General features: G+C 40.3%; 4 protein-coding genes across 4 annotated transcripts; 1 reads left to right on the forward strand and 3 right to left on the reverse strand.

Annotated features, from left to right (window-relative positions):
• Positions 1 to 742: 742 nt before the first annotated feature.
• Positions 743 to 14,201, reverse strand: LOC124265098 (glyoxalase domain-containing protein 5-like). Its single transcript, XM_046699923.1, has 4 exons — positions 14,054 to 14,201; positions 6,111 to 6,257; positions 5,725 to 5,877; positions 743 to 1,854 (listed from the first exon to the last, which is right to left on the reverse strand). Exons 1-4 carry the CDS (start codon positions 14,096 to 14,098, stop codon positions 1,720 to 1,722), a joined length of 480 nt encoding a protein of 159 aa, XP_046555879.1. The 5' UTR covers positions 14,099 to 14,201; the 3' UTR covers positions 743 to 1,719.
• A 4,607-nt stretch (positions 14,202 to 18,808) lies between these two features.
• Positions 18,809 to 30,892, forward strand: LOC124265397 (elongin-C). Its single transcript, XM_046700211.1, has 4 exons — positions 18,809 to 18,913; positions 23,040 to 23,256; positions 26,446 to 26,494; positions 29,747 to 30,892. Exons 2-4 carry the CDS (start codon positions 23,088 to 23,090, stop codon positions 29,886 to 29,888), a joined length of 360 nt encoding a protein of 119 aa, XP_046556167.1. The 5' UTR covers positions 18,809 to 18,913; positions 23,040 to 23,087; the 3' UTR covers positions 29,889 to 30,892.
• Positions 30,893 to 31,539: 647 nt separating this feature from the next.
• LOC124265295 (ethylmalonyl-CoA decarboxylase-like) lies at positions 31,540 to 40,381 on the reverse strand. Its single transcript, XM_046700113.1, has 4 exons — positions 40,249 to 40,381; positions 39,186 to 39,252; positions 35,776 to 35,946; positions 31,540 to 32,396 (listed from the first exon to the last, which is right to left on the reverse strand). Exons 2-4 carry the CDS (start codon positions 39,223 to 39,225, stop codon positions 31,717 to 31,719), a joined length of 891 nt encoding a protein of 296 aa, XP_046556069.1. The 5' UTR covers positions 39,226 to 39,252; positions 40,249 to 40,381; the 3' UTR covers positions 31,540 to 31,716.
• A 1,119-nt stretch (positions 40,382 to 41,500) lies between these two features.
• On the reverse strand, positions 41,501 to 44,151 carry LOC124266284. The gene is made up of 5 exons (XM_046701105.1): positions 44,028 to 44,151; positions 43,797 to 43,890; positions 42,847 to 43,002; positions 42,470 to 42,566; positions 41,501 to 42,095 (listed from the first exon to the last, which is right to left on the reverse strand). Exons 1-5 carry the CDS (start codon positions 44,031 to 44,033, stop codon positions 41,516 to 41,518), a joined length of 933 nt encoding a protein of 310 aa, XP_046557061.1. The 5' UTR covers positions 44,034 to 44,151; the 3' UTR covers positions 41,501 to 41,515.
• Between the last annotated feature and the right edge of the window lie 27,938 nt (positions 44,152 to 72,089).

The following is a 72,089-nucleotide window of genomic DNA, read 5'->3' on the forward strand; positions in this document are numbered from 1 at the left end:
AGGGGATGGGTTTCAGCGGAATATGTCTTTGAGGGCACTGCATGATAAGGTTCTCCTTCGAGGCGGAATAGACCCTCAGTATCCAATGTTTGTCGTAAGAGCTGGTTAACTTGGATCGGGTGGTTACCATGGTAACCTGGCTAATCGCGTGATACCATGTCCCGATGGCAGGTTGTTCATGCCGTCAGCCACTTGTTTGAATGCGGAATGTAGAGAATGAAGGACTCACAGACAAACAACATGACACGAGGGGTCATTGTAGTGACTTCGTGGTACTCTACATATCACAGTTGAAATGTGTTAGAATTGGGTTTTTGGTTGGTAAGTTCTTTGGAGATATCACGTGTTGAAGTAGTATCACACCTCGTCGTTTTAGCCACCGAGATCACAATAAACATCACTACCCAAAAACATATATGTGTCTGTTGAACAATCTCATTCAAATAAGATATATTGCTCCAATACATGTTAAATGTCGAGAGGTATCACATCGGAGTTAAAAATCAGCTTACTTAGTTCATCCCTAAGGAGGGCGGTGAGATAGCCTAGTGGTTACAGCGTTCGCTTGTCACGCCGAAGACCAGGGTTCGATTCCCCACATGGGTACAATGTGAGAAGTCCCTGTCTGGTGTCTCCCGCCGTGATATTGCTGGAATATTGCTAAAAGGGGCATAAAACCATACTCACAGACTTATCCCTAAGGATGCTTCCCAAACTGAAAAAGAAGAGTCCACAAGTCACGTTTGATATGGGGATACATTTATTCTCTTGATCTCTTCTCTCAGAAATATTACCTACATCCATGTGAGCATCTTCAAGTCTACATGTTGGCCTCTTGGTTCCTCGTTGAATGTACGTTAAACCTCTGCATACATGGTATACACAATAACAACTGACAAGGGTAGAAAATGGCACATACACTAATGATAAACAATTTCCTGCCAATCAAAAGCTTTGCACGGGCAGTGAAAATGCTACCGTTATAAGGCAAGAAGTAGCACGCAGTCAGTGGCGCGTTATGATGAAATCATTAACGTGCAAACTGTGAAACTGGGTGTAGGCATCCCTATGTCAAGAATGGACTGTTCTATGCGTAAAGAATGGACTGTTCTATGCGTAAAGAATGGACTGTTCTATGCATCTCATTACACAACCATGATACAGAAACTATGTTTTCCTTACGATACAGTGTTGATCTACAAGTTCTCCCTACGTGCCTGTACAACGACATACTGCCGGTCCACAATAAGACTAAAGGTAAATATCTACCACCCATGTTAAATTGTTGCATATCACATACCGATGCTTACATGAATATACTACATTTAGCATAATAGTAGTATGCATGTTTCAGTGAAGTCAATACGTATCAACTGTAGACTGTTAGCATTGAGTGGTTTAAGTGACCGCTGTTAGATTTAACTAATAACACTGAAATGTATGAAAACCGTTTTAATAAACTTTCAGAGACTACGATTCCTTTGAGACGCTGAAAAACATATACGTACACAATTCTGTTTATAAGAACACATTCACAGTCAAACTACAAACATTTGTAGATCTAACAAACCGATAACAAATGAAGATCTGTTTCATTCAATACTGCATATTTCTTTGGTTCAACACGATTAAAATCAATCGGAAAGGCACCTTGTATATATCTTAAGCACGTCACCATGGTAACAGCAACAACAGCATCCCATGTTACTGACACCTGCTTTATGATTTGATATTGTCGGGATAGTTGCACACTTCGATCAGGTTGTCATCCGGGTCTCGGAAGTAGACCGAGGTGATTGGTCCAATGGCGCCAGTCCTCTCTACCGGCCCCTCCATGATAGTGACGTTGCAGTTCTAAAATTCAAGTGACTGATTGAGATGCCATGTAAGACTGCTGGACCGTTTGAAGCCGAGGGATACAACTCTAAACAGCCACCCTCTTAAGCACTAAATCTTAAAACTTTAAATGACTAATATACCAAACACTGATGTTTGTAGTGTGGTTGAATGGTTCCTATTCGAGGTCAAGTGGACAAATTCAAACACTCACTGAGTACTTCACAAGGATAACCAGCCGATATTTTGGAACCCCTTTGCAATAAACACTTATCCTTTTGTTACACTCAATGACAAGTCACGCCGAAGGCCCGGATTCAATTCCTCACATGGGTACAATTTGTGAAGCCCATTTCTGGTGTCCATGCCGTGATATTGCTGGAATATTGCTAAACTCGGAGTAAAACCACACTCACTCACTCACTCACCCAATGACATGATAATACCCCAAACTCATAATTTCAATTCCATGCATTGACAGAAATATATTGCAAAAACTGCATACAAAGAAAAGGTACCAAACAACGAAGTTGGGGCACCTGTGTGCCATTAAGAGCCACACATATTTTAACCAATCAGCTCAACCAAACTGATTACTTCTGTTCTATATTTCATTTGGTGATCATCTGTTGCATTTGGTGATTATCGTAGGACACTATATAGACGAACACGAATACACAATTCAATTGAGAAAGTGACCAAAGTAAGAATAGTTTTATTTAGGATCACACTTACTGAGATTGGCTAAGTTGGTTCATGTACTGACTTTGTGTGCAGTTGCTTTGGTGCCTGACGCTAACAGGGTGATCCTATCCAAACTTCAGGAGCATGGGATGGGTGATGCAAATGGAGAGTATGTCATCGGACAAATAGTCTGTGTTATCTACGGTAAAACAGATTGTGTCGGTTGGAAGTTCTACAGCTGCAGGTCACGAAAACAGACCAAAATATGTAAACCATACGTATCGTTTTGTGGGTAGGACTTGTGTACGCTTCAATAGCCTAATCATACATGCATACGTAAGAAGCACACATCAACAAGCAAGGCTGCTCCTTATCAATCATAATTGTATGAAAATGCAGACAGGTCACTTTCGACCAGCAAAATGGGAAAATAGTTCTATTCTGTTATTTTTTGCCTTAGTATTAAGTCCTTTCGCGTACTGTTTTATTGTCATAATCAGTGTCCAAGTCCTTTCGTATACTGTTTTATTGTCATAATCAGTGTCCAAGTCCTTTCGCGTACTGTTTCATTGTCATAATCGGTGTCCAAGTCCTTTCGCGTACTGTTTCACTGTCATAATGGGTGTCCAAGTCCCTTCATGAACTGTTGTATTGTCATAATCGGTGTCCAAGTCCTTTCGTGTACTGGTTTATAGTCATTATCAATGTTCAAGTCCTTTCGTGAACTGGTTTATAGTCATTATCAATGTTCAAGTCCTTTCGTGAACTGGTTTATAGTCATTATCAATGTTCAAGTCCTTTCATGAACTGATATATTGTCATAATCGGTGTCCAAGTCCTTTTGTTAACTGGTTTATAGTCATTATCAATGTTCAAGTCCTTTCGTGAACTGATGTATTGTCATAATAAATGTTCAAGTGATTTCGCATACCTTTCGTGAACTGATTTATTGTCATAATAAATGTCAAAGTCCTTTTGCGCTCTACTTATTGTCATAGTCGATGTCCAAGTCCTTTCGTGTACTGGTTTATTGTCATAATCGGTGTCCAAGTCCTTTCGTGTCCTGTTGTATTGTCATAATCAGAGTCCAACTCCCTTTGTGAACTCTTTTATTGTCATTAGCAGTGTCCAAGTCCTTTCGTGTACCGTTTTCTTGCCATAATCAATGTCAAAGTCCTTTCGCGTACTGTTTTGTTGTCATAATCAATGTTCACGTCCCTTCACGTACTGTTTTATTGTCATAATCAGTGTCAAAGTCCTTTCGTGTACTGTTTTGTTGTCATAATCAGTGTCAAAGTCCTTTCGTGTACTGTTTTCTTGTCATAATCAGTGTCAAAGTCCATTCGCGTACTGTTTTATTGTCATAATGGGTGTCCAAGTCCTTTCGTGTACTGTTTTATTGTCATAATCAGTGTCCAAGTCCTTTCGTGTACTGTTTTCTTGTCATAATCAGTGTCCAAGACCATTCGCGTACTGTTTTATAGTCATAATGGGTGTCCAAGTCCTTTCCTGTACTGTTTTATTGTCATAATCACTGTCAAAGTCCTTTCATGTACTGTTTTATTGTCATAATGGGTGTCCAAGTCCTTTCTCGTACTGTTTCATTGTCATTATCAAAGTCCAAGCCCTTTCGTGTACTGTTGTATTGTCATAATCAGTGTCCAAGTCCTTTTGTACACTGTTTTGTTATCATTATCAATGTCCAAATCCTTTCGCGTACTGTTTTGTTGTCATAATCAATGTTCAAGTCCTTTCACGTACTGTTTTATTGTCATAATCAGTGTCCAAGTCCTTTCGTGTACTGTTTTGTTGTGATGATCAGTGTCCAAGTCCTTTCGCGTACTGTTTTATTGTCATAATGGGTGTCCAAGTCCTTTCGTGTACTGTTTTATTGTCATAATCAGTGTCCAAGTCCTTTCGTGTACTGTTTTCTTGTCATAATCAGTGTCCAAGACCATTCGCGTACTGTTTTATTGTCATAATGGGTGTCCAAGTCCTTTCCTGTACTGTTTTATCACATAATCACTGTCAAAGTCCTTTCGTGTACTGTTTTATTGTCATAATCAGCGTCCAAGTCCTTTCTCGTACTGTTTCATTGTCATAATGGGTGTCCAAGTCCTTTCTCGTACTGTTTTATTGTCATAATCAAAGTCCTAGTCCATTCGTGTACTATTGTATTGTCATTAGCAGTGTCCAAGTCCTTTCTTGTACTATTTTACTGTCATAATCAAAGTCCAAGTCCATTCGTGTACTATTTTATTGTCATAATCAGTGTCAAAGTCCTTTCGCGTACTGTGTTATTGTCATAATCAGTGTCCAAGCCCTTTCGTATACTGTTTTATTGTCATAATCAGCGTCCAAGTCCTTTCGCGTACTGTTTCATTGTCATAATGGGTGTCCAAGTCCTTTCGCGTACTGTTTCATTGTCATAATGGGTGTCCAAGTCCCTTCATGAACTGTTGTATTGTCATAATCGGTGTCCAAGTCCTTTCGTGAACTGGTTTATAGTCATTATCAATGTTCAAGTCCTTTCGTGAACTGGTTTATAGTCATTATCAATGTTCAAGTCCTTTTGTGAACTGGTTTATAGTCATTATCAATGTTCAAGTCCTTTCGTGAACTGGTTTATAGTCATTATCAATGTTCAAGTCCTTTCGTGAACTGATGTATTGTCATAATCGGTGTCCAAGTCCTTTCGTGAACTGGTTTATAGTCATTATCAATGTTCAAGTCCTTTCGTGAACTGGTTTATAGTCATTATCAATGTTCAAGTCCTTTCGTGAACTGGTTTATAGTCATTATCAATGTTCAAGTCCTTTCGTGTACTGGTTTATTGTCATTATCAATGTTCAAGTCCTTTCGTGAACTGGTTTATAGTCATTATCAATGTTCAAGTCCTTTCGTGTACTGGTTTATTGTCATTATCAATGTTCAAGTCCTTTCGTGAACTGATGTATTGTCATAATAAATGTTCAAGTGATTTCGGATACTGGTTTATAGTCATTATCAATGCCCAAATCCTTTCGTGTTCTGCTTATTGTCATAGTCGGTGTCAAAGTCCATTCATGTACCGGTTTATTGTCATAATCGATGCCCAAGTCCGTCCGAGTACTGTTTATTCTCATAATCGTTGTGCAAGTAATTTTGCGTACTGTTTTATTTATGGCCAATGTTTGAGGTGTGTCAAGACCGCTATAGTAGTACCTTCAGATGTTCCATGACCTGGTTTAGCTTCGTGTGGGTGATGAAACAGACATCAGCTGACCCCGGAGTCGGGGAACTGGCCTTGGGCTCAAACTCCTTACCACGCTCGTGGAGATTTATCTTAGAAAGGCCGAAGTTGAGCGCTTTACGACCCTGTAACAAAACGTTCATTTATCTTAGAGGACATTTTCCTTTGTTGATCTTACGTGTACTTAGTTCGGTATTCTGTTTTCACATTTAGTCTTAAGTTACGTTCTTTAATCTAAAGGAAAAACACAACTATCTTTAAAAGTACTTTACAACCTTAATCACTATCCTACAAATGTTTAGACCCTAAATGCGTTAATACTACCGAACACAGGTTGTCCAGTGTATAGAGCTCTTACTTTGAATGTAGCGACCTCCATGCCCAGTACCCGCGTGTAGAAGTCCACGGACTTGTTAATGTCGGCAACGGTGATGACGAAGTGGTCAAGACGTTCAATCTTGAAACCGCTGACTGACCGCCTGGCAAATGTCGCAACTGACCCATCCTGCAAGATGAATATATTGACATGATTATCAAAATTTACTTTGACTATCTATATAGAGCACAAATACACATAACGGCGGACACAACAAAGAGCGCCGTGAATGGGGATGAAAGGAGTGACCGAGGGAATCCGCTTTCCGGGAACCTGCTGTACCCCCTCGAGCACGGGAGCGGTGGGGTAGCCAGGTGGTTAAGGCGTTCGCTCGTCACGCCGAAGACCAGGATTCGATTCCCCCATGGGTGCAATGAGTGAAGCCTATTCCTGATGTCCCCTCTATGTTATTACAGGAATATTGCTAAAAGCGGAGTAAACCCAAGACACTCACTAGATCACGGTGTTATGGGTATCGTTGAGAGAAATCGTACCAAGGTCTTTGGCGTTGAAAGCGAAGGCCTTAACCACTAGGCTACCCCACCGCTCCCGTGCTCAAGTGGGTAGAGCAGGCTGTATATTACCTAATACTTCGTGGCATTCGTATGCTTATATTTTGGATCACAATTCCTTACATAGGTTGAGTGGGTTATATCGGATGGGATTCAACCCCAAAAGTACTGCAATTTGTACTACAGGTGCCCTGTAGACAAGATCTATGGTAAGCCAATGTTAAAGAAAGGGAGTTACGTCCTCATTGGACCCGTGAAGGTCCGGCTTAGAATGAACCTTGAGTAACCCATGCTTGTCGTAAGAGGCGACTAACGGGATCGGGTGGTCAGGCTCGCTGGCTTGGTTGACACATGTCATCGGTTCCCAATTTCGCAGATCGATGCTCATGCTGTTGATCACTGGATTGTCTGGTCCAGACTCGATTATTTACAGACCGACGCCATATAGCTGGAATATTGCTGAGTGCGGCGTAAAACTAAACTCACTCACTCCGTCTTCATTGTATGTTATCATCCCTGTGACCTTACGAAATGTATCAAGCCCCCAACACTCGAAAATAAATTTGTTGTTCAGGCTCTGACATTTGGTGTATCGTGTCATGGGTGATTGTATGCAACGTGTAATCGAAGCCCGATGATCACAGCTCATGATTTGCCTGCAGTGACCAGATTTGCGGATCCAGAGTGAAGCGTTACATGACACTGGGGGTTATTGCTGATTGCGGTGATAAAATTGACTCTCTCACTTCCTGGCAGGAAGGCGGGCAATTTACAAACCACCAAGACTGCGGCATAAAACAGCACATTGGTTGACACATGTCGTCGCATCCCAAATGCGTAGATCGATGCTCATACTGTTTTCATGGATTGTCTGGTCCAGACTCGATTATTTACAGACCGCCGCCATACAGCTGGAATATTCCTGAGTGCGGTGTAAAACTAAACTCACTCGCTCACATCGGTAAATCGACTGGTGCATATTTTGTCATAATCCGATGAGCCTTATATATTTTGTCATATTCAGATGAGCCTTATATATTTTGTCATATTCTGATGAGCCATATATATTTTGTCATATTCCGATGAGCCATATATATTTTGTCATATTCCGATGAGCTATATGTATCATCTTATTATTACACACATTCAAGCGTTATACATACAATTGCAATAACTGAAGGTACGTATTTAGTCAACCGCATCACGGTCGTATTCATATCACGAACAATACATTTTTTTGACCTACTTAGTTTTGATAAAATATCAGTCGCGTCGTTACAGCTGACTCATCCCATGTATTAAGCTATATGTACATTGTTCCCAGGACTGCGAGCATTAACTGACAAGTTTGAAGCACAGCTTGTCACAACGAAAATAGGTAAGATGCATACATACAGTGCCAGGTGGTCACTATCACACACCATGCGACCAATGGTAGTGTTACATATTACAATTAACTATAGCATAAAACCTGAGACAACGTTTCCATGGGTATTTCATAAGAATATGACCTCCAGTAGTCTGACAAAACTGAACGGACTGAACATACCTGTACGCTTGTTGTCATTATGATGCCGAGATCTATGTACTTCCACCTGCACTATTCACTTCCACCCGAGAGACTCCGAGCGACATGACCTAGATCGAATCGGTATTTTGATTCGTTCTACAGTACCGGGCAGAAACAGGCTATCCCTGAATACCGGTTGTTTGGTCATGACGTATATGTCCAAATATCGGAATACATAGAGGCGTAACAAAGATTTCAAAAGACCTTTCAAAAACATAGAAATGTGTATGCTACATGCAATCCAGCTAAGGCTTCATCAGTTCTCCGTAGACTCGTGATCAACCCAGCGAACAGTGTTAATGTACAAAAATCTATATATGTTTCCACTAGGTAATATTTTAGTGTGACAAATAGACATACATCATACACATTTCTTTTTTTGAGCACGTTAGTTTTTGCTTCTTTGGCAGACTTAAATATGTGACCTTGTCGATTGTCGTATCAGTTAATGTTTCGCTCTCAATCATTTTTATTTACCCCGAATCGACTATTTAGAGGCCTCTAGAATATTGCTGAATATGTCTTGTTAACCCGTCAGTGATAGACCTTGATGCTATTTGTTGCGTCACCAGCCCCTGTTGTGTAGCGCCACTAAGACTCCAGTGCCAATAATCAGGGTTACATATCTCATAAAAAGCAATAATTGCGCTTGTGCCGAGAGGGAACTCTCGTTGTTGCCAATGTTGGTCGTCAATGTCGACTCACGTACCTGCACAATTAATCTGAAACAATTCGTTTTGTATTATTACCTTAAGAAAATGTAAGTTATAGATATGTCTGATATCTGGATGGGTGAATGTATCTCGGAAATGATGCAGTGTTTGATAATGGCGATGGCGATCTAACACGATCGCAGTGGCCATGTACAACTTGCTCCTATGGCCAGTACTGATTGTTAGTGAAGCACGACCGTCAAACATTTTACCGTTATGATTACGGTATATTTTCTAACAGTACAACTTAACATTTACGGTCGCATAACTGGTGGCGTGGCTGCCAACAATTTACCGTTATGATTACGTTATATTTTCTAACAGTACAACTTAACATTTACGGTCGCATAACTGGTGGCGTGGCTGCCAACATTTTACCGTTATGATTACGGTATATTTTCTAACAGTACATCTTATGATTTACGGCTGCATAACTGATGGCACGACTGCCAACATTTTACCGTAATATTAATGCCATAGCGTAATATTAATGCCAGTAGGCCATAACATTCACGGTGTGAACTTGAGACATGGCATCCAACCTTGTACCGTAAAGGTTACGGTAAGGGTTTACAGTATATAGACGGTTCATTCTCAATATGCCGCTGAGTTGTCAAGTTTGGTCTTCATGTTTAGAATGAGAAAGTAAACTAATCTTTGCGTCGTACTGTAACGACATATCGGAAGTCTAGAGTGTGCAAGAAGCTTTGCCTCCTCCTCTCGTTGTTTGTCTTCAAACAGAGACGGCTTTCAACGAGAATTTGAACAGGATGAAAAACGAAATTTCTGATGGGGGCTGAAACGTATGCAGATAACCGAATAGAGCAATGCACCTGGTATTAAGACTCCGTAAACACAAACACAACGTCAGGCAAAGTCTCGGTGCTTTTGGTCAGGAACCGACTGAACTCAACAAGCTACGAGAGAAGCCAAACATTTATTGATTACCAAATCTTGTCGAAAATGAAAAGACATTCTCAGCATATGTAGTGTTTTATTGATGTGGGGACAGACACAGGGGCCTACAACGCACGCACGCACACGCACGCACGCACACACACACACACAAAAACAACAACAACAAACACAAAAACCCAACGGAATCAAGGTATTTATTGTCACTTACTGGGTCTCAGCACTATGTAAAAGCCACTGTCGTGATAGTATGTACTTTGATACCAGTTTTTGTTTGTTTTTGTTTTGCTTTATTATTTTATTCATTTACTTAATTTATTGTATAGGTGGGGTGGGTGGGTGGGATCGGGGTACTTTACAAGCCCCTGTGGGGATAGATGGGTACATACAGGGCATAATCTATAACTAGACACTAGGGAAGTATACATCAGCTAAGGGTTACCTATAACGCTTTGCTGACACTGCTACTGAGCCGTGCCCTCGTCTCCATAGTGGTCAGAGATGCCCAGTGGGCACTATTCTTTACCGCCACGCCTAAGTGGCGATAACGGAAGTGTACAAAGGCCAAAGTGATCAGGTCACAGGTGTGTATTACTATTGTGAACCCAGCACGGCTGCTGAAGGTAGAAATATCAATTTTTATACCATCCCTACCCTAGATGCGTCTATTATGAATTATATCTGAGTGAGTGGGGATAATTTTACGCCGCTCTTGGAAATATTCCCGCAATATCACCGCTTGGGACACCAGAAATGGGCTTCAAACATGCCCATGTGGGGAATCAAACCTGGGTCTTCCGCGTGACGAGCAGCGGACGATTTAACCATCAGACAACCCCACCGCCCCGAATATATCTGAAGCTAGATATAAAAAACATTAATATGGATACGAAATAATGTATCCACTTATGGCTTGTTACACGATTCAGTAATATGCAATATAAGTGAAAGTAACGATATATGTTTATCTGCAGTGCAGTAAATAACTACCATATTCAATGTATGGTGCAGTGTGTATACGCATAAATTAGTCTACCTGTTTAGGTGGGGGCTTACTAAAGACTACCTTATTTAAAGGAACGATTAAAGCACGTTGTAAACAGGTCCCCGAAACTCACCATCTCATCCACTTAATTAGTCATGTAATATATACCCATCTCAATACATCAGACCGCAGTACACATTACCGACACACTAAAGCCACAGCGAGCTCTAATATATGGTTTTAATGAAAGTAACAAAATACATGAATCGTTGACCAGTACCCTAAAAACAATAGTCAGAGTAATATATGTTTCAATCAATACCAGGGCGGTGGGGTAGCCCAGTGGTTACAGCCTTCGGTCGTCACGCCCAAGGCCCGGGTTCGATTCCCCACATTATGTAAATTCACTTTACAAAGTAACGGTGTTCTCTTCATTTGAACATTGCCGCGGAGTTGCGTCCCTTAGGCAAACACTCCTTAGTGGTTTCTAACTGTCGGTTCGCAATGATCGCGTTACTAGGTATGTCACCAGCATATCCGTGGCAGTGAGTTTCAACAAGGCCCCGAAAGGATGAGAATAGACTAACGCTTAGTCTCTAAATATATAATGTTGATAGTAACAAACAAACCCATTTAAATTGAAAAGGAGCCCCTGAGAGACCAGAAGAAATCTAGACTTGTTTCATTTAGGACATTAAGCATTACAGAGAGGGCTAGGCAGTCGGGAATATAATGTGGTTCAGGGACGGTGAAACAGACTAGGATGAGAACTGCATCGCTTCGGGCTTTTCTCACACGCCATCACATACCTAGAATACAGTTCACAGCAAAACCCAAGGAGAAACTATTTGTTTAAACCAGAATCGTTGATAAAAGTTCTGGCAAAAATGTAAATGCAAAGTCACAACTGATGTGATTGAAGAAAGTCATCATTACTTATGACATAATCAAGAAGACATTAGAAATTCTTTTGATATCGGGTCTGTTAGTTCTCAACATTCTCGATATGTTAGACGTTCAACATATTTATATTTACATCCTGAATTGCATAACCTTGTTACAAGGTTTACAGCAATGAGATTGAGACAGTTTCTATGTGCAAGATTATCACGAGAGGAATGTGGTTTGACCTACTTTATAAATAAATAGGCTTCTGGGCCAGATTTACTGCGCGGAAAAACATTGTTTATTAAATCCAGTATTTACAGGAGTTAATAAAGAAGAAACTTTGAATGATATTTAAAACAAAATTTAATTAAAACCAAAGTTCTTAATATCGCATGTGCTGATTAAATACTTTGAAAATAAAATATTGTAACTATATAAATTGTTAAATTCAACAAACAAAGATTGATGACTCGTTACAAAGTCTTCTTGTAATTGCAGCTCTCGTGTACTGTGAGTTTGGTTTACGCAGGTTTCAGCTGTATTCCAGTTATGTCACGTGGGAGGAAAGTCCGAAGTGATGCAGGTCGTGGACATTGACCACGTGCACGTTGTTGAAATCCATGAGCACGGACGGGTGCTGTGAAACCTTGAAATATAATTCGGACGAATCTGAGATTTGGACCCACGATCTTCAGTTCCTGGCGTGCCAAAGGGACGCAACCGTGGACAGCGACTTGCTGTCTTGAAACAGCCTTGTCTTAAATACAGACATTGTCTCTGGTAAAAGTAAGTTTAAATGACTTTGTATGACAGTGTCTTTGGTTTGTTTAGAATAGTCTTTTACGGTCAGATTCATCTACATCATTTAATCTGAGTTCACATTATCATTTGAATATTTTGAATCTAACTCGCTTGCACTGCTATTTCTGCAAAGAGATCAGAGTCTACTTTTGTATCTTTGAAACCGGATCCTAGATATGTAAATATAATTTTTAATTTATTTAATGAAATTTTAACATGTTTGCGATTTGATGTTGCTTTCAAAAGATGTGAAATCCTGAAAATGTGGCCTAGTTGACATGAAAATAGGTCAAGGTAACACGTGACAGGTGCGTGGCACAACAAGTCACGTCCCAATGTTTGAACAACTGAAGGTGTCCGCTCTGTCACACCGCCGGCTTTAACGCGGGGGTCGAATTGCGTTTACTATTTTACATATACAGTATAGCACAAAGTCTATACCGTCCCCGACTGCATACGTATATCAGAGATACAGGTGTTATCTGGCCCAACATACATCGAACATACGATTAAATCCGAATGACAGTGATTCGGACTGAGTCAGCATTTCCAATCCTCGGTTGAATGTAGTGGTTTAGCAAATTTCTGTTATTGATCCGCTGATTTATGGTTTTACAGGTATCTATATGTCCCCAAAGTCGGAGCGCTCATTATCCACTTAAAATATATCAATTGCTGAGATTAAAATTTCACCTTATTTGGCTTTCTTTGGTTTCTTATACCATGGACAATAACTGAATAACATGAGATCTCATGTAAATAAATAACAAATAAATAACCCTGTCTTTTTATATATTCACATACACTGTATTGCATATATATTGTGTAGTCATTAAAAGCGACGATGAAAAGGTAGTTTGGACATTTAAACGATAAATTACAATATTCATACCGTACGCAGTAAATCAGCAGTGCTTTTTAATGAAGGAAGCCGAGGTACTGAATGTCAGAGCTTAATTAACCTTACTACTTTTAAATACATTAAACTGCAACAGCACACAGCGCACAAATGATGTCTGAAAACCTTCACATACCCGTACACATCTCACGCGGCCATGTCGTGATTGACGTGTATCGACAGTGTGGATATGTTGTCAACGGGAGTTTTACGATATATCCAACCCCGCAAATATTCACCATCTAATATTCCTCTGAACTCGGTTTCTCTGAACACTTCAGGTAAATTAGCTGTATGGGTTAAATAAGAAACCAGAGACCATATCAGCAATTAGTCAATGAAGAAACACAAAAATATGGTCATTCGTTCTTGTAGGACTGAGTGATGTGGATACAATGAGCAGAAATATATTTTACAGGGCGTTTTACCATTTCTAAATCAAACGCCCAACTTCAAAGACACAGAAAAAGCCATACCCACTAGTACATCGACATACGTCACACTGTACTCAACGCGTAACCCGGAAGTATAAAACGTGTAAGATGAGATTCGATCTGATTTACAATCACACAACGAAAATGCGATACCGGGCCCATCGTTGGTGTAATAAAACATCACAAACCTACTAAATGCACCGATTTACCTGTAACAGTTTCCTAAACTGCTGGCTGACTAGTCTCTGCCACATGGCTCGGAAGGAGATGCCTGTTTGCCGACTTGAGAATCCACGCTGTCGCTGTTCTCTCCCTATCAAAGGCGCAGTGTGAGCTCCGCGGTGGAATTTCTTGTTCTATATTTAGAACAAGTGCCAGCCGAGGGGAAACCCCTCTTCTGAACTAATCACATGGGGAGTTTTCATGACTGCATAAGACTGTAAAACAATTTTACTAATCACGAGGACAATAAAATACGTTCACTATCTCCTTCTTCAACATTACCATTAACATGCAAGTGCTGTGTGTATAATACTGTTATCAAAATTGTTGATATTGATAATGTGAAAGCGAAAGACCTATTTCCATGTCTAAAAATGTATACATACATGCGCAGTTTGAATTCACTTCCGAAGCACTTGCTGACTATGCAACGTCCAACGCTACGCTATGTGCAAAGGAAGACATGTACACGTTTCCCAACTAGCTGGTCAGAACGCGTGTAAACTCGCTGACCAGCAAGGGTCAACACACCCATTCAGTGTATACTGTCACATATAGAAACTCAACAATGTCGATATGCTTGTTATCGAGCCGGAGGTTTTACATAGAGTACTGATATAGACCAGCCTGTATTCTTCCCTATAAATAGTTAACTCAATAGACGTACGAGCGGGTACCTGTATGCGACTGTGTCTGGATAAGCATTGTGTTTAACGTTCTCTGCCATCAATACTACTCCAAACAGGCTAAGGACGTGGTTCTTACTTAATAGCCGGATGCACATACCAGGGGGGTAAAAAGAAGTTATTTTTCATTTTTCAATCGCCATCGCGGTCATATAAAGGTTTTATTATGTACAGAAGTGTAGTCGGGTGTCAACATTAAAAAAACACGAAAATGTACATTTCAAACTGCCTTTTACACTGACACTTTCCATTTGTATGAAACGTGATTGACGCGAAATGTATGTCAACTTGTAACCACACACATACCTGTGTAGGCACGATGAGTGCGAACACATGTTCAGTCCTTATTCATTTTGCTTAGTCAGTTAACTGTGTTCAACTAAAATCCAGGTAAAATCACAGGTGAAATGAATATTCATATTTACTATCTATGGGCTTCAGTTTCGGTAATGAAATGTTTACAAAAACACATGGGGAAAGAACATTTTAAAAACATAACAGAAAAAAATATTTCCTTTCTATTCTAATAAAAACAAGTATCAAATAGTCTTATTCCGATTTCCAAGACATTGATATGCAATGATTAAAAGAGTACAAAAAAACAAACGTTTATTCGTTCTTTAACAAATGTAAGCTAAACTGTGTATGTTAATAGCTATATTTATTAGGTAGTTGGGTTACATACACAATACATAAACGTATATGAGATTTTCAAAAATTTGAATTAAAATAAAAACTAATCAGGGGAGGGGATTAGTTAGAGAAGGCAGAGAATGGGAAATTGGATAAATACGTTTTGGATTAGGTTAATCAGTTATTCCCATCCCCAATGGAAATCCTATTCATCATGGTTTTATCTTGCCTCGGCTTGTCCTATGTATAATTATGCTTGTTTTCATTGTTAATCATCTTGTTTACCCTCACTCATTGTTATCCCTCATGTACCCTAAATATATGCCGCTGTACCCATCCTCCACCTCATGCTTGAAAACGGTATAAGTATCTGTACCGAAACGTCGCTATTATACAATAAAGAAGTTGTTCATCTATAAAGACTTGTCTTTCCTGTCGTACACACCCTCCATAAGTGAAATAGACATCGTCAGTCGGCTGTATTCAGAGAAACATATATGAATAAATTGTTTATTAACGTGTCACGCATAAAATTACAAGGTATACACACAATAAATATACAAAGATAAAATAGATTATGCAGGGCCTCAATAGGCCGAAGAGACACGGTATAAAACTGTAAAATATAACTTATTTCAATAAGATAAAATAACCGTACAGTACAATGTATATATAAGGTACATAAAATTGTAAAAATATTTAATAAAATAATGACTAGATAGAATTAGTTGAAATATTATACATGCAGTCTGTGGAGACCCCGCCCTACATTGTGGTGATATTATAATGTATATATATCACACTGCCTGCAGAGGCAACGTGACCTCATGTTTCATGAGGCTGCATCGAGGTGAACCGAGGCAAGGACGAGATGCCCTGTGTGCTTTTTACCCAGCAGTTAATGGGTACCCGGTAGGACGAGATGGTAGTGTGACCGCTAACTTTCTACCACCTTAAGTCAGCCCGTGTTACGCTCTTCGGAGTGAGCTGTGAATGAGAAGAGACGAGTGCACCCAGATCCACTGGTTGGGCTGATACTAACGTGAGTGAGTGAGTGAGTTAAAAGTTTACGTCTCGTCGGCATTATTTCAGCCATATAGCGACGATTACGTAGTGCTTTGAGCATAGGCCTGTTTGATGCGGAGGTATAGTGCAATATAAATGACATGGCTAGTTTTGTGGTGATAATAAAAATAAATTTGTGGATGTTCAAAGAGTGTGGTTGTACTGTTGTTGATTTTATCATTATTATTGTCATAAGTAGTAGTAGTAGTAGTAGTAGTAGTAGTAGTAGTAGTAGTAGTAGTAGTCACTCCTGCGAGCATAAACGGACAGTCTCTATAGTGCCTCCTGACACACAGAAAGTAACGGGCTTTCATGTTATTGAAATCAGAGTGGTACACCGGTATTATTTAACCGGTGCCATCCACATACTGCTGGGTGGATTAACAACGTCTGAGATGGTTTTAATCGAAGATGAAATATGTAAGTAGTATATCATATAGTATTAGTAAGGTTTAGGGTTCGAATCTGAGATTATAGGTTGTCACAATGGACCACACACACACACAAATGAAACAAAACACAACTAAACAAAACAAAAAACAACAATAGCAAACACAACAAAACGAGTTAAAGAATACCCTCAATTGGAAGGATATGTGTTGTCATAACAACGAACAATACTCACAGTCCAATTAAATGAATCAGATGTTCTTAACTTCTTTTGTTAAGAATAGCTGTGACACTTCTTGCTAATTAACTGTGTGTAGACTTAATACAGTGTGGTAGATTACGCACGCATGCATGTAAGATCCGTAAAATGAGAGATCACTATGTACACATTTATTTTACTGACTTTCACTGCTTTATTTAAACTATTTTGTTTATTGAATTTAACCAGAATTAACCATTTTTATAGCAGTTTTAAGTTGTCAGAATGTGTTTCACTGATTTCAAAAATCCAGTCGAGAGACAGACACCATTTTGTTTACATGTCATGTAGTCGCTAGCGATCTTCAAAATAAAATAAAATGACATTTCTTACATTTAACATGGCGGTAAGATAAATACGTTGCATGCTTCTCCCTCGGGTAATACGGTCTGATGTACGCCTTTTTGTAGCAGTGTCATCCCTCGCCTACCGGCTCGGGTGACACTGCTACAAAGAGGCGTACATCAGGCCGTATTACCCTCGAGAGAAGCATACAACTTATAATATTGCAATGTTAATTAGGTGACGGTACACACTGCTCAAAGTATTGACAAGAGCATACAATACACGATCATTAAGGACATAATTACATGCAAGTGCGATAGTCATACATCCGTAACAAAACACTGAACGCATAGAGTCAGGAAGTACAAAAGTAATGAATGAAAAAACAAGTGATGCCTAATGATAAACTGATTCACTGATTACGATCACCAACAAAAGTGCTATTTTTCTAGCTTATTTCACAGTAGTTTATCTTGCGTTTTATCTTAATGTACATGTTCAGTACGGTACGTGTATATGCTCAAATATTTGAAAAACTATTATCATACAAAATAATGCAAAATATATAGGCTTCCCTTTAGTACCAATCAGTAGCGATTTGCCAAGACCACACCGTCATGTAAGTACGGTGAAATCATGTTTGTTTTGTGTCCTGCTCGCCCACAGTGTGTTTTAATGTTTCAGTAACATACAGCGAAATTACCACCCAAAAAAATAAAATAAAATAAATAAATACAACTAAATAAATAAATAATATTTTTTTTAAACATTTGAAACATCCTTTCAGCATGTTTGATCTGATATGATGAACAGCGTGGTCAGATTATGTTTCAGCCATACCTGTCCTTCACGCAAAGCTTGAGTATATCACACGTGTCACGGCTTGTATGTTTTGACCATGGTAACGGGGTTTGTTAACCCACGTAACACTGTAGGGCTTTGTTGGTTAATTTTGGAGATTGCGTAACGTACTTTATTTGAAAAAGAAAGACCTATGCATGAGAAACATAATTAATATTTACTTTGTATTCAAGTAAAATACCTTTGCCTAGTTGTTGTTTTCGTTATGATCTATACCGACTCATATGCGGCTGAAATGGAAACGTTGATTTAAACGTATAGCTTTTTTTCGAGGGTCCGCGTATAACTAGATCTATGCGATTTGTAAACCCTTTATATAACAGTAACATACGAGATCAATAATTTTGAATTTTTATCCAAGTTAGGCTGTTTGTGTTATGTTGTTCAAACCATTTAACTCTTTTGCAGTATGGAACAGATGGATTTAAGTTATAAATGTATTCGGATTTGATTATAAAATCTTATTTGAATCCAATGACTTAATCCAGTTTCTATTAAAAATAATCCTTGAACATTCGCGCGCCTATCGAAAACGGATGTGACGTAGTGACCCGTTGGTCATGTGATCTACATCCGGGTCACTTGTTGGTAAGGACAGTCGAGTTGTGAATACTTGTTTTGCTTTGTCAATATCAGGGGTTAACCCTGAGACTTTTACCTTTATTTCGGTGAGTATGAATTATGAGCTTTCATGAACAATAATACGCTGAAGTGACTACTTTAGAAACAATATACAACCAGTTGTTCTGTTCGATTACGCACCAGGTCTTGGCAAATTGCGTGTAATTTTGAACAAGGAAACGTGTTTTCAGCCATTTTTATGACGAAAATAGGTGACCGCTTCGAATTTAAAACAATGCTTTTACCGTAATTGAGGTGCCCAAAAGTAGCATGAGATCATGTGTCGTTAGTTATTTCACATTCCAGTTTGGATTCGATCGTTTAAGAAGCTTGTTTTCATGTATGATGGCATGTTTATACGAAACCGTACAGTCGATCGAATCCAGACCAACCCACGCGTGTATAGGCAGTTCTATTTAGTAAAACAGTCAATGAATCGGGATTGACTCCTATAGTTAGTACACAAATATGCCGGTGACGATCTTGGAAATTAAAGCTCCCGATTGTTACTATTATGTAAAACTAGAATTTAAACTGTTTAAAAGGCCTTATAATTGAGAGACACAGAAAGCAAATCTTCCACGTTGGGGCTGCGTTTTATCAACAATGTCATGTGTTGCACAATCCACCCAGACACCCCTTATCCTTTCCACCATAACTTTATGCAAGGTGGATAGTCTTTTTTTTAAGAATCCATTTTGAAAGACCTAGTGTCTGTCTGTCACTATTACTATGAACAACCGATGAAGGCTTAAACAACTCATCCCATTTCAGACTTTCCCCAGACTTGCTGGAATTATCACTTAATATTCCTCAGCACATTGGAATTTGAGACACTTTGTAAAAATGTTTCTGAGTTTATCTGTGCCAGATTGACTATGTTGACTTGCAGAAATCTCTACTGTTTATCATAGTAATATGGAATGAGTCATGCTGTTCTCTTTGTAAATCATGGAAAAATGTAAATACCATTCCCCTACATAGTAATATCCCAACAAACAAAAACATCACATCAATTGAAATTGTCTCTTACCCATTGTCTTCATCAGGGGTCTGCCACTATTATGTTAATTTTATTATTAATTCTGTATATTCATAAAATGAAAAACAATGTATTTCCCCTCAGCAAACAGACTTGGTATATTGTGAACCTGTAGGATAGCATGTACATTTGTGTTCTTAGTAGGAAACATGACAGTTTTTCCCAGTAAACTAAGATGACAAAAAGACCTTTAGTACATCATGTTACGTTGTGTTTTTGTTGAAGAAATCATACTATTTTCCTTTATCATTGGGGGCGGTGGGGTAGCTTAGTGGTTAAAACGTTCGCTCGTCATGCCGAAGGCCTGGGTTCTATTCCCCACATGGGTACAAAGTGTGAAGCCCATTTCTAATGTCCCCTGTCATGATATTGATATAATTTTGCTGAGAGTGGCATACAATACTAGGGGTGACTTTTGAGGGGGAAACAACTATGGCGATAGCGATAGTCTTTTGCAACATACTCATAGCGATAGCGATAGTCTATTTCGACCAACTTTTGCAATACTATTGCAATATTTTTTTCTCCTTGAATTGTTTCATTTGAAGTCATTTCCTAAATGAATATATTGTTTATATGAGATCAAAACAAGCTGAAGTAGTTTCAGTCTCTTTTCATAACTGACAAAGAACTTGAAACCCAGATAAGTTTAAGAGGTAACAGGGGCGGATAACTCTAAATCAAAGTGAACGAATTTTGTTTTTGGCGCTGCATATTTATCAACGGATGTCAATCACTAAACTATCGATGGTCACACATACTATTGATGCATCAATAGTTTTTCGTTTCTACCATCGACTAATTGCTATCAGAGACTCAACAATTGCAATCCATCGATAGTTTTTTGCTTTGTTACAGCCCTATAAAATACTACCCACTCACTTTATCATTGTAAACAAATGATATTACTTGGAATTCATACAGATTAAAAGTATTGTATATAAACCGCTAGGTACAAGTTGGAAATATCAGCCAGTAGACTCTGGTCTGGAAACACTTGTTTCATTCTGGTACGGTGAGGTACATCCATATATGTCATTCGAGTTCTAACTTTGGGTCAGTAGATGCTATATATCACAGGCTTCAAGTATGCAGCAAAGATATAAGAAAATAACCAAAGCAATGGTTTTGTATTTATGAACAGGGATCATGCAAGACATGTGCAAACAATATTTATTCTAAATGTGATGTCCTTTTTGTTTAACATTTGTTCAGTACAGTGTATAGATTAGAGAAAGATGTTTATCATTTGATAGTGAAACAAGAAGGCAAACTGCATCTGATTCAAGTCATTAAAGCTAATATATTTTATTCTACATGCTAAGTAATAAGTGGATGGAAATATTCTGTAAGAACAGTGTAACTGTGAGCACTGCATGATGAGAAGTAGCATATCAAACTGTAATAAGTTCATGGATTTAAGTTTCAGGCATGTACATGTCATTAAATCTTGGATATAAGAATCAAGACTTTCAATGGTAACCATGTCACCCTGTTTTCGTTTGTAGGAAATTCTAGAATTGTAATGAGTGACTCATAACTCAGATATGTTTAATCAGTGGAAAGATACATCTTGTACACCCAGCCTTATCCCCTAAAAGACAAGTTTCCAAATTTATTGATACGGGTCAAATGTATACATAGGCTAATACATTTGCTGTTGATGATTATGATATATTGACAACTATTCATTCATTTATTCATCATAATCACTCAAACATTGTTTTTGTCTCATCTATTCTGAAACTGGCATTGTTGAAATACAACTGATGGCACTGATCTATAGTAAAGTGATAATTTGTATATATCATCTTGAAATTTCCAGTTTGTGTACATTGCGTTGTTGATACCTAATTTGGAGACTGATTTTATGTTTTGGTGAATCATGTTCAATAACTATTCATGCAATGGTGATCCAGCCCTGCTCTTGTCTTGAATGACAAGTCTCACTGGACGTGGAAATATGTCATGATAGTCACAACTAAATTGATATACAAAACCTGAACATTCCCATGTGTAATAATGTATCTTGCAAAGTAGCATTGGTTTTACCATATTTTTTGTTTCACCCTTTTGTCATGTTCTGGGGCCATTTAAACATAACATCTTGGTTCTTTGAGACAAGAACTGCTCAACAGCAGCCTGTGCTGGTCCTTAGAGATGATTTAATGGTGGTGAGATTCTGTGACTTCATTGATGACTAATCAGACCCCAGTGGGTAGAACTGTTGCTCACTATATCAATCACTTGATTGTGTTTGTCCAGACTCAAGATTATCATGATTATGCACAGGTGATCAGTAAATTGCTGGAATACTGCTGGGTTAAATAGACAAAACCCAGGGCTCGATTTAAGAGATGTTAACCTACGTGCACCAGGTGCAACCTAAGAAGATAAAAACCTAGTTGCACCAGCCAAATTCCAGTTTCACTGCTTTTATTGCATTATACATGTAATGAAAGACATTTGTGAACTTATTTAGATTTCTATTCAGAAGTTTACACACTCAAAAATTGACTTGCATCTGGTGCAAGTCAGACTAATAACTAGGTTGCACCAGTGCAAGTAACAAGGCACTAAATCCAGCCCTGAAACCCTTTCCACATCCAAAATAAATCTCTGCTAAAAGCAGAGTCGATTGTACAATTGTGGTGACTATATCATGAGCAGAGGTACAGATAAGCTGCGTATCTGCGTAAATTACACAAATATTTATGTGAAAACTCAATTCCTATTAAACCTATTGCGTACAAGTATGCTTGAAGTTTTGTAAATGCTCAATAAATCTGATCTTGCATGCGTAGAGACAAAAATGTCACATTTTAGCTTCCGTACCGATGAATTATCGTTTCTCATATTACAGATCAAATATAAATAGCAAACACTTAAATCAACATTTAAACTAAATTATATTTTTACAATTAATGCAAAATGGCAAAATACCCAATTGAGTTTGAGTGCGGTGGGTACAATTTATTTAGTTCCTCAAAGGAAAGTTAACATACCCAATTGAGATGAACAAAAGTGAGTACATAACTCAATGTCCCAAAAAGTTAACTGTAGCTCTGCAAGAATATATATTTGTTTCAGCGGTATGTCTTGATCATATGTTTTCATCCAATCTGTTCTAGGATTCTGTAGGTGGGCGTCGTCGTCCCCTCCCCCAGTAGCTGACAGCCATGTCTGACACAAAGGAAGACAAGGGGGATGATGAGAAGGTGTATGGGGGATGCGAGGGACCCGATGCCATGTATGTCAAGTTAATCTCATCGGACGGACACGAGTTCATTGTCAAGCGAGATCACGCCCTCACATCCGGAACGATCAAGGCTATGTTAAGCGGACCTGGTAGGTTGCACATGATACCATTGTGTTACCATGGTTTGTGTGTCTTCACTTGCTCATGGCAGGGATTTCCTTGATATAAATTTAGCAGAATTCATAATTGTAAAATATGTTGAAACATGTCAGTTAAGAGGATTTGAAACCCCAAACATGGTAAGGCCTAAAAAAAAAATGTTGTGGTTCTGATTACCCGACCGACCCTTGAATTCTGGTGCCGACCCTAGTTTTTTAAGAGGTATGAATAAAATAAGCTTTCAGATACCATTGTTTTTGCCTGGCACAAATGGACATCGGTCATTCTGATGGAGAAAGTCGACCTGATGGCTGCAAGCTTGATTAAATAAACAATTATACATTGATAAATGTGTTATTAGTTCATACTTTACTTCTAAAAAAAATGTAAAAAAAAAAGAATTCCTACCTACCTACCCTAAATTGTAAAGAGGTGTAATCGGAACCACAACATTATTTTTATTTGGCCTAATGGAAATTTCTTTATATATCATGCCTCTGGTATTTCATTGTTGGAAAAATATAGGGTGTTCTGTGGGCATCAACATTTGACGCTGAAGTGTTTAAATTTGTAGGCCTAATAGATATGTTAAATTTTATTAAAACATCTTTGACACAGATGCAACATCTGTTGAGTGCTCATTTCTAACAAATTAGTAACATGTCTAAGAGAGTCATTGATGGTAATCTTTCACGATAATTTCACAGCTTTGCTTAAAGATAGAAAGAAACCTCCATAGAATGTTTCAGCAGGTGAACTTTCTAATCATTAAGAGGATCTCTACACTCTTGGTACAAAACTGAGTCTATCACTGTAACTTCTGATTACTTTGTCTCAAAAACATATTAAACATAGGCTTAGGGAAGTAGCAAGTACAGCCAAACAGGGTTTTACACAGACTTTAAAAAAATGGAAGTCATGGTGTCTCACAATATTTATTCATTTTCAATATTTGGGAGTCATGAAAATTGAATTTTTCTTTGTGTTAATCATTCTTAGTATGTAACTGTGTATGTCACACCACCAAATGAAACTACAGCATTGTTCAATTCAAACAGCCAGGATTACTGTCTCCTCTGAGTTCTCTGGAACAATCTGACAGCTCTGTGAAAGTCAAACTATCATCGAACAATATCATTTTTTATCAAATCGATTTTATTGAACTGAATTGTGAGGGCCACCTATAAAATTTGCGTCAAGCTTGACTCGCATGATAATATTTTGAGAGTCGTTAACAAAATTGTTGCGTCAAGTACGCAGGAATCACACGTCATGTAAAACCCTGCAGCCACATCACTATGTTGTTGTGGAAATGCCACATATCCTTTTCTGCCATGGTATTGCTGGGATAACGCTAAATGTGTCATAGAGCTCTACTCATTCACGGATCCTGTCAATTTTTAGTGCCATGGTATCGAAACCTAAACAGGACTAGCACTATAGCCAACTATAGGAATATTTTGGTTCTCTGTGGGTTTTCGTTCGTACAGATAAAAAAATGTGATTCAAGTTGTCACAAAAATTAAGTCAAATAGTTGTGGAAAGCAGACAACTGATTTGTTGAAGAGCTTCCTCTCAGATGAATATGATTAGGCAAGAGAGTTCACTGCTGGTTTACCTTACAAGCAGGGCTCCAGATAAGGACTGTGCGGCGTATGTATGGATAAAAAATATGCTCAATACAGTAGGAAATAAGTTAGGAATCGTAGCGGATACACACCACAACAATGGTGTATGGTCTTAGAATCATTTACAGACGTATTTATCTGAAACATATCAATCTGATTTCAAGCAGTGTCCCATCTTTGAATGGGTTACCCTTGTCGTGTTCTGGGAGTCCTGGTTGGTAGGAAACTGCTTATCGCAGCGAATTATCTTGGTTAAATTTGATAGGTCCAAAATGCGCACATGTATGTAAACATGGCGGCAGAGAAACAAATTTCATATTTCTTTCAGAAACAAGACTGTGCCTCGACAACTTGTAAACAGTCAAGTAATCATATTGCTGTACGAATATAAATGAACAAACTACTTACTAATATCACTCACTTGTCTTGTCGTAGTCACACTCCATTAAATTCCATTCAGTACTCCAAATGTACTCTTAACTTTTTCCAGTACACCTATATTGAAAAATATATCCTGATGTTGAATAATTATCTGGAGCCCTGTTACACGACCTGCTGTTAAGGTATCCTCAGATCTTTATGGAACATGGATAGAGGTATTACCAACTGCTCATATCAGAGCTTGTCATGGACAAATGGTTTTCCAAGTCACATGGGAAGATGTTATGCAGCGTTATTATATGAATACTATACTCAATGTATATAACATTGTTTATGGAGTGTTTAGTTTTATAGTCCTAAATGATATTTCAGAGCTTCATATAGTTCATGTCAACAATGTTACCTCATCTGTAGATTCTTAATCTAATGATTAAGAAATAAAATTTATGTGTCTGTGACCTGAAAATTAGGAAACATAAGAGGGATGGGAATGACCACTTGAGGAACTTGTTGTTTTCTCCCTAAATCTTGCCAAAATGACCTGCTGACTAGGGCTGCGCAATATAACCAGTTTACTGGTATTTACCGGTTCAGACATGAAAACGATATGTATTGCGATACGCTGATCGAAAACCGGTATTTTAACATGCATTCGGAAAACTTCGTAACACTCGGAAATCCTCGGATATTTCTGTTTTTTTAAATTGTTGGTTTCCTTGTTTCATTTGTGCCAAATATTACTCACATTTTTATTTTGTCATGATTGAAAGTTTTTATTAAAGCTTAATCAAGCATAGTGATTTTGTTGTGTTTTTGCTTTATAAATCAAGCATTAACTCGATTATAAGTACTTTTTTGTTTAAAAAAACTTCTTGCAATATATTGCAATACATATCGCAATATATGCTTTTGCATCGCAATATATTGCAATATGAAAATTCTCTGCAATACCCACCCCTACTGCTGACTATCTGGGTAAGACCAAAGATGTCAACACTGTTGGTGTCAAGTGAGCTTCTTGCAAGACTGTGTTCATGTTTTTCTTCTGTCTTCATTATTAAAACCACTTTCTGTGAAATAATTTCCCTTGTTGTAGGTCAAGAATATTTAATGTGTCCATATCATCCTTCTGGGTATAACCTTGTTCATATTGATTTCATTTTATTTCAGGTCAGTTTTCAGAAAATGAGACGAATGAGATTAATTTTAGAGAAATACCGTAAGTATTGACTTTGGCGATGTTTGTCAACACTCTGTGTGTATCTTAGTGGCTGTAGCATCACAAAATGGTCATGTTGAATATGAATGACCGGAATTACAAGTGAAGAAACTGTATGTCAGCTCTTTGCACTAACTGTAGAAGGTCATTTACATTTCAAATGTTTGTCACATAATACAATAATTCATTTGGAATGCCCTGTGTTAGCCTTTTGTAGGTTGTATGTATGATTAGAAATCACATGCAGGCTTTCACTTTTGAAATACATTGGGATGTGGTAGTTTTTATTTATGAACAATCTTAGTAATAATTGATCTGAGGAGTACTTTCAGACAGTTTTACAATAGCTAAACCTAAGTCTTATCCCACTTGCACAACTCTTGGGATTGTGAAGGGGTTTGTATTTAAGATCGCAATCATAAATTTGACTTTTGTCTACAAAAGCTTAAAGCTTGGTGTGCATATGGACAATGAAACTGGTAACAAAATACTACATATACCTTTTTCTGTTGCATCTTACACAGTTTTAAGAAGGTCCGACTCGTGATGATCCAGGCTAGAATATTGATCTTCAGTAACCCATGCTTGTCGTAAGAGGCGACTAACAGGATCGGGTGGTCAGGCTCGCTGACTTGGTTGACACGTGTCATTGGTTGCATTGCGCAGATCGATGCTCATGCTATTGATCACTGGATTGTCTGGTCCAGACTCCATTATTTACAGACCGCTGCCATATAGCTGGAATATTGCTGAGTGTGGCGTAAAACTAAACTCACTCACTTTAAGCAGGTCCAAATTATTTGAAGGAAGCAGCGACTTTTCATAATAATAATAATAATAATGTGTCCATTTATATAGCGCCAAACTCCACACTAGGTATGCTCATAACGCTAACAATCAAGGCCATTATTACCCCGGATAACCCAAGCTGCCTATTAGGCGCTAGAAGGTTATAGTCATATGACTTTTTTCCACCGGGTACCCATTTTCCTGCTGGGTGAACAGAGGCAATTTTGAACAAACTCACTTGCCTAAGGTGAGACCACATGTATCACATGTGCTTCGTTGTGGGGCAGGACTCAAGTCCTAGAAACTCAGTATTGATACTGTCATGATTTAGGAATTATCTCATGTTATATTTGGGATTACACTTGTACATCTTTGGGCTAGTCCCATCTGGGATTCAAACCCACACAATGAGAGTGAGGTACCATATTGTCAGCACACAAAATCAGCGATCTAACCCACACAATGAGAGTGAGGTACCTTATCGTCAGCACACAAAATCAGCGATCTAACCGACACAGCCATTGCGGCTTCCACAGAAGTTTGGCAACTGGTAGTCTTGAACACATACTTCGTGTACCCCACTGACAAGTGTAAATTGGCTCCCATGGCCGAAAGCTAGAAATACACAATGCCATTGCCATTAAGAAATGTCATATGTATATTTGGGATATACACATTCTCAGTAAAGTACTTTTTGGGGTTGAGTCCCATCCAGGATTTAAATACACCACCCAAATAGCTGGATGGAACTCTGCGCAAAAAACAGTAGTATTAGGACTAGAATCTATGCTTTACTAAGAACGTGTAATCCCCATTACAATTATTTCATGTGACCACTTTCTAAATGGCAATGTGTATTCAAAGAAAAGGAATACTGAATGTTTCATGAACATATTGAAATAAGAATAAACACATCCTTGAATTTGGCTTTGGGTTTACTGACATAATTAGGACAGAAATTAATTTAAGCTATGATGGTAGAATTACCAACCAGCTGCAAGGAATAAGGAATTGTCTTGATTGAATGAGTCACGATTAACGTTATTACTGATCTATACTGAGAGAAACAAAGGATCACAGTAAAATTCTGTGGTGCTGTGGTGATGAAAACTGGATAATATTAAGGAACGCTTGAATTTTCCTGTGATCCTTTACTTGTTTCTCTCAGTATATAATCTGTGGAGGGTTCTCAGTAAGGCTGTAACGATTCACTCGCATATTCGAAGAATCGAACCGTAGCCCTTCATGAATTCAATTCGTTATTCGTGGCCATAAGAACCGAATATTCATGAATATTTACAATTTTTATAAGGGAGTGTGTTTTACTTGAACCCTTATGTCCTTTTTCAAAACGAGATATGCAAGAATGCAATATGTACTAGCCTTCTAGTAGCCTGAGGACCCGTGAAGATCCGGGGTAGAATAGGTCTTCAGCAACCCATGTGCTTGCCATAAAAAGGCGACTGTCTTGTAAGAGGCGACTAACGGGATCGGGTGGTCAGTTTCGCTGACTTGTTGACACATGTCATCGGTTCCCAATTGCGCAGATCGATGCTCATGCTGTTGATCACTGGATTGTCTGGTCCAGACTCGATTATTTACAGACCGCCGCCATATAGCTGGAATATTGCTGAGTGCGGCGTAAAACTAAACTCACTCACTCACTCACTCTAGTAGCCTGAGTCATGTTAGTTTGCCAAGGGCGGACATGTTACTGTCAACTATAACTATTACATACAAAATGTAGGTGTCATGAGATGACTGGTTATTGCTGAGACAAATTAACACTGTCAACATGGGCATTCAATATTGTGCATCAATCATTTAACTACAATATTGTATTCATGAATAATTATTTGTATTCGTTACCTAATATTCGTGATACGTATCATATTCGCAACATAGTGTATTCGTTACAGCCCTAGTTCTCAGTGTTGAAGTGTTGATGAGGTTCATAGTTTTGCAAAATGAAATGGCAATGTGTGAAACTAAAGCAGATTATTTTAATGATACAGACCCCATCTTGCTTGCAAATCATCTTGTGAAGTTGAATCAGGGACTAAATGATCTTCAAGACTGGTCCAAACCAATTGTAAATCTTGATAGTAGCTAAAACAATCTCTTAGCCTAAGATTTCAAGCACTGCAGGATTTACATTAATTGTATCCAAGATTGTTCTGTGCAAGCAACCCTTATTTTAAGAGGCTCTTTCAAAATATTTTGCCATTGCCTTGATTAGAAAGTTTTAGTTTCAGTAGTCTGAAAAAAGGTGTTACATTATTGCTGTCAATACCTAATGGTTAATGTGGTAGTCCATGAAAATGTCATCCCTACCTTTGGAATTATACCATTCTTGGATTCGTAGATATAAGTTACTTGAAACCGCACCAGTCAGAGCCTTATTGATGTTGGTAAAGTAAAGCTTCAGGTGAGATATTTATTGATTTGTTACTTTACTTTCAGGTCACATGTCCTACAGAAAGTGTGTATGTACTTCACCTACAAAGTCCGGTACACCAACAGCTCGACAGAGATCCCAGAGTTTCCCATTGCACCGGAAATAGCACTTGAGCTACTCATGGCTGCCAATTTCCTCGACTGTTGAACTTTTGTTTTCCATAGAAATTTGCCAATTTTTTTTTTCAATAATCATTACATATTAATTATTATTCTCATTGTGCTAGAGGAAACTATTTGGTGTTTAACTGGAAAGTGTTTTAGTTTTTCATACGTGTATCTTGGCTTTCAACTGCTCCCAGTTCGAGCGTTATGCAAAGTGCTTTGCCTCATCAGAGAAGGCAAGCAGTGGGGCGTTTTTGCTATGAAGATGGATTATATATATTGATAATATTAATATCGAACGTTTCCCAATGCATGGAGAGGAAGAGAAGAGGAAAGGCTTTTTCGGGGAAGCTGAATGTGTGAAAGATGCGAAAGTGAAGCAGTGGTAATTACACTCCTAGCCGGATATTTGCACAAGTACCTCACATAAACCTTTCAAATTGCAAGTAATAACATGCTTTGATGGCACCTTGAATAACGTAATACCTGTTACATCTGTACCATCTAGGATATATCATAGTTCCTCGAATACATGTATATCCAATCCAGCATATGGAGAACACTTGTTTTTAAAAAATGTGTACTTTTGTTCTGCTTTAACATCCCCCAGGGTATGTCAGAGCACACACTGCAGAAGGGAAATAGGTTTTATACATAAAGACACCTTTGTGGCGCTCTGTCAATGTGAAGTAATCCAGCGTTATCCGTAGAGTATGAACCTTAAAGCATGAACTTTGCTTGTTGTACCTGGAAAAAATATTTTTTGTTTTAGTCGTTCCTTGCGACACTACCTAGCACAGATTCTACTACCATGCTTGATCTATAGGTCACTTAATGGGTATGAGACAGTGACTTGTTTTTGTACATTTATTCTATTGAAGTTTTGTTATTTGATCCAAATTGACCCCAAGATCGATATCAGAGTCTCATTGAGAATCCATATTTGGTCTAAAGGGCATTCATTATCCCAGCTCTTCAACTAATGTTGGTACATTTACAAACTATAGAGTGTCTTAATAAATATGTCCTGACAGTGTTGTCGTAACATATGGAGCTTTTTTGTTTATCGGACATCGAAACCCAAGTTGTGGCAGTGCCTTGGGGTATTGGTTGCTGCAAGGACTAACATGGTGCCTTGGTTGTTGCAATTCACTGGTCATGACTTCAAATCCAAGATCCGCCTGAAGTATGATCACCTTCCCATCCTTGTGGGTTTTGTGAAAGTGGCAAATGTGCATCACTTCGGTCTTACCTTCTACAATAGGATGAAGGGGAATGATATAACTGGAATACTGAGAGGCCGTAACTCAGGTCAGGCTCCCAGCAGACACATCTGTTGCATTAATCTACAGTCAGAAATATTCCAGCTGTTCACATTGACCAGTAAATTTCACATAACATACAAAGCAATTTAGTCGCCTCCTAGATAATTAGCGCTGAATACATATTCTGAACAAGGTCACAGCACCAGTGAGGAAGATTAATCACAGCTGGGAGCTGTCCCAAGCCCATTGCTCAAACTATTCCCACAGGTTTATCTGGCCCAGCTTCATTCACTGAAGTCAAACTGAGCTTGAACTTAACTTACTGCGGCACTCTCTCTCAGGCAAGAGTTGTGGGGCCATTATGTATTTTTCAAGTCCTTTATTTCCTCAACATATTATCTGGAAAAAAACAAACACTGAAACAATGAATGAAAATACATGTATATTTAATTTTTTCCACTCAGTGTTCTTTCTGACACCAAAAACATTCTTGAAAATGCTCTACTAATCATATTTAATTTTAATTCATATTTTCCACTCACACTGTTTATTTATTTCACTCACACTATTCTCTCTGACACCCAAAACATTCTTGATGATGTCCTGCTATTCGTGTTTAACATTTTTGTTCAAAGCAGCAAGTTGAGAAGGGCCTGCCCATGTAGTCCGGAATATATTCCTCTCAATCTGTAAAGCTATACTAACATTATTATCACTTGCAGCAGTAACAACACATTTCATTGCTCTAACAATGCTCCTATCAGCACTGCCATACTGGCTAGCTATCCAACTCTTGACATCAGTCAGTTCAGCCTCCGCATCTTGTAAGACATGGTCCACAAGCCCTATCTCTTGGGCTGTCCTTGAATCCAGTATTCGACCACTACAGAGTAAACTAAGAGACTTTGTTCTGCCAAGCAGCTTCTCAAGAAGAGTACCTCCTCCCCATCCAGTGGTCACTCCCATTTTGGTTTGAACAAACCCCAGTTTGGCTGATGATGCCATCAGTCTAAAGTCACATGCTGTGGTCAATTCTGCACCACCACCTAGTGCTCTCCCTTGAATAAGGGCAAAGGTCAACAGAGGCAAGTTCCAGAAACGGGTCATTGTGTTCTGCATGAAACAGGACATTTGGTAACCATTCTCAGGATGAAGAATCTCTCTGACAGTCCCAAGGTCGCCCCCTGAACAGAATGTTTTGCCAGCTCCTTTGAAAATGACAGCTTTACCCTCTGTCCATGATTCAAGTTCTGTAACTCTGTCTGCCAATTCTACCATCATCTGGCCTATAATTAAACATTCAATAATCAAACATAGGCAATTACATCAAGAATCTTCTCAAGCTCACATGAATTCTCATGGATAACATATGTTGGCTGCACATCAAATAATTTAATAAAACGTATTCCTACAAACAGTTTTGACACTAAGATACAACATGCATTAGGAGAGGCTTGGTAATTTGACCATGAGATTCTATCAGCCCTGAGTGACCCATGTTCAAGAAAAAAGTCATTCACAGTTCATTATTCTTGTTGAATGGCTTTAACAAGATAATATATAAAAAACACAGGTTACAAGAAGAAAACAAGAAGAAATTTGTTAAAAACAAGCAAAAAATGTGAGAAGGGTTCACTAATACCCCCAAATGTGACTCAACTTCCACTGAGCATCAATACCAAACACATTTCAGTTTCTAGTATTTGTGAATCAAGGGGCAGCTTTTGCAAGAATTGTGATGTTGCTGAGAGGGACTTAATCCTTAACCCAGGGCTCCAGATAATTTTTCAACATCAGGAGTATGTACTCCTTATTTCTTCAATACAGGAGTACTGGAAAACCTTAAGAGTACATTTAGAGTACTGAATGGAATTTAATGGAGTATCAGTAATCGTGTGTTTCGTTTCATATATGCACCACAACATAGCTACTCTTGTGTAAACAGGTCAATAAACAATAAAACAATAATTTTTCAGATAAATACGTCTGTAAATGATTCTAAGACCGTACACCATTGCTGTGGTGCGTATCTGCTACGTTTTCTAAATTATTTCCTACCGTATCATGCATATTTTTTATCCGTACATACGCCGATACGGCCCTTATCTGGAGCCCTGCTTAACCTGTGGGTCCTGGAAAGTTTTGGCTTGATAAATAACATACAGTGAGTCATTGACTGTTCGCTCACCAAATCAGTGAAGGATTACAATTAGCAGCCAGCAGGGAACCACAATTGCATAGGGTATATGAGCGCGTTAAGGGTTTCGTATAACCTGGTAAGTGGAGCTGAGTTCTTGATTTTTCAAAATTTCCCATGGGCTTTTCAGGTTCAAAATATGTAAATTGACAACTCTTGCTGAAATACGACAATCTGAACCAAACTGTGCACTGTACCACTCCTTCAGACAAAGAAGCCGTTGTCCAAATTTGAAAACATATCAACCAATACTTTTGAAGTTATTGGTTGAACAACCTTTTTTCCATCAAAATTTGTAAATTGCTGTAATTCTTGAAAAATAATAAAATATAATCACAATTTGCACAGCACCTCCCCTTGACACGAAGTAGCTGGTCCCCAAATTTAAAAACCAACCAGCCAATAGATTTCATGATATTAGGGACCGTTCATAATTTTTGGCTAGGTGTGTGTGTGTGTGTGTGTGTGTGTGTGAGAGAGAGTGTGTGAGATGATGGAAAAGCATGACCCCCCTCCTAAAATTTATGTACAACATAAGTTATCCCCCTTCCTATAATTTCTAAGCATAGTTATAAACATACTTTTATGTACAAAATTGCTGACACACCCCACCCCCAGTACATGTGTACAAAATTGATCCTGCCCATGCCCCCACCCCCACCCCTAGCTCCCCAGAACAAAATGGGTGACAACCATAGCAAGGGGTTTTCACCAGCAACATATCAGGCAGGTGACACCCATGTGTATTTGCCAGCCACGTGAAACCCATGTAATTTCACCTGGAACACTTCAGGTAGATAACACATGTGTGTTCACCAGCAACACATCAGGCAAGCCACATCCATATGTGTTCACCAGGCCACATCCATGTGTGTTCACCACTAACACATCTGCAAAGCAACACCCATGTGTGTTCACCAGCAACACATCAGCCAGGTCACACCCAAGTGTGTTCACCAGCAACACATCAGCCAGGCCACATGCATGTGTGTTCACCAGCAACTCATCAGCCAGGTCACATCAATGTGTGTTCACCAGTAACACATCTGCAAAGCAACATCCATGTGTGTTCACCAACAACACATCAGCCAGGTCACATCCATGTGTGTTCACCAGCAACACATCAGCCAGGTCACATCAATGTGTTCACCAGCAACACATCCGCCAGGTCACACCCATGTGTGTTCACCAGCAACACATCAGTCAGGTCACATCCATGTGTGTTCAGCAACAACACATCAGCCAGGTCACATGCATGTGTGTTCGCCAACAACAGATCAGCCAGGTCAGATGCATGTGTGTTCACCAGCAACACATCAGTCAGGTCACATCAATGTGTGTTCACCTGCAACACATCAGCCAGGTCACATCCATGTGTGTTCACCAGCAACACATCAGCCAGGTCACATCCACGTGTGTTCACCAGCAACACATCAGCCAGGTCACATCCATGTGTGTTCACCAGCAACACATCAGCCAGGCCACATCCATGTGTGTTCACCAGCAACACATCAGCCAGGTCACATCCATGTGTGTTCACCAGCAACACATCAGTCAGGTCACATCAATGTGTGTTCACCAGCAACACATCAGCCAGGTCACACCCATGTGTGTTCACCAGCAACACATCAGCCAGGTCACATCCATGTGTGTTCACCAGCAACACATCAGTCAGGTCACATCCATGTGTGTTTGCCAGTAACACATCAGCCAGGTCACATCCATGTGTGTTCACCAGCAACACATCAGTCAGGTCACACCCATGTGTGTTTACCAGCAACACATCAGCCAGGTCACATCCATGTGTGTTCACCAGCAACACATCAGTCAGGTCACATCCATGTGTGTTCACCAGCAACACATCAGCCAGGTCACATCCATGTGTGTTCACCAGCAACACATCAGCCAGGTCACATCCATGTGTGTTCACCAGCAACACATCAGCCAGGTCACACCCATGTGTGTTCACCAGCAACACATCAGTCAGGTCACAACCCAAGTGTGTTCACCAGCAACACATCAGCCAGGCCACATGCATGTGTGTTCACCAGCAACACATCAGCCAGGTCACATCCATGTGTGTTCACCAGTAACACATCTGCAAAGCAACATCCATGTGTGTTCACCAGCAACACATCAGTCAGGTCACATCCATGTGTGTTCACCACCAACACATCAGCCAGGTCACATCCATGTGTGTTCACCAACAACACATCAGCCAGGTCACATCCATGTGTGTTCACCAGCAACACATCAGCCAGGTCACATCCATGTGTGTTCACCAACAACACATCAGCCAGGTCACACCCATGTGTGTTCACCAGCAACGCATCAGCCAGGTCACATCCATGTGTGTTCACCAGCAACACATCAGTCAACCTTGACAATATTAGCCTTTTCCATGTGGCACTTTGGCATCATTATCAAGTAAATGTGTGGAATAAGAGGACTTCAATAAGAGCACATACCTGACATAGCATTCATCTTGTTCACATTATTGAGAGTGAGCACTGCTATGCCTGACCCAGAGTCAAGGTCAAGGTCGACACTCCCTCCAGAGTACTTTATCAGCTGATCCCTGATGTCAGCCAGGTTTGGGGCCTCGGCAGTAGAGGACATTCGGACACACCTGGACACACCTGGATTTAGAATCAAGTCAAACAAAACATCATCAATATCTTTAAAATCACAAAATAGAGTCCATGTGTGTCATATCATTTATCATGCAAATCAAAACTGTGGTTACTCTCGATGTGTACAAGAGGCATCATAATGAAGCGATGCTGAATCAAATGTCTATGTTAACACTGCAGTATGTGATTTTTCAAAGAGAATTAGTAACGGTAGTTTCTATAAACCAGGGGCGTATCTGAGCCAATTATTATATGTAGGCAAAAAGTTCAGAATGCAATTATTATAGGTACATATCCATGCTTTCAGCATGTTGAAATACATTCACCTGTAACATTTTTCTTTCAAATTATCATTTCCTTTTTTTAATATGTATTTTTACAAAATTATGTGTAGACAATTGCCTTTTTGCCTTTATGGCAGCTACGCCCCAGTAAACAGTACTCTCACATTAAAGTTACAAGATATCATGAATGCAAAATCTGCATAGTGTATTCAAGGATAATTGAATGAAGAAGAAACCCTATCTTGACTTAAACCTTCTGCAAGGGACATCCAACAATGTTCTTGTTTCATGTGCTCATGTGCATCAAACATTTTCCTGGATGTGTATATTGTTTCAGAGTGCAAAATTTACGCCGGCCCTGTGGTCCCTGGCTAGTAAAAATTCATGAGGACCCCTAAAACTAAGTCTGTAGTGGTCCTGGGGCCTGTTCCACAAACCGAACAACCATAGTGCTTAGATGATCGTAACTCCCATACTTTAACATAGACTCATGTTGTAGCGCGTTTGCTTTGAGGAATGGGGCCCAGGTCGCCATTGAATTTTGTATTGACAGTAAATCTACAAATGTTATTTTGAACCAGTGAAGTACAGAGAGGTCTACTAATTATTGTCCACTCACTGGTCCTGTGGTCCAGTGGAAAATTTCGAAAGGTTTCATCCCCTGTTGTTTGATGGAGGTGATTTGTTTGACACAAATTCAGCTATTACTTCACTTGCTCTGTATTTGGTAGAGCTAATGAAGTACTCCAAAATGACTGGGTGGGCCAAGAATTGTGATTCACTCATGTACTGAAAACAGTGACCCTGCCCTCGTGCTTGTACTTAGTTTGGATTACCTTCCCCATCTCCTTGTAAACATTTCACACACACATCAAAAAAAAAGAAAAAAATTAAAAAGTTTTTTTACAAAACATTTTGATGGTCTCAAATGGTTTTAATGAACAATGTAAGAGTGAAAGCTAATCTGTTTACTTTCTCCTAAATGCTGCAAAATCATCATTCTTAAATTGTTTCAACCCCAATTAATAATAATGTATCCATTTATATTGCACCGAACTCCACACTAGGTATGCCCATTGTGCTAACAATCAGCACATTATTACCCCAGATAACCCAAGCTGCCTGTTAGGTGCTAGAAGGTTGTAGTCACATGACTTATCCCACTGGGTACCCATTTTCTGCTGGGTGAACCGTGGGCAATTTGGAACAAACTCACTTGCCTAAGGTGAGACCACCTGTATCACATATGCTTCATTGTGGGGCAGGACTGAAGTCCTAGAAACTCTCAGGAGTCAAACTGCCAACATGGTCACCCATCCAAGGACTATCCACGCTCAATGTTGCTGAACGTCAACTGATTTATGAGAGTATGTCATGATTTCCATAATGTTTATCATATACCGGTACTTATCTTCCCCAAAGAGAGTCATGTTTCCTACATAGTGGAGCTGTATCACGGCATCCATTGATTATTTGTGGGATGCTTGTTTGGTCAAAGGGAAACATGCCCTTTGTCTTAATGGCGATATTCAGTTTTCACAGGTATTCACTGATTACTCAAGCCATTTCAACTGAATCTAAAGTAGCAAACTAAAAAAAGGAACTTTGAGAAAAATGGATACATGTTGCTATCTGTTCTAAGTTTGTTTTATTGAATAAACACCTGTTAATGATACAATCGCGAAAATAACAGGTGGGCATAACAGGTAAGTCACAGGTCTGCATTAGATTGAAGCATGAGAACAGGGATGGCAACAGGAAAATCTATTTTCAGCTGAAAACTTAATATTGTGTCATCGGGTTGAGGGTTTCTCAATGGATTTAGATGATTCACAATTGAACAATTTGAAATAAAATCCTCGGAAATCTGCGGATCAGCGGAAAATTACCATCCCTGATGAGAAACTTATTAATGAATTTCAATCAGGAAAGTAGTCATAATTTGACGCCAGGTCATCACCATGGAGTAGCCAATCAGGGGCATGGAAATCAATCTCACACATTTGATACCAGTTTTCTAACATGGGTTATTCTTCAATTTTGGTTGGAGTTGTTAATGTCATGCATGCCTACTCCTATAGAGGGTTTTCCCCCCATCTCTTTCCCCAATTATCATTCCCCAGTTCAGGCTATTGTTACTGAACTGTTATTTCAGAAGCATAATGATACATCTAACCAGTGTTGCCCTCGTCTAACTAGTGTTGTCCTGGAATTTTTGCGCTCTGCCTCGTTGTGTTTTGCGCCCTGTCCTTGAATTTTTGCGCCCTGTCGCATTTTGGTTTGCGCCCTTCCCTTTTGTTCACTTCCTGACATATTTTTATTGCTGTGTTTCTTCTTGGATTTGAACTGGCGCAGAGTTTACCCCCTTTCCTGAGTAGGTGAGATTGTTTTGATGATGAATAATAAGTTTACATTCAATTCATGCTGATATCCAGGGGGGTATATTTCATGTTTCAGATGACAATGGGAATAAAGGAGAGAATCAAGAGGAGAGAAGAAACAGTGTAGGCAAATAAAACAAGGACATGCTGCCAACTTCTTAAACAATCGAACTTACCAATAAAAATTATATGTTTGACGTTATATTATTATTAATTTTGTTATATATCAATAATACTGACAAAATTTATGGATTACAACTTCTTTTAATTTGTGAGTGCAACATTCTTGTATCGTAGTCAATTCCTTCCTTCTTGACAACGATACAAGCACTCATGAATCTGTATCGAAACGTCACATTCAAGAAATGAAAGAAGATGTTGTGTATAAAGTTTGTCAATATTGTAATTCTCAACTTCTAAAATGCCACTCAAAGAAGATATATATATTTATATCAATAACTGTTGCCAACATGCCCTCAAATTTCAGATTACGAAGTGTCCATTTGTATGAAGTTACCCTGTCCTTTCTCAACTTCTTATACAAGTGTCAGTGTTTTAAATTCAATCAAGCGAAATCTACCAGATCTAACTGTTGAAAGTCTCATGACCCTGGCCAACATCACTGTTGTTGTTGATCTCAGCTCTTCCTGTAACACACAAAGTAGTCATAAGGTGTTAGGACTCCACAGTTTGTTTGTTGTTTACAACACTCGGCAATATTCCAGCTGTATGATGCTGGTCTGCAAATAATCATATTTCAATTAGACTGCTGACTGACTGAGTTTGGTTTTACGCCGCTTTTAGCAATATTCCAGCAACATCACAGCGGGGACACCAGAAATGGGCTTCACACGTTGTGCCCATGTGGGGATTCGAACCCGGGTCTTCGGCCTGACGAGCCAACGCTTTAACCATTAGGCTACCCCACCGCCCCATTTCAATTAGATATGTATTGACATCACGATCATTGACCTTAAGTCGGAATAGATGACATGTATGATCTTGTTAGCCATTTCTAAAGACAGGCAGGTTGCTGAAGACCAATTCCAACCCAAATCTTCAAGGGTAGTTGCCTTTGCATCTTGATGTGTTTGCAGATTTGTAGTGTGTACAAAGTCACACTTAGACTGCTCAAAACATTAAGGTAATTCATAAACTTGCTATATTGGCAAATTTTATGGACAACAACTTCTTTTTGTGTGTGTGAGTGCGACGTTTCGATAGATTCTTGTACCAAGTAATCTCTGACAACGACACAATAATCTGTATCCAAACGTCGCACTCACAAAATAAAAGAAGTTGTTATTCATAAAGTTTGCCAATATTGTACTTCCCAACTTCGAAAATGCCACTCAAAGGAGACATAAACTGAGAGATAATCCATGTACTGATTGTTATACGTGATGTTTATAATATAATTGAGAAAGAAGTGGGCCACTGAAAATGAGAGTAAATAACGACAGGTGAATGAGACCAAGGCTCCTTGTGGACTTTGGACTGGACCTTCCTGTGTTGCAGAATGTGGTCAATATTCTGTGATTACACTAAAACGTGATCTGTGACAGAACAGATTACCGGCTGATTACTGATAACAGTTAGGCTTGTGACAGAAATTATAACCTCTTCTATTCATTGCTACTTACCAACACTTGTTTCTGACTTACGGGTGTCTGTGCGACAAATGTTACAGTTTACTCTCAAAGTAAATAATACCCTTGCAAATTTATCATGTTCACGATGCCATCTTGTTTGATGTTACAGCAGAGCTATCAGTGTAAGGGAAGTAACTCTCGTTTATTATTCCGTAGTAATAAGGACGGCATTATTTCCATGGTATATTTCATAGGATGTTCGAGTCTCGGTCCTTATTCAAATGTTTCTTTTGTAAAGTCACTTGAAATGATTCCTGCGTAATTATGAATGCGATTCAATTTTTAACTGAACGCGTTAGGTAATGGTTTTAAATAGCCCGTTTTCTGCACTCGTAAGTTCGTGGGTTGTTGGACTCCACACTCAGCATTTATTCCTGTATTTCTTCTCCAGTTATCCTAAGATATAAAACTGGATCTATTGGCGTGTTTGTTCAGTTTATACTGTCCCATTCTGTTGGTTTTTATTGCACGTGTATCGGAGCATGTAAATATATATCTGATGCACTGAAATAGTTTAATGCCCCCATCGGAAGGTGTCATTGACAAAACACCAACACCCATCTATTAAATTGTTAAACGTAAGACCATGACATAAATGTTCGAAATATCGTGTGTTTCCGTCCAGAACAAGTACAAAACGTCAGGTTTTACTGTAATCTGACTGTTTTCTTGCAGTCTGATTAAATCAGAAATGGGTATTTTGTACAATATTCCACGCCGTCGGGGTACGATGACATCGCCATCGCCAAGCCTGCCCCCATATTTGGTCTCCTCTTGGCGAGTATAGGTTGCTGGGGACGGATTCGAACCCGGAATCCCAACGGGTGAATGGGCTCTTGACATCGCAATTCTAGTAAATCTGCACGTTGGGAGATAGAGCTAGGTGTATACGTACTTATCCTTTTATCGCATTAATGTTGCCATGGTGGTTCAACACAACAACAAACGTCTTCTAGTTTCAACTTAACTACCTCTAGATTGCAACTATATTTATATTTTCCTATCATTATTGACATCAGTTCGGACTAGTACAAGCAGCATGCACGAACACCGGCACGCACACTCGCGCACGTGCATCGATATAAATGTATATATAAGTACACTTTTCTTCATAAACGCGATGTTAATAAACCATCTTCATAAACGCGATGTTAATAAACCATCTCACTTCTTTTCACAATGTCTCGTCACAGTTGTGTTTATCCAAGATGTATCAAAATAATGAAAGAAAAATATCAAAATATACAAATATATAAATTTAATTTCCATCCTTCAATTCACTTCTCTCAGGTCTAATCTGACCCCGTATTCTTCCGAAAGCTCCACTTAGCCGTCCGAACAGAGATCTCGGTATATGTGATTTCTTTGTCTTCTGTTTTGAAGAACCAACAGGAGGGGTATCCTCGGTGATGAGCCGGACTTCACTCCCCGCACCATTGCTAGCCGGAGAATGGAACCGCGCAGATATCTCTTCATTGGCCGATTCATTTACATTCACGACACTGTCGCAAGGAGACAGGTCCGTCCAGCTGTCCAGCTGGTCAAACTCCGTGTCCTGTAGGATCTCCACGCTCTCAGCGAGTCCCCCGAGTTTAACACCTTCACCCTCTCCTCTCTGAAGACGCAGTTCCTCTGCCGCCACCACCTCCAGGTAATTCACCAAGCGGTCCACCTGGGTGCTGAGGGATTTGTTCTCCTCTGTGACTTGTCTGAAACGTGTCTTCAGGTCACTGTTCTTCTGCTCCAAACTCTCGACATACTCAGTCAAGTCTTGGACTTTATCAGCGAGAACCATCCTGTCTCGACTGAGCTCATGCTCCCGTTCGTACATCTGAGCCCTGTAACAGATCGTACACTCCTGCAGTAACGACTCGATTTAACACAAAAAGACGACACTGAGTTTAGCCAAATCTGTAGAACCTCAGGTATAAATAATTTCAGACTTTCCTCAAGGCTTTCCTCAACAATAATCTGTCTAAGACCCAAGTCAGTTTGGGTCGACATGAATCTGACGTCATCACACGCCTCAAATGCTGTTCAATGCGGCGTTAATCCAACTCACTCACTCACTCACTCACGGCGATACACGAATCCAAACTTTGTCATCTTCGTGTGTTCTCGTGAGAATATATCGTTATCATGTTTCCACCACTTGGGACCAGATACGTTTCCACAGTCGTACGTACATATAGGAAGGAAAAGGTGTTCTGACCTTTGAAGCAGCTGAAAATTCAGTTGTCTCTCTGTGATCTTCATGGATTTGATGAGTTTCTGAACATCCGGGCTAGCAGTCTGCAGCTCACTGGCATCTGATAAATGTAATGGCAAAAATGTCGAAACCAGGGGCATAGCTACCATTATAAATTATATTAAAAAAAACCGGGCTAACACATGATTGTTGCTAAAAAAGTTGGACAATCCGTCAATACGATCTAAATATAAAGCTTTGCAACCTATCAGGCTTACACGAAAAAATGGCTTGCTGCGTGCTTGAAAACGACATTCATTATTCCAGGTGTGGCTTTACTTCACAAATTAGAAATTACTTTTACAATTTATCGTTCTGGTGCTCCTGTGGAATATACTGACCATGCCTGGTAGCACCAGTAACGGGACAGAAGGCCGAGGTAAGGTTCGATGTCGCTACATTCTGTCTGTAAGGTTCTTGATAGTCCCATGGATTCTGAGGCACTGAACGGACTGGGGTTGGTTTGATCAAACCAGTCGGGGGAGTACTGCGGAATTCTGAAAGGATTAAGTGCGTATCTGTACACTTTCAGAATCCTGTAATTATTGTGTCACCAGTCAATGTGAGTGACGATTACTATCCTAAAATAAAACGAAATGCGAGTGTATTGTAAAATGTGATCCAAGACACAAACCAAAGCTCGTTCCTTGTCCCATACTTTTGACGTACGCAGGCTTAGGATTTTCTAACAGTTAAACGTGTGTAATGTGAAGATGTGGGAAAGGCACAGAACATTAATTACAGATAATTTTTAAAAAGTGTCGCATTATGAATGCTTTCCTACATTTATCAAAGGGGATAGAGACGTTGGGTTGTATCACGCCGAAGGCCCGGGTTCGATTCCCCACATGGGTACAATGTGTGAAGCCGATTTCTGGTGTCCCCCGCCGTGATGTTGCTGGAATATTGCTAAAAGCGGCGTAAAACCAAACTCGCTCGTTGGGTTGTAACTGTAAAAAGGGGTATGGTAAAAGTACCGTTAGTCATTCAAACAATCGTTCATAATAAATACACTGTTAGCAAGTGTAAATGTGTTAGGCCAAAACATATAAAGTATATTCTGTGTACGACTTTAAGCATACCTTTACTGTTTGACGAAAAGGTTGGCTTTTATCATATATGTTGACCGATAAATGATAAAGAAAAACCAGTGTTCAATTTCTTTCCAATTGAAATACCAATCGTTAATAGAATACATGTACATTCACGTGATTGTCTATAATGTTCCTTTACAACTGACTTGTTACGGTTGATAAAAAGAACAATCCCAGACGGAACAAACAGCTGTTACCTTTTGGTTCCCCTTGAGCTAAAATACCCCACACTTCATCGTCTATTCCATCAACTCTCAGCAAAACCAATGCGTCCAGCGTTCCCAAGTTTAACTGGAATAAATACATCAAACTTGTGTTATCTTACTTATTTAACATCATTGACGTTAACTCTCTTACTGTCTTCAAGAAACATATTCCTTATGACGTACGTCTGCACACTTACACTCATAGTTTGTATAATTACTTACCTCCATATGAAAGGAAGGCTGTGTGTTATGTTTGACGTGACATTCTTGTTGAACGGGAGTTGCGCCGTGTTGCTGCTACAGTAGCGATTGACAATGACGAACAATAGCATGACGTCACAATATGAAGCAACTACGTCATCGTAACTGCATTTCCATCAAACGGAATCAAACGGAATTTGCCGAGTGAACCCGAGTGCATGCTAGCAGGTATATTAAGCAGCCAAGTTACTTGAGGTCACTTATCAGAGATTGCTTTCAAAGTCACTTCAACAAGAATATACTGAAAACCGGGTAAAACGAGTGGTATTCTTGAAGTGTATTGTGAATGAGATAACATATGCGAAACAGCGTCTTTACATTTTGTTATTTATCATTAAAATAGTCGCCGCGAATAACTGGAAAATTGCTGATGCTGCATAAAGCAATATTCATTCATTCATTCATTAAATAAATCTTTATATGTTCTTATAGTATTGTACGATATGTAGTTCCAAAACATTTTTGTCATCTTTGTTGGAACACTGACAGCTTACCTCCAAATTAGTCTTCATGCCCCACATGGGCACAATGTGTTAAGCCCATTTCTGGTGTCCCCCGCCGTGATATTGCTGGAATATTGCTAAAAGCGGCGTAAAACTAAACTCAGTCAGTCAGTCAGTCTTCATGCAGATAATCGTAGACAAAGCGATATTAGCGCTAAGGTGATCGTAACTCCTATACTTTAACATAGGTTTACGAACATCAGATCTGTTGATGTGTCACACGCTGAATGTACATATTGGTCTTCATTCTGTTGACCATTTGTTTCTTGGTCCAGGCTTTAAGTACAGCTGCACGAAAGAGTCATGCAAAATCGATAATGTTGGATAAGTCGAAAATCACGAATTTGGTTGAAAATTTCAGAATTTGATCACACAATTATATTAAATATCGCTGTGAATTTTGTTTTTAAATATGTGCTCTAGTTTTCATGATACGCCCATATTTCCCCAAGATTAATGGGAGGTAGACGAGCGACGTTCGTTTGCATAGTAAAGTACTGTTACTTTGAAACGAGATTTTGAATATCAGCAAAGGTGTGGCATATAATGAAGTATTTTTGAGTGACATGGCATTTTACAAGGCCAAATAAAAAGAATGACAAAATTTCAAGTGAATATGAAATTTTGGACTTATCCACCTCTGCATTATTCTTAGGTGAATGCGTCATGTATGATTAACCTGGTATACCTATAGGTACCGGAACGTTGGAGGTAGTCATAGGTTTGGCTTGTCACAATACCGGGTTCGTTTCATTATGAGGTGTCTCGTTGCCGCGATATGTCTAGAATATTGCTAAAGTTGCTTACAAAATATATATTCACGCACTGTGAATTCGCCACTCCAATTGCTATATTTTGGGAGATGTTTTTTGGTTTGTTTGTTTTAAAATCTGATGAGCAATGATTATCTTGTGTACCCAACGCTTTCAAACGTTCTGAATTTGATTTCAAAATCAATTATAATGCAGGTTGTGTGATATAGTCCCCTGAACAGAAACAGCAGGACAGAATAGTTCCACGAAATCTGTTTTAGTAGGTTAATTAGTTCGATATCAACATTATTGAAGTTTACAAATTTATGAACAATTTCCGAAACAGATGGAGATTTGAGTGTATGGTGTTTGCCCATAAACAGTTATGTGGGGTCGTTTCTTGTTGAGGATACATGTTCTACAGACAGATCACTGTGGACGGAGTCAGGGTTCTGCCTGACTGACAAATTGTCCTTTTCTGGAAACCTGAATTTGATTCTTGCGTTGTGGACAAATCTTTCACCCTCTCCCTTGTGACTCCGCTGTCCCTTCAAATGTCCAGGTCCTCCGCAAAGAGATACAGTTGCTCCTTGAGGGAGACCTTCTGGTCCAAGAACTCCAGAGACTGGTAACGGACCCTAACCTCTTGGAGGTCAGGATAGAGACAGTCCATCTGGACCAGGTCAGCCATTATCTGTAACCGGAGCCCATGCTCCTTGGAATGTTGTTTGGCCCGTTGGCTCAGAGCGGATGAAAGTTTGTTTGATTGTGACAAATTTTGGGACCAAATCATTGAATTCTGAAATACGTACAAAACAGTAGGTATCATTGGCATCTGAAATTTATCAATATATTTATCATTCTTTGATATCACTCTGTTTTACAGCTGTTTTTTGTACAATTGAGGGGAACTGAATTTTCCATTATGTTTGAAAACTAAGCTGATCATTCACCTAACTATCGGTTGTCTTTGTGCAAAGCGCCCATTCACTTCGGAATCAAACAGTTCACACTCAGATTTAGACAGAAGTCTGACGACCGGCATCTTGAACTCTGGGTAATTCTGAAATATAATCGAAAGTTACTAATTATTTGAATCGTCTGGATTTACATATTGTATATGAAAGATGATTATTTCTTTACGAGCTGCTGCTCTGGACCCCAAAGACTTTGTTCCTGGGTCACTAATAGATTCTAGGAGCACGATTGTACTCCGAGAGATGTGATCCGTGTGCAGACAATAGCATGACGTCATAATACATCCAACTGACGTCATAGCAACCGAAACATCGGGTGCTTCCGTCGGAAAACCTCAACTCACCTACCTACATGTGAATGATGTTCTGAATGCTTCTCTCGAAATTTCATTTATATATGTACATTCTGTCACCTGCCATTGACCAAGAATTCAGAACGATATTCATAAAATGTGTTTAGAAATGTTATGTTCCTGTGATTAATTTTATCTATTAGGCCTTCCAAATATCAGAAACTAAGGAACGTTAGTCAGTAGTTTATTGAGGAAGGAAGCATCTACCATATCTGCATATATAGCGTGATATGTCATCTACCAGATTTGCATATATATCGTGATATGTCATCTACCATATTTGCATATATATCGTGATATGTCATCTACCATATTTGCATATATATCGTGATATGTCATCTACCAGATTTGTCGAACTGGTTTATCGCGCCGATAACACTACCTATTACATATATGATAAAACAACGCCATGCCGCTATATCAAATCACAGATATACGTGCTTATAGTCTTAATAAGACTTTAATAAACAATTCAAGTGTATATTAAAGTGTCACTTGTTATTTAAGACACAGCATATTCACAAACAGGTAAAATACGCTTGAATTTAGAATTTTCTAAAGCGCCCATAAAATGTCTCGTATAGCTCGTCTACGATTTTTTCCCCCATAAGATTGCCTGAATTAAATAATAAGGTCTATTGCTCAGGATGAAATAACAACATAGTTTGTCATGTTGGTTTTGAACCTGGTTACCAGTGTTACACAGTTAAACAAAACAGAACATTAATGGCACGACGCTTAAAGGCGAGGATGAAAACCAGAATAACAAACTCCTTCGCCACTCTCTCTATCAAGACAAGATTGTAACATGGCTAGCTTAAACTATTGACCTTACGACTATTGTGATACGTGCACATAGAATGGTCTTGTAGTCCGGCTCCGCGGCCACGCCCCTGCATGTGCACCCTACCCCCTCCCCCCATCTCCACGGACAACCAGCTGCCTGTCATCGAGCTCTCGTCAAATATTATGATTCATCAAAACGGAAATGAGTTTAAGACGTGCAGCATGTGAATATTGACAAGCGGCATAACACTAATATTTTCACGACATCTTTGCAGAACTTGTTACTTTTCCGAGTTCAAATAATATCTGTGTATAATTAAAGTGACTGTAAGTTTAATAAAAACCATTTCGCGTGCGTTTACTTTCCGAGAAAACACAGAGAAGTGTTAAGGCTTTGTTGGCCCGTGTGAAGAAACTGTGCACAAACATCGCCTCCCGTCTCCGTACACAAGGCGAGGGAGAACAACGTCATACTGTCACTGAGGTTAACGCTATTAACACAAGATGTTCTCACATCAAAGAAGACCCCGTCTGATACTTCTCTCAGTCATGAAAAAAAATGTTTCATAACACTGACTTCACTACTATGTACTGTATATATGTGCTATAAAAAGTAGAACATGATTTTTTTGCAGTCACTCAGTGCCGCTGTCCTATTATAAACAGACCATTAACCATGAACGTGCTGCATAGATGGGAACGTTTCGAGGGGTATAACGAATTTTAGCATGAGGAGAATTATGGAATAGTGAGGGGTATTTTGATGCTCGAGTTAGTGAGTTGGATTTGAAAATCGACTAGTAAACCGTAGATTGGCTCCATCAAGGCGTGAGAGCTTGATGTCGGACTAAAACTCCAAAACGATGGACGTCGCAGACGTTAACCGCTTTGATCAAACCTGTCGGGTTAACTATTAATATCGGGTTCAGGCACGACTAAGGGGAGCAACTCTGTACAGCGAGTTGTAGCAGGTTAGATTTGGCACTGAAGTTTGTATGTTACGTTAGTCTGAGCTTAGTCACTTCGTTGAACCTACACCTTCACCTTCACCTACACCTTCACCTAAACCTACACCTACACCTTCACCTTCACCTACACCTACACCTACACCTTCACCTTCACCTTCACCTACACCTTCACCTTCACCTTCACCTACACCTACACCTACACCTTCACCTTCACCTACACCTTCACCTACACCTACACCTACACCTACACCTTCACCTTCACCTTCACCTTCACTTACACATACACATACACCTTCACCTTCACCTTCACCTTCACTTACACCTACACCTTCACCTACACCTACACCTTCACCTTCACCTACACCTTCACCTTCACCTACACCTACACCTACACCTTCACCTTCACCTTCACCTTCACCTACACCTACACCTTCACCTACACCTACACCTACACCTACACCTTCACCTTCACCTACACCTTCACCTTCACCTACACCTACACCTTCACCTTCACCTTCACCTACACCTACACCTACACCTACACCTACACCTTCACCTACACCTACACCTACACCTACACCTACACCTACACCTACACCTACACTTTCACCTTCACCTTCACCTTCACCTTCACCTTCACCTACACTTACACCTTCACATTCACCTTCACCTACACCTACACCTACACCTACACCTTCACCTACACCTACACCTACACCTACACCTACACTTTCACCTACACCTACACCTACACCTACACCTACACCTACACCTACACCTACACCTACACCTACACCTACACCTACACCTACACCTTCACCTTTCACCTTCACCTTCACCTACACCTACACCTACACCTTACACACATAATCACCTTCACCTACACCTACACCTACACTACACTTACACCTACACCTTCACCTTCACCTTCACCTTCACCTACACCTACACCTACACCTACACCTACACCTACACCTACACCTACACCTACACCTACACCTTACACCTACACCTACACCTACACCTACACCTTCACCTTCACCTACACCTACACCTACACCTTCACCTACACCTTCACCTACACCTACACCTACACCTACACCTTCACCTACACCTACACCTTCACCTACACCTTCACCTTCACCTACACCTACACCTACACCTACACCTACACCTTCACCTTCACCTTCACCTACACCTACACCTTCACCTACACCTACACTTACACCTTCACCTTCACCTACACCTTCACCTTCACTTACACACCTTCACCCTTCACCTTCACCTTACACCTACACCTTACACCTTCACCTACACCTACACCTACACCTACACCTACACCTACACCTACACCTTCACCTTCACCTACACCTACACCTTCACCTTCACTTACACCTACACTTACACCTACACCTTCACCTACACTTCTACCCTACACCTACACCTTACACCTACACCTTCACCTTCACACTTCACCTTCACCTTCACCTACACTTACACCTACACCTACACCTACACCTACACCTACACCTACCTACACCTACACCTTCACCTTCACCTTCACTTACACCTTCACCTTCACCTACACCTACACACCTTCACCTTCACACCTACACCTACACCTACACCTACACCTTCACCTTCACCTACACCTTCACCTTCACCTACACCTACACCTACACCTACACCTACACCTTCACCTTCACCTTCACCTTCACTTACACCTTCACCTTCACCTTCACCTACACCTTCACCTTCACTTACACCTTCACCTACACCTTTTCACCTACACCTACACCTTTCACCTACACCTACACCTACACCTTACACCTTCACCTACACCTACACCTACACCTTACACCTTCACCTTCACCTTCTCACCTACACCTACACCTACACCTTCTACACCTTCACCTTCACCTTCACCTTCACACTACACCTACACTTACACCTACACCTTTCACCTTCACCACTTACACCTACACCTTCACCTACACCATCACCTACACCTACACCTACACACCTACACCTACACCTACACCTTCACCTACACCTACACCTTCACCTTCACCTACACCTTCACCTTCACCTTCACCTACACCTACACCACCTTCACCTACACCTACACCTACACCTTCACCTTCACCTACACTTACACCTACACCTTCACCTTCACCTACACCTTCACCTTCACTTACACCTTCACCTACACCTACACTTACACCTTCACCTTCACCTACACTTACACCTTCACCTACACTTACACCTACACCTTCATCTACACCTTCACTTACACCTTTACCTTCACCTACACCTTTACCTACACTTACACCTTCACCTGCACTTACACCTGCACCTACACCTACACCTTCACCTACACGAAGTGTTCAGGTCCCACTTTCGCAAAGCGTCTTAGAGCTACGATTATCGTAACACTCAAACTCTAACTTAAGGCGGTCGTAGCGTTAAGACCGCTTTGTGCAAGTGGACCCTGAGCGTTACGCCTGTAAACCCTGGCCACTCAGGCAGGGATCTCTATTGGACGAACGATCCGAAAGCTACATGTTCACTTTCCCGTAAGCGTAACCGTCTGGGAATGGGATGGCAGATATTGTCTTTGAATGGCCTTCCAGGTGTTCTCCATGGATATTCGGTCATTGTGACCACACAATCCCCTTCCCGGTGGCCTTATATGACCATCAGAGCTTCAGGTTTGTGTGTTTATGTAACGGAAGAAAACGATGAGTAATGTACAAAGCACCGCGGAGTATTTTATAGGTAGACGTCTACCTAAGCTATGTAATTGGCCACACGTACGTTCTGCTGTGTGACATTGCCAAGAATTCTGCGACCAAGCATTCTCAGTGGTGCACTTCTAAACAAACTCAGCTGTTTCCTTTGTATTTACTTTTTTCGTTGTCGTCATGTTTTTGTACAATGATACGTGCTTCAAGAAATGATGGACGGAGTCGATACGGAGTCGGGGTTGTGATTTAAAACGACGTAATGACTTCAGTGCCAAGTTCTTGCATCTGTGACATATTTATAAACATAAACAGATGGGGAGATTTGTTGGTTAGATACAAAAAGCTGCTTCTTGTTTCAGAAAGCGAGCTAATATAAGTCAACGCAAAGGTTTAAGAGTTACAGCAGTAGTAATTCTAAGAATATCTTCTCATGACAGTGGTATTAGTATCACGATACCCAAGCCTTAAGAACATCCAAAAACGGGTTCTGGATATTTAGTGCTAGTCTTTGTAGACTTTAAGTAGATGAGTTACAATAGCCCCTTGGCTGTGGCCATCACAAATCTACTTTAAGTTAAAGAAGCTAAACAGTAACGCCACATCTATCGTAAGTGAACTTTTAATTTTGGAATCTAAAGAGTATCACTGCATCTATCGCAAGTGCACGTTAAGTTTGGTAATCTTAACAGAAACGCTATATCTATCTCAGGTCTACGTTCAGTGTAGTAATCTGAACAGTAACGCTACATCTATCTCAAGTTTACGTTAAGTGTAGTAATCCAAACAGTAACGCTACATCTATCTCAAGTCTACGTTAAGTGTAGTAATCTAAACAGTAACGCTACATCTATATCAAGTCTACGTTAAGTTTAGAAATCTAAACAGTAACGCTACATCTATCTCAAGTCTACGTTAAGTGTAGTAATCTAAACAGTAACGCTACATCTATCTCAAGTCTACGTTAAGTGTAGTAATCTAAACAGTAACGCTACATCTATCTGAGGTCTGCGTTAAGTGTAGTAATCTAAACAGTATCTCTACATCTATCTGAGGTCTGCGTTAAGTGTAGTAATCTAAACAGTAACGCTACATCTATCTCAACTCTACGTATTACGTGTCCTGAATACAAGGATGATGTCTCTATACATGATTTCATGCATAACTACAACATACTGCGTCATGGGAATGATTGACATAGTATCGTTACCGTAAATCGTCAAATAATTAACGGTAATGTCTGACAAAAATCTATCTTGGCATTATTACACGTCTATTATATGACCCGGGGCGCCCTCGATCTCATCCCGAACCACCTTAGAATGCAGTTTTCATGTTATTGATAGCACTCATACATTAGTGACCTATAAATAATACATGATTCATGGTCCTAAGTGTCACTGATTTTCAACAACTCTGACAGACGCGAACCGAATATGTTGATAGCACGTTATGGACACATAATGTACAAAGTGAGTGAGTATGATTTTACGCCGCTTTTAGCAATATTCCAGCAATAGCACGGCGGGGGACACCAGAAATGGGCTTCACACATTGTGCCCATACGGGGAATAGAACCCGGATCGACGCCGTGACGAGCGGACGCTTTAACCCTTAGGCTACCCCACCGCCCCTAATGTACAAAGATGCATCGTCACATTATATAGGGATTTCAAACACTGTCGAGTCTGCTGCTGACATGATCACTTATTAGTCTCAATCAAACATTATATTCAGACCATACCCACAACTATACAACCTCTCCCTGTCATAATAGGCGGCATGGGATCAGGCTCGATGGTCATGATGCCTGTCACTGGATTGTCTGATCAAGACTCGAATATTTACACACCGCCGTCATACAACTGGCATGGTGCGTTAACTATGTTCAATCTAACCAAAGGCAACAAAACGTCACCTTGCATAAAGCATGAATACACATGTCTTGGGTACAAGTATTTGATGTTTACCGGTGTATTGTTTGTTTGTTTGTTGTTTAAAGCCACACTCAACAATATTCCAATTAAATTTATATGGTCTGTTAATAATTGAGTCTGAACCATACAATCCTGTGATCAAAATCATCACCATCGTTTTGCGCGACTGGGATACGATGACATGTGTAAAAAAAGTGAACAAGCCTGATCACCCGATACCGGTTGTCGCCCCTTACGACCAGCGTGGGTTGCTAAAGACCAATTCTAACCCGGTTCCAGCCATAAGACGGCAGTGTGTCAATAATCGAGTATGAACCAGACAATCAAGTGACTGACACCATGAGCATGATACAATGACACGTATTAACGACCGTGTAAAAATACGTATATGTGGTAAATAACGGTATTTGTAATTTTTTTTGCACTCAAAGTCTCACGCGCTTTTCTGTCAGCACAAACCCAGGTGTAGAGTTCCACACTTTGGCAACATGGTATGTATTGCTGGTACACACCCAGCTTAAACTGGGCAAGTGTTGATTTAATGGTAGTCGTAATGGCTACAGTAATTGTTTGCAATGGCGACTCCTGGTTCATATTAAAAATTAACCTCTATCGGGTATAAACTGCCACGATTTCCTGAGGCTAAAATATAAAACAAGTTGGAATATGTAAATGGGTTTTTGATGGAGTAATGCTTATGTTCGCTTCTGTTTTATTTCACAGTGAATGAGATAGCACAGTGTAGAGTAGTGTAGTGTAGAGTAGAGCAGAGTAGAAGAGTAGAGTAGAGTTTAGCAGAGTAGAAGAGTAGAGTTAGAGCAGTGCAGAGCAGAGCAGAGCAGAGCACAGCAGAGGTAGAGTAGACGCCAAACAGCCCTAAGACAACCAGCTACTACAACGCCCCCGAGAAGGCCTCCATTCACCCAACAGCTGAGCTGCAATTCGAAGGCAGCGTCAACACCACGGATTGTTTTATTTCTACGGAGTATGTGCGTAACATGTGGATTCCATATAGTCACACATGGCCACAGAAAATTTGGGACATTTACAAAACACTACAAGAATGATCCAATAAACATGTAAACTTGTGGTTGACCCCTGGTGTATAACGGACACAGAGGGCAGGCCTCACTACGCTAGGCCGACATGTTTTGGACGCTTGTCACATATCCCGAGGTTCGAATCCTGACGCTAAGCTGCCATTTGAGACTCCCGGGAAAAAACCCTCGCTGGTATGTTTTGCGCGTAATCTGGGTAACATTCCTTCTGAATCCGGAAATGTAGTTTTTTGTTTTTCTTTTGTCCCGTGCATGTTATTTTTCAGAAGTCTTGGTGGAACATTCCGTGTGAGATATTCCCATGGCACCGGTAGACGCCTAGATTTGTTTGTTCTTCGTAGAAAGACGATTTCGAAAAGAAAACTTGATAAAGAACACCTCCTTGTCACCCACAATGGATTGGCTGTATGGGTGTGTCTCTCTGACCTGGATTCGTAATATCGGACAAGAATGATTTTTTCAGTGAAACAGCATGTTTCTGTAATACGTTTTGTATTTAAATTCTGTATATCATACATGGTCGGTCCAATTTATTGATTTTTGTTTTGTTATAACGTTTTCTTGTGATTTGGTATTTACTTTCCAGATTCAGTCGTATGTATGTATGTATGTATGTATGTATGTATGTATGTATGTATATGTGTGTGTGTGTGTGTGTGTGTGTGTGTGTAAGTGTATGTATGTATGTATGCATGCATGCATGTATGTGTATGTATGTATGTATGTATGTATGTATGTATGTATGTATGTATGTATGTATGTATGTATGTATGTATGTATGTATGTATGCATGCATGCATGGTGCGGGTGTGCGCGCGTGTGTGTACACATATTTAAGACAACTTAGGGAAGGGAGTTCTAACTGATGAAGGGATGGACTAATTGCATACATTTTTACGTGGCAACATTATATTACAACAAATAATGACAAACAGAACGTGAACTTAAAATAAACAGATCCCCATTCTTATCGTACGAACATCTCAGCTTGCGGGGTTACAAAGTACATTCTCCACGTGCACACTTCACGAGCTGAATGTTCACGCATGGCCAAAGTAAAACCAATTACCCGCTTCCTATTGTTTCAAGAACAATGATGTAAACCCATCTTTGACACGTCTTGTCAGGTTTCTAAGCATTTACCCTGTCACACCATTGCCATTTACCATCGCACTATCTGCCGACACTTAGCATCTTGACACCTGGCTAAAACCGCGTGACAACACCCGGATGATGAGCCCGTGTGCCAGTCCGGCGCATGGGAGTATCTCGTGCATGCATCAGGATGTGCACATGTGCAACATGCAGCAGTGATCAGAAGCGCCGTGGTTTATACGTGCAGTAGACACATGGATGCCACGCTTTGTCATGCGTTGCCATGCATACCGATACCCAGTGATCACACAGGATGGATGCAATAGACGGTACACATGATGATATGGCACCGTTCCACCTGGCGCTGGTATTTTCTTGGGTGTAAGGGAAGGGTTTTATTACGTTTGTAGTCATTTGATGATAACCCGGAGATGTTATATTGGCTTACTCTTACTGCCCGGCTGTCTCTATGGAATTGAGTGCATGATTCTATTACCGACGTGCTGACGTCTGCATTGTGAACTGTGTAACATTGGTTCTTTGGTTATACGGAGGGACTGGTACATACAATGTAATAAAAAATAATAACATTACTAATAACGGACATTAACATAGCGCTTGTATCCACGCACTTGTGAATGCTCAAAGTGCAAAGACATTATAAACCGCTTAACCCAATTGCCTGAAATTCGTTAGAAGGTTAACATTAATTACTTATCCCACCGGGTACCCATTGGCTGCTAGGTGAATAGAGGCATTTTGGAACAAACTGACTTGCCTTGGGTGAGAATACATGTGCCACGTATTGCACAGGGAGATGTGTTGGGGACCCACAAATCACGCTTTTTGCAATGTAAATCCAGTTTGTATCAAGCGTCGAGTGAACGGTGACAATGTATTGCTTCCGTTGTACCTCTCACTCGTCTATCCCCAAACACCCACGCACTGCTGCTACCATTTGTCTGCCTCTAAATAATCTTTTATCTTTGGAAACTTGGAAAATATATTTGCACGTGTTTTTGTGAGGTATTACGAATGACTGCACGGCAAAGTATAACTTGCAAAGATTTGTTTTGTTATCCGTACCTGTATCGACTAATTGAGATATTGGTTTTGTCTGCCCGTATTCTTCAAACCTCAGACATTTGTGAGAGTCAATATATGTTAGTAAACATCCTTTCTTGACAAAAAGACGCTGCTAAAACAAACAGCTTCTAAGAACAGACACTTTTAAAGGGATAAATGAGCCTTGTAATCATTGTAGCTGTAACGTTTGTGAAAAATACCCCGCAAGGTTACAATGTAATTGAAATGTCGAAATTCGACCAAGCAGGTACACATTATACACTCTGCCTATACATACATCTGACACATGCTCATGCTATATTCACTCCAAAAACTAATTATGTCATATTTTTAATAAATATATTACAAAACATTTTAATACATTTGACTAGGTTGTTGCTTCCCTGACAATATTCAGTATCATAACCCAAGACAGCATAATACATGGAGATACTTTGTCGGACAAACTGCTAATAAACACAGCCATTCTTTAGCTAATTCCGTTATTAAACACAAAAGCTTAATAAATGAAACCATTATGGTAATTTTTCTTATGGTTATTCATATAAATAAAACGAAAAGCATTTCAATACAGAAACTGAGGTTTTCTTCACATATTTTGCATGTTTATGTTATCAAGATAAACAAAGTTTGTTTATTGTTTTAATTGCCAGCTATATGTCGGCGATCTGTAAATAATCGAGTCTGGACCAGACAATCCAGTCATCAACATCATGATCATCGATCAACGCAATTGGGATACGATGACATATGTCCACCAAGTCAGCGAGCCTGACCACCCGATCCCGTTAGTAGCCTCTTACGACAAGCATGGGTTGCTGAAGACCAATTCTAACCCGGATCTTCACGGGTTCTATTAAGATGAACTATTACGATAGCTCGTAACGCAACGAAAGCTTTGTGGATCGGGGACACCTTTCCAATGTCAATGTCACGAGTTACCCAACATAAACGTGGACGTGCAAAAGGTCCGCGATTGAATCGAGTTGAATTCTAACCCGGATCTTCACGGGTTGATCCTACACGACAATCACAGAAGTGTTTCTCTGTAGAGACGGAGCCACTTTCAAAATGCACTTCTATAAAATTCTACAAAAAGAAGAATAAAACCTCGTAGAAAAAAGAAATTGCTTTCTATTGTTTCCAAATGTTCTGACCATTTGAGTTGATACAGCAATGCAACTACGTTGCTTGCAGTATACACACCGTGAACGTGGCTAATATCAAGTCTCTGACGTTAACTACCATGCCCGTCACTGTAGATGCTGCCTGCACTCACGGCAGACGCAAAACAATGTCAGGTCGACCCATGCACGAATACACCTTAATGCCAAGGAGGAAGAGCATGGACCTGATCATGTCTCACATGCTGAACTACATGTATGAAATACAGGAAGTCGTGGCGGCTCAACAAAACTCTCCTTAAACGCTGGGTTGTCTGCAGATATGTTAAGTGGTGGATGTTTGTGAGTAACCGGGTGACTGTTATTTTAGGAAGCAGTATGCAGTGTAGACTCACATCTAGTTTCTGAAATCAACATATATTACAGAAAATAAACGGTTCCTAAATTATATTAATAAAACATAAAAAAGGGGGAGCAGGTAATCTAGACTTGCCACATATTCTATACTTGCATAGGCTGTATTGAGAAAAAAATTCAGGGTGCAGTGTTGCTTCCAAATCAAACCAAGACTCGAATAGTGACACCAGCAACAATTTATCATACAGTTATTTGACAGTTGCCTTTGAAACATCGGCCATTCAAACCAGTGGTTGATGGTATGGGCAACTGGAGAACTAGTTGGTTATAATGACACGACAAACACATTGGTACCGGAATGTCCACTAGGCCAGAAAGTGGTTCTGGGCTATCCTGGGAACTGCAGGTAAAGGCCCTTTCAGATGCATCTGTATCTATAAACACACTTCCCTCACTCAGGATGCAGATGTAATATACGGTCAGATTTTTAATCCGTAGGATACCTGATGAAAAGGAGACTGCAGTGTCAAGGCGAACATGCCTTTCACTAACTATACATATCCGAGAATCTGAAAATATATAATTATATTATAAGTAAAGAACAACAGTTAATACATGTATGAGAAGGAGCCCAGTTTATGTAAGATTCAGAACTTGAGGAAAATCTTGTCTTGCTTCGTTTTGAGCTATTATATCAAATGAAGGGCAAGACGAAAGGGAAGATATCATTGTTCGGGATTCTGTGACAGAGTACTGTATCAAAATACATCCAGGGTGACCTTTGTCTCTAACTTCAATGTCACGGGTTTCTTACTGTGCTGATTGTGTTATCTCAGCATCAACCACTAGTTAATCTGCATCATGATCACGATGCTGTACGACACATTTTCCTTTTCCATTTTCCTTACAAAAAAGCCCCTGCACGCTCACAGACATTCTAAAACCGCATGCACACACGCGTAGACAAGCCCCTGTGTACTGAACTGACATCTCGACTTTGCCAATACGATGGCGGCTGTTGGTGCAGTGTGCGCGTTCAGCTTGAGGTGTATTCAGATTCCCTGATGCAAGTTTTAACAGACCGTATAAACATGCTGCACACTTTGTGTGTACATATTTACCTCCATATCAAATTGTTAGTTTATTCTAATTACTGATATCAATCAATCAAGCCGCTACTCCTCAAAATGCACCACCCAGTAAGACAGCGCTTTGAGCCTGGGTTAATTCCAGATGAGGCAAAGTTGGATCGTCTCTCCTATGAGCTTTGGGAAACCAACCGTAGACATCACATTTCCTTGCATACCAATCTACATACACGATACATGGTATAGCCTTCAAAGAATAGTATACTCTTCAAAAATAAATACATGTTATACCAATCATTAGAAAATAGATACATAAGCATTAAGCACTGACGACAAACATCCTTTGCAAGCACGCATATTCCTGCAGAATTGTACACCAAAACACATTCAAGAGTTTGCTCGTGCCGCATGCACTAGCCCCCCACACGTGGGTTCTGTGGATCCCATTGATTCTGCTTCATACAGTTGTTATTTACTTGATTTCAGTCACTGTTTATGCATGAGAGGGTTATTTGGCGTCTACATCACACGGATCGTGTGTATGCTATTGGCCAATGGTCCCTGTCGTTCAGCAAGCAGCGGCCTATACTTTCAATGCAGGTTGTTGGTTGACTGGTCTCTTGCTTAACGCCGCACTCAGCTATATGGCAGTAAGTAAATAATCTAGATTGGACCAGACAATCCAGTGATCAACACCATGAGCATCGGCCTACGCAATTGGGATGCGATGACATGTGTCAACCAAGTCAGCAAGCCTGACCCCCCGACAAGCCTCTTACGACAAGCAGGCTTAATGAAGACTAGTTCATACCCGGATCTTCACTGGTTGTGTGTTCAATGTAGCACAGTCTTCAATAACTACAATACACAGTCAGTTCCAACAAACCCAAAATGTTCATGAACAACCCAGTTCAGAACGTCCAATACGCTGGTCATCGACAACGGTCATCGACACGTACAGGATCAGTTGATCTGAAACCAGGCTCTACGAAAGGGGGCTCAAACCGAGAATCTAAATGCTTCAAGTTTTCATCATGCTACTGGAGAACGAGTAACGGTTCAGACAATTTGAAATCGTCTACCAGCTACTCATCTCCCTCCTCGACGGCCATATTGTGCGTCATATTCGATCCTCAAGTTACATTTGCACCTGTGTGGTCGGCTGGTAACAGATTTTCTCATACGTCTCAAATTGGCTGTAAGTCGTAATTTCAGTGTTTGAAAGCATCAGCGATATATTCGTGGGAAATGCCATCACGAAAATTTCTTTTATGCATCTGTCACTAAAATGTCGATAAATTATCACAGCAGTGATGGCACGCTAATTATCGTTCACAATCTGCATGGCGCCACCACGCCTGAAGTCGATTTCTTTCTTTGCTCATCACAAACACACAGGCGTCAAATTCCTCCTATTATCAGCCGTAGATCCGAAACAGAAAACTGCTTTTTTCACTACTCTCACATATCAATGTGCCACGAGAACAGGTGTGCATGTCCCTTATGTAACACACTTAAATTGTCCTCGAGGCTGTCAATGACAAAAGGTCGACAGGGTTATGGCCCTTTGCTGACTTACTCGCTCTGAACATGAGTATCATATTTTCTTCGGTACTAATGTTTTGCCAGTCGATGGCAGCTGCTTCTTGATTTGCACTATAAATATGTATAAAGTTACTTGCTGGGTCTGTGTGTGCCAGTGTTAGTTACACAGACGACGGGTGCATCGTTATATCTCCCGGCAACCGAGTAGTCAGAGAAAAAATAATATTTTCAGTCAAGTGAGCGTACATGTCGAAACGCATTGTCCTCACTCTTTTCGCGATCTATTCATAAACTTTAAGACATATGAAGCTGATCTCGGCGATTGTGCTCTAAACGTTCTCTTAGAATAGATCCGATTTTGAATATCCTCAGCGGGGCATTGTCTTTTTCTTTCGGCAAAGACCCGTGAAGATCCGGGAATTGGTCTTCAGCAAACCATGCTTGTCTAAAGAAGCAACTAACGGGATCTGGTGGTCAGGCTCGCTGACTTGGTGGACATATGTCATCGTATCCCAATTGCGTAGATCGATGCTCATGCTTTTGATCACTGGATTGTGTGGTCTATGCTCGATTACTTACAGACCGCCGGCAAAGATTCTTATAATAAATGGAATAATTTGGATGATTTACCTGCCATTGCCTTTGACTTTCATTTGCGCTAAATCTTTGCAAGAATGATTATCCACTAGAGTTTCACGAAAACGCCTTAGTATCTCGATCCAAATTAAAATATTAATGAACCCTTTACTGGCAACAAACGTACACATGTCCTTCATAGTTGATTTTCAAGAATATGGGAGCCATGGAAACCAAATTCTTGTAATGATGACAAGTCTTCCCTTCTATGTAGCACCAACTTTGTTAACTCACATCGTTAACTCTGAAGCTGAAGAAAATAATTCTTTACAATGTAGGTGAGCTACAGAGGCGTGTGGTTCTATATATTTAGCTATAACCGGACAGAATGCATGCACATGTCCGAACAGTTATTGTGAACGGCGTAAGAGCAATAGATGGAATACTGTCAAATGTCAAATGGAAATCAATGCAATTATAGAATTTGTCAGAATTCTAACATCAATAATCACCATTAGAAGGGCAAATTCTTGGAACTTCCACAAGGCTATGAAGGGGAAATGGCAATGTTGTGAACTATGCATGTTTATTGAATTATTATGTACTATGCATTCTCGAACGAATTTCGTGTTGCTTCAGCGTGAGAACAACAAACATATGGAGACAGCTTGCGATGGAAATAGGTATTTTACCTCGAGGGGTAGTTAAAACAGCATGCTTGTTAGTTGTCATTTATTGGGTGAAAGAGACATGTAGGCGACAACGCGTCAATGCGACAACGCGACAATGGCCCTTCCAGAATTCCATAGATATGGTTATGCATCTATATGCATGTCGTAGGTGGATGCGCCCGTGCGAGCGTGCGCGTGTGTGTATGTCTGTCTTTTTGTTTAAGGCTGCTCTCTGTAACGCTCTTCCTGCATGAACATAATCGAGTCTGGACCAGACGATCCAGTGCAATGTCATGACACATCTGCCAGAAAGTGCATGACAAACTATATTCGGGGCAACTACCACGTCCTCAGAACATGATTCGCAATGTGATTGAAATAGGCGGGATGACTTCATTTATTGTGGAATTGTGTCTATGGCAAATATGTTGACGCAGATGGTCGCTGATACTGCCGACTTTATTATGTACGATCCTCCGTAGAAAAAATACATGCTCATTTAAGTGCTTATGCATAGTTTTTCAGACAAAATGGTATGTTTTTCCAGTGTGGCAGGGGTATGAACCGGGCGAGGATCCGGGTTATAATTGACCTACAGCAAGCTGTGCTTGTTTTAACTGGACTCGGGTGGCCAGGTAAGCTGATTTGGTTGTTACACGCTATCGTATCCTAATTTCGTAGATCGATGCTCATGATGGCAATCACTAGATATTCTGGTCCAGACTCGATTATTACAGACCACCATTATACAGGTGTAATATTGCTGAATGAAGTGTTAAACAATAAACAACCAGACGAGGAACGCTTTAACCACGGGATTACCCACCCCGAGAAGTTAAGAGTAGCAAGTATAATCAGTCGCCGCTGTTATTAACCTACAAGAGTTCCAGCCAGAACTTGTTACGTCCTTTGAAATCAATCTTCCAATTGAACCCGTCAACCGGACTAACCCCGGGGGACAGGAATAGAACTCCACCTTTCCCAAGAGGAGGCTGACACCGAGGTAACGACGTCCCACCTGTTGATCCAGCCCAGACAAAGGTCGGCAACATGACCCACGGCACATTCTGTGTGGGTAGGGTCTGTGTGCTACAAACTTCTGGCATCGTCTTCCACACCATGAAATGTCAGCTTCGTGAAATGGGCCTGCCATTCAGATGCTTGGTACCGTTTTAAAATTTTCTCGGAAGAATGAGTAACCTGATGGAGGAAGAGAAACTGTTGAATAAAGAGCAAATGGGCGCGGATTAATGATATTAACAAGGAACTGTTTCTTCTTACCAGATGGAGGTTAGCACTTTTAGTGTTGCTTTTGCTAGGATTTGCCTCTGTCATTTATTACACCCCGGAGTCTCTATAATTAGTTTGTTTACGGATTTACGACTAAAAATATCTGTTCTTGGGAGTTTTCCAACAAAACAAAAATCAGTTTGACATAATATATACCTATAAATGCCCTTTCAAACTGTGACTTCCAAGATTGTCTTTAAGATCAAATAGAAAGATATCTTCATAACACATTTATTATCTATTAAATAAAAAATTACTTTTAACTGCATTAATTTTAAATATACGAAGAGACGTGAGAGAAGCCAAGCCAGAAGTGAAAATTTTGTTAATGAATCGCAAGATTCTATTCTATATTTCTATTCTTATATTTGTTTCTAGCCGACGATGGTAAAGTATTTAGAAAAGAAAAGTGTTTTGTCATTTGTATATATTTCTTTCAATTTTCGCAGTAATTTTGAACGGTGGGTCCGAAAAACAGCCGAGAAACGAAGACCTCATTTTCCATGCACAGACTGCACAGTCTGTACAACATGATATCAAACTTTGTGCGTGACCGTGCTGCGAGATATCACAACATTCGAGATAGCGAGATATGGAGTGAGTGAGTGAGTGAGTTTAGTTTTACGACGCACTCAGCAATATCCCAGCTATATGGCAGCGGTCTGTAAATAATCGAGTCTGGACCACACAATCCAGTGATCAACAGCATGAGCATCGATCTGCGCAATTGGGAACCGATGACATGTGTCAACCAAGTCAGCGAAACTGACCACCCGATCCCGTTAGTCGCCTCTTACAGCGAGATATGGACTGTGTATAAAAAAACAGCATTATATGTCGAGAGCTTACTTAGCCATATTTACTATGCTTTATATAGGGCGGGGGCGGTAGATTAGCCTAGTGGTTAAAGTTCTGCTCGAAGACTCGGTTCGATTCCCTACATAGGTAAACTATATGAAGTCGATTTCTGGTGTTCGTGGTATTGCTGGAATATTTTCTAAAAAGGCGTTAAACCACATTTACTTATTCTTATCACGCGGATTGAATTATTATCGACTGAAGCGAGTGTATTTGAAATGATTGTAATCGATCGCGGTCTGGTTTGACAAGATAAACTCCCATTTATCACTGCAAGTTATATCAACATCGGTGCGATTTACACTATGTGAATTAGGACTGAAGAGAGTGAGTGAGTTTAGTTTTACGCCGCAATCAGCAATATTCCAGCTATATGGTGGCGGTCTGTAAATAATCGGATCTGGTCCAGACAAGCCAGTGATCAACAGCATGAACATCGATTTACGCAATTAGGATACGATGACATGTGTCAACTCAGTAAGCGAGCCTGACCACCCGTTAGTCGCCTCTTACGACAAGCATGGGTTACTGAAGATCAATTCTAGCCCGGATCTTCACGGGCAATTAGGACTGAAAGGAGTAGGGGTAGCCCAGTGGTTAAAACGTCGGCTTATCGTGACGGAGGCACAGGAGCGGTCAAGAAGACGGGTTAGTTTCCCAACATGGTATGTGCCATGGTGTCCTGCATCGTGTTGTAACAGAGGTATTATTTAAATGGCGGTATGCCCAAATCGCCATTACTCGCTAGTGCTCACCAGTACCACAGCGTGAAACTCAACTCACCAGAAGACTGTATACTCAACAATAAAATTAAAGGACCCTTGGATGTTTTAGATATCGGGCACAAGTAAATAAACTCGGTCTTCACTATGAAACATTCCTCAATATATTCATGATACCTAATTTTATTTGTTCAGTATAGCTGTACTGAATTTGTTACAACCCATTGTTTCAGTGGCACTCATATTGGCGTCATTGTATGAATATTTTCTTTATTCACAATAACAAAATGTCAAGATAACTTCACTCTAGGATTACCACGCTGAGAACTGTGATGAATCTAAAGTTCATGCATGATATTGGAAACATCCAGTCTTGGGGCACCTACGTAAGCGTTTCTCCCTGGTTTCAGCATGTGAGAAGACACGTGTAGGTCATGTTTGACAGCATGATGTTTTGTGCACTGGTTCCACACACCAGCGTTATGCAGACCACGAGGGACTCGCTGTAAAACACAGCAGGTATGTACTCCATGTTTCTATAAGACTCAAGGTAGAGCGAGTGCTGCAACCGCTGTACAAATGAATGGTGTTTTTTGGGAATATGAGCCGGTGGATCTTGTGGCATCGTAGTATCATGATTAGATATATACTGGGTCAAAAAAGAAACTTCACATTCTTTCGTCAGGGCACTATAAAAGAACAAGAGATGGTAAGATGGTTAAATTGTTATTATTTCATTGCTGAGATCTGTGTGATGTACTCGATACACTGACAGTGCCATAATCAGTTCCATTAGGCTACACCGCCGTTCCAAAACATGGGTATACAGAATGTCAAGTCACAGGAATAAAAATGCGAAATTTATCAGTTCAATATCGTGTATGGCCGCCCCGCGCATTCACCACTGCCAAACACCGTCTCCTCATCGACTGCATGATGCTTGTGAACACGTGGTTGGGGATTCTGCGCCATTGCTCTTGCAAGGCAGCGCCAAATTCCTGCAAATTCTGAGGTTGGTTCCTAAGACCACGAAGCCTTCTCCCAAGTGCATCCCAAACGTGCTCTATTGGATTAAGGTCAGGGGACCTCGATGGCCAGTCCATGACGTTGATTCCAGCGTTTTGAAGGAAACTTCGTGTCAACATCGCGGTATGCGGCCGAGCATTATCATGCTGGAAGTGTAGACATGGGCCATGAGCCGCCATGAAAGGAACGAATTCAGGGGTGAGCACCTGGTCGCGGTAAGCAGCAGCTGTGAGGTTTCCACGGATGACCAGAAGTCGGGAACGGTTGTTCCCACAGAAAGCACCCCACACCATGCAACTTCCGCCCCCGCATCTGTCGACTTCCTGTACACAACATTGGGCATACCGTTCACGACGTCGTCTCCAGTAAACCTGGATTCATCGCTAAAGAGGACTCGATTCCAGTCTCTCTGGGTCCATCGGAGGTGACGTTGGGCCCACAGCAGTCGTTGACGTTGATGAAACGGCGTCAATATTGGCCCACGATATGGACGTCGAGAATGGAGATTGGCAGCCCGCAACCGATTTCGAATGGTCTGTGAGGACAGTCGACCTCTAAACGTCTAGGCCTGGTTCGTGTAGCCGGCAGAAATCTGTCACGTAGGTGACGTAGGACGATTTGACGGTCTTCTGCTCGTGACGTCACACGTGGATGACCCGACCATGGGCGATCAGGAGTGGTGCCAGTTTGTTGTAGACGACCTCGCAAGTCATACACAGTACGACGGCTGCATCCCATTGCTCTTGCGACGTCAATAACTGATCTTCCCGCTTGCAACATGCCAACGGCACGTTTACGTTGCACATTTGACAATCGTGGCATTTCAAGTACCGTTAGAACTGTGGTTTAAAAGTGTTTTTTCAATTCTTGAGGCCAATGCAAACACGTGCATATGAAGAAAACTTCGATGCGAAGATCACATGATCGACTGCACGTGCAAAACCTGATTTGGCACTAACGTCATTTGCACGAAGAATGGATGGGTTTGAGTGGGTTTTGCTAATGTTTTTCTAGAGTCGAAAGATAGGGATCCCATTTCGGATACATAGATGTATCATCAGAGAACAATTATTCATTATTTTTCAAATTACATTTTGTGAAGTTTCTTTTTTGACTCAGTTATATGTTCAAGCTACTCGTCACCGGTTTGTCTTGTCGAGACTTGATATTGGCCGAGGTAGGTTGAGTTGATATGGCTGACTATAGCGAAAACCGCTCTATTGTGGTCAGATTAGCGACCATTCATAATTCATGGCTAGCGGGGTGATGATGATTTTTTGGGAAGGAGGCACGGGTTCGATTCCCAAAGTGCCTACACTACGTATGTTGCATGCTTATGTCCCTCTTTGCGAAATTGCGGGGGTATTGATAAAAGAATGATGGGAAATGAAACATTGTTACGTCATGGGGATAGGGATGTGATAATATGCGGTAGGAAGGATGGATGGTTTGTTGTTTACCGCCGCACTCAGCAACATTCCAGCTATAAGGCGGCGGTTTGTAAATAATCGAGTCTGGACCAGACAATCCAGTGATCAACATCATGAGCATCTATCTACGCAATTGGGATACGATTACATGTGTCAACAAAGTCAGCGAGCCTGACCACCCGATCCCGTTAGTCGCCTCTTACGACAAGCATGGGTTACTGAAGACCAATTCTAACCCGGATCTTCACGCGTCGAAGGATGTATGACATCAGTCATTCAGGACGTGTTTACTATGGATGGAACATCTACATTGAACTCGCTCACTCATATCGGCCATTGGGTAAAAAGGTATAGACGTGGCTAGGTTTGTGGATAACCTTGCCGCACACCTACTACGCCCATTATTTGCTGCCAGTTCAATGCCGAGTGAGAGAGTGAGTGAGTTTAGTTTTACGCTGCATCAGTGTTGTGATTGTAGATCTGCTTACACAATGTCCGTTGGTGGGCGGTGGTGTAGCCTAGTGGTTAAAGCGTTGGCTCGTCACGCATAAGACCTGGGTTCGATACCCCACATGGGTACAATATGTGAAGCCCATTTCTGGTGTCCCCCACCATGATATTGCTGGACTATTGCTAAAAGCGACGTAAAGCCATACTCACTCACTCGTATTTCAGATGGACTGTAAAAATCTGTGTCACCTCATGCTTTCTACATGAGAAAGCTTACACTGAGGCATACCATACTCTATCACTTAAGTTCTTTATCTCACAGCCAAGCAGTTTAAAACTAACGAGGTACTTTCAACTTTTATGCGCATTGCCACTACTCACACTAAGAACTAAATTGCAGAACAAAGAAGACTGACTATACCCATGATTCAATCACTTATATAAAGAAAATGCAGCTACAAAAATTACTCACCATCAAACAGCTTTGAAAGCCCTGTGCCTATGGTTACTAAACATTAAGAATTAATTGTAAACGTGTTTATTTATACTACTGATAATTTACAAATACATACAGAACATGTTGATGACATCAGTGGAACATTTCTATATTAATAAACGCGTCCTCGAGTCAGGCTAAAGTTACACATACAAGTAAAGCCATGGGTGCGACAAATATCAAACGTAATAGGAACTGTCTTCCTACTGCTTGAAAATATGTAACTTAGGGACCGTTCATAATTTATGGCTAGGGGGGGTGATGATGCTTTTAGGGAGAAGCATGTACAATGTGAATGACCCCCCCCCTCAAATTTATGTACAAAGTAAGTGCCCCCCTGCATTTCATGTACAAAGTCAATGACCCCCCTCCCCCTTTCCATATTTTTACATAATAATTTTTAGATATTTTTGTGTACAAAATTGCTGACCCCCCTAGAAACATGTGTACAAAATTGATGACCCCCCTACCTCCCCACAGCAGTGTTGTTGGACAGACAAGACGTTGCTCAGAGTGTTCTGCCTAACATGACATAATGTTTGGAGTTACGCATTGTTATTATACACGTTATTGTGTAATTATTCATCTACTATCTGAAGCCATTGCTGCAACTGACCACGGTATTTTTATGTAATTGTGATTGTTTAAATTATCGATCATTTCACTTCCCAAGTCGTTCAATAAATGATTTTATTTCACTATAGTCCGTCCAATAGTTTATAACAAATTTAATTTGAAACAGTGGTAGAGTAAGGATCCAGTGTATTCCTCATACCAAGTGTGAGTGAGTGAATATGGTTTTTCGCCGTTTTAGCAAAATTCCAGCAATTGCACGTCACACAATGTTACTGTGGTACCTATGTGGAGAATCGAACCCTGCCCTTCGGCGTGACGAGCGAATGCTTTAACCACTAGGCTATCCCACCGCCCCTCATCATACTAAGAACGGTGATACATGTGTTGTACACTTGATAACCGCGGCTGTTGATATCCAGACTGCAGCGATCGGACCGCCCGTGTTGAGAACATCTCAATTCCCACAATGTTGACTGTTCATGCTGAAGAAATATTCCCCACCGCTGGTTGATACATTTTCACACGTACGTGTTAGTTGACATGGAACAGTTCCGACACACATGTCATTGTCTTGGAGTGACAAGTTTATTGTTTCAACCGTATCCAACATTTGTCAGTCATGTGGACGGATCAGTCGGTGCGCCGGGCTGTCATTGTTACAAGGCTGGGTCGGGATGTCACGACGCGTGATAGGCAGGATGCGGAGACTCCAATCGGTGCGCCGGACTCTCCTTGTTTCATCATGGGGCTAGGGGATGGGGACTTCAATTGGTGCCCCTGGATTACATATAGTTACGTGATGTGGGTGGGGATGTCGTAACTTGTGATGGGTAGGATGGGGAGACTTCAGTCGGTGCCCCGGGCTAACATTATACAAGACTTGGGGTGGGATGCCACTTCGCGTGAACCCGTGTAGATCCGGGTTAGAATTGATCTTCAGCAACCCATGCTTGTCGTAAAGAGCAACTAACGGGATCGGGTGGTCAGGCTCGCTGACTGGGTTGACACATGTCATCTGTTCCCAATTGCGGGGATCGATGCTCATGCTGTTGATCACTGGATTGTCTGGTCCAGACCCGATTATTTACAGACCGCTGCCATATAGCTGGAATATTGCTGAGTGTGGCGTAAAACTAAACTCAGTCACTACGTGTGACAGGGCGGGAGGAGGGACTTTATTCAGGAGTTCCGGGTGGGTTTTGAGTTCATTTGTTGTTTAACGCCGCACTCCTCAATACTCCAGCTATATGGCCGCGGTCTGGAAATAATCGAGTCTGGACCAGACAATCCAGTGATCAAAAGCATGAGCATCCATCTCATTTGGGACATGTGTCAACAAGTCATGGAGCCTGACCACCCGATCCCGCCTATTACGAATATCATGGATTGCGGAAGTTCAATTCTAACCCAGATCTTCACGAGTGCATTTCGGATGGAATATCGTCCGTATTGTGACATTTCAAAGGCCTTTGACAGGGTGTGGCATAAAGGGCTATTGCTCAAATTAGAAAATTATGGTGTTCGTAGGCATTTACTTAGGTGGTTAACAAACTATTTATCTGATAGACGACAGAGTGTTTCCATCAATGGTACATTATCCAAAGAATTAAATGTTACTGCAGGAGTTCCTCAAGGATCTGTCCTTGGTCCATTTTTGTTCCTTGTGTACATCAATGATTTACCTGAAACTCTCACAAATGTCACAAGACTGTTTGCCGACGACACTTCAATTGGTGTTGCAGGAAAAGATGTGAAAACCATAGAAGCTACTCTTAACTATGATTTAGCAAAATTGAATGAATGGGCTGACAAATGGTTAGTTAAGTTTAACCCGAACAAGACCAGATTCATGCTTTTTAAAATGGAAATTGTCCACAAGTTCCTGACTTGATTTTCAATAATGAACATTTGGAACGTGTACATCAACATAAACACCTCGGTGTCATCTTTTCAGATAATACAAAATGGTCTCATCATGTATCTGCTGTAATAGAAAAGGCCGCAAAAATTGTTTCCTCATTACGGACGCTAAAGTACGTATTACCTAGATATATCCTTTCTAGTATGTACGAAATGTATATTAGGCCTATTTTAGAATATGCATCTGAGGTCTGGGATAATTGCCCTAGCTATATTTGTGATAAACTTGAAATGTTACAACTTGAAGCAGCAAGAATTGTAACCGGATTGCCTAAATTCGCTTCAAGATATAGTTTATACAGTGAAACTGGTTGGTTACCATTGAAAGTTAGACGAACACAAAGGAAACTATGTACATTCTACAAAATTGTTAACATGCAAGCTCCTGATTACCTGATAGATTTACTTCCACCTTTTACTGAAACCATTTCCGGATACAACTTGCGTAACAAATCAGATTTGGCTGTTCCTAAATTTCGCACCTCAATTCTCCAAAAGTCATTTATTTATGATTCTGCAAGTTTATGGAATGCTCTCTCCTCTACAACAAAATGTACAAATTCATTATCATCGTTTAATCAAAGTTATCTGGAAATAATGACAAGGTTCCAAAATATTTTCTATTTGGTGAAATAAAGACAAATATACTACACACGAAGTTAAGACATTCGTGTAGTTCATTACAAGCAGATCTGTTTCGTGTTAATCTATCAGAGAGTAGAGCTTGCAATTGTAGTGCTCCGGTGGAAGATGCTAACCATTTCTTCTTAAAATGTCCAAAATTTGTCAGTTGCCGTTTGGATCTGAAGAAAGACTTTGAACTATCAAAAGTTCAGTTAGACATTGATACCATTCTTTACGGCAACCCTGCTCTGCCAAATACTATCAATGAAAATATCTTTAGACATGTGCATAAATACATTGTACGAAGTAAGCGCTTCAATTAATCAATAATATGTCTCAATATTATTATGTCCATCCATTACGTCCAATCATTATTGTTCATTATTGTTCATGTTTCTGATGGGAGCGGGCGGTAATAAGTTACATAACTTGTGCCCAAGCCATTTCAACACTGAATAAAATATGTTCAAACAAACAATTTAAACTGCTACTTCAACGTTGTGACTTTACAGGGTGCATGACAAACTGGTTTACTTTTCCTCGAACGTCTGATTGGATCTGAACTCGGGGTTCGGTCGTTAAATAGCAACATCAATGTGTATTTGCATATAATATAATATGATAACTGACGACGTCAGTGATTGAATAACTGATACAAAGCATACACTTAAAACTGTAAAACGTTGTCAAAACGTAACTGCCGTAGGTAGGGGCGCTGAAACACTTCACACTTGAGGTCCTAAACACGCGGGTGCGGTGGGGTAGCCTAGTGGTTAAAGCGTTCGCTCGTCACGCTGAAGACCCGGGTTCAATTCCCCACATGGGTACAATTTGTGAAGCCCATTTGTGGTGTCCTTCGCCGTGATATTGCTGGAATATTGCTAACAGCGGCGTCAGACTAAACTCACTCACTCCTACACACGACTGTGATACTGGTATCAAATACCCTACCGAATAGACACTTCTTTTCACTTTTAGCAATCATCATGGATGTACAATTTCTTTCGCCGA

Source organism: Haliotis rubra, unplaced genomic scaffold (assembly GCF_003918875.1).
Source record: "Haliotis rubra isolate DU_JTF1 unplaced genomic scaffold, ASM391887v1 Scf10, whole genome shotgun sequence".
In the NCBI taxonomy this organism is placed as follows: Eukaryota; Metazoa; Mollusca; class Gastropoda; order Lepetellida; family Haliotidae; genus Haliotis; species Haliotis rubra.

What these genes read in the sequence shown, in the direction of transcription:
- LOC124265098 (XM_046699923.1), bottom strand. Translation starts at nt 14,098, where the DNA reads ATGTGGCAGAGACTAGTCAGCCAGCAGTTTAGGAAACTGTTACAG. An exon ending in TGGAGGTCGCTACATTCAAA is followed by an intron (nt 5,878 to 6,110) that starts GTAAGAGCTCTA and finishes GTTTTGTTACAG; the next exon opens with GGTCGTAAAGCGCTCAACTT. An exon ending in AGGTCATGGAACATCTGAAG is followed by an intron (nt 1,855 to 5,724) that starts GTACTACTATAG and finishes CTTGAATTTTAG; the next exon opens with AACTGCAACGTCACTATCAT.
- LOC124265397 (XM_046700211.1), top strand. Translation starts at nt 23,088, where the DNA reads ATGTCTGACACAAAGGAAGACAAGGGGGATGATGAGAAGGTGTATGGG. An exon ending in GGCTATGTTAAGCGGACCTG is followed by an intron (nt 23,257 to 26,445) that starts GTAGGTTGCACA and finishes ATTTTATTTCAG; the next exon opens with GTCAGTTTTCAGAAAATGAG. An exon ending in ATTAATTTTAGAGAAATACC is followed by an intron (nt 26,495 to 29,746) that starts GTAAGTATTGAC and finishes CTTTACTTTCAG; the next exon opens with GTCACATGTCCTACAGAAAG.
- LOC124265295 (XM_046700113.1), bottom strand. Translation starts at nt 39,225, where the DNA reads ATGTTGGCCAGGGTCATGAGACTTTCAACAGTTAGATCTG. An exon ending in ACTTTCAACAGTTAGATCTG is followed by an intron (nt 35,947 to 39,185) that starts GTAGATTTCGCT and finishes TTCTAAATCCAG; the next exon opens with GTGTGTCCAGGTGTGTCCGA. An exon ending in CAAGATGAATGCTATGTCAG is followed by an intron (nt 32,397 to 35,775) that starts GTATGTGCTCTT and finishes GTTTAATTATAG; the next exon opens with GCCAGATGATGGTAGAATTG.
- LOC124266284 (XM_046701105.1), bottom strand. An exon ending in AGCTCAAGGGGAACCAAAAG is followed by an intron (nt 43,003 to 43,796) that starts GTAACAGCTGTT and finishes TAATCCTTTCAG; the next exon opens with AATTCCGCAGTACTCCCCCG. An exon ending in AATTTTCAGCTGCTTCAAAG is followed by an intron (nt 42,096 to 42,469) that starts GTCAGAACACCT and finishes GATCTGTTACAG; the next exon opens with GGCTCAGATGTACGAACGGG.